This window comes from Papaver somniferum, chromosome 10 (assembly GCF_003573695.1).
Source record: "Papaver somniferum cultivar HN1 chromosome 10, ASM357369v1, whole genome shotgun sequence".
Taxonomy (NCBI): Eukaryota; Viridiplantae; Streptophyta; class Magnoliopsida; order Ranunculales; family Papaveraceae; genus Papaver; species Papaver somniferum.
In genome coordinates, this window is record NC_039367.1 from 145,854,691 (window position 1) to 145,926,779 (window position 72,089).

General features: G+C 36.7%; 3 protein-coding genes across 5 annotated transcripts; all 3 read right to left on the reverse strand.

Moving 5' to 3' along the window:
* Positions 1-16,629: 16,629 nt before the first annotated feature.
* LOC113316943 (F-box protein At3g07870-like) lies at positions 16,630-21,192 on the reverse strand. Of its 2 annotated transcripts, XM_026565104.1 has the most exons (3): positions 19,902-21,192; positions 18,157-18,241; positions 16,630-16,914 (listed from the first exon to the last, which is right to left on the reverse strand). In XM_026565104.1, exon 1 carries the CDS (start codon positions 21,082-21,084, stop codon positions 20,257-20,259), a length of 828 nt encoding a protein of 275 aa, XP_026420889.1. In that variant the 5' UTR covers positions 21,085-21,192; the 3' UTR covers positions 16,630-16,914; positions 18,157-18,241; positions 19,902-20,256. The 2 variants fall into 2 exon arrangements, with proteins under 2 accessions (XP_026420889.1, XP_026420890.1); XM_026565105.1 differs by lacking the exon at positions 18,157-18,241.
* Positions 21,193-22,466: 1,274 nt separating this feature from the next.
* Positions 22,467-24,285, reverse strand: LOC113317422. The gene is made up of 2 exons (XM_026565543.1): positions 23,032-24,285; positions 22,467-22,893 (listed from the first exon to the last, which is right to left on the reverse strand). The coding sequence occupies exons 1-2, from the start codon at positions 23,183-23,185 to the stop codon at positions 22,586-22,588; spliced, it is 462 nt and encodes a 153-aa protein (XP_026421328.1). The 5' UTR covers positions 23,186-24,285; the 3' UTR covers positions 22,467-22,585.
* A 4,450-nt stretch (positions 24,286-28,735) lies between these two features.
* Positions 28,736-34,401, reverse strand: LOC113319256 (F-box protein At3g07870-like). Of its 2 annotated transcripts, XR_003345274.1 has the most exons (4): positions 33,075-34,401; positions 31,313-31,503; positions 30,917-31,140; positions 28,736-28,928 (listed from the first exon to the last, which is right to left on the reverse strand). XR_003345274.1 is itself a non-coding variant. In XM_026567523.1 (2 exons), the coding sequence occupies exon 1, from the start codon at positions 34,274-34,276 to the stop codon at positions 33,515-33,517; it is 762 nt and encodes a 253-aa protein (XP_026423308.1). In that variant the 5' UTR covers positions 34,277-34,401; the 3' UTR covers positions 31,203-31,503; positions 33,075-33,514. The 2 variants fall into 2 exon arrangements, 1 of the variants encoding a protein (XP_026423308.1); XM_026567523.1 differs by lacking the exons at positions 28,736-28,928; positions 30,917-31,140 and having other exon boundaries at positions 31,203-31,503.
* Positions 34,402-72,089: the final 37,688 nt, after the last annotated feature.

A 72,089-nucleotide genomic window follows, 5' to 3' on the forward strand; every position in this document is an offset into this window, starting at 1 on the left:
TAAAGCCCATCCGGGAGAGGCACCTTGGATTCTCAGCTTAAGCATATGACTTAGGTTGGGCGACTAAGGTAATAAGGACTCTCCCAAGGAGTGCAGAATCTGATCAAGGCGCCGAGGTACACGGTTGAGTCAAGAGTGCCAGGGGCGTCTGGAGCGTACCTTGCCATTCTTGACAAGTCTTGGCTTATACTGCACTCGGCCCGAAGAAAACCCCACTTAGGGTGCAGTCTCGTAACCATAACCCTATAGGTAAAAGGGATAAGAGGCTGCGAAAACAACTGGTTGTTGTTAAGACGGATGGGAGGACCAACCTTGTATGGTAGAGTACGCCTCCTTGAAGGGGCAACCAGGGGGAAGATAAGGGCGGCACCCTCCATTAGGGAGCTGATAAGTGTCTTAAGACGCAAATGTCATGAGGCTTTTTACTCGCAAGGGTATTAAGGCTTGTCATATTTGTGCGACAATCCTGAAGAGGCAATAATACAAAAGAAAAAGATAAGACGAGATCAATGGGTTTTCGCATGAAAGTGCGAAGACGTCCTGCGATTTCGTCGCAAGACGACAATGTAATGGGGCTTTATTTTCGCAAGAATATTTAGGCCTGTCATATTGTCGCAACATTCCTGAAGAGGCCATAATACAAAAAAAAGTTAAGGCAAGATCAATGGGTTTTTGCATGAAAGTGCAAGGACGTCCTGCGATTTTGTCGCAATGACAAGAGGTGGCATAATAAGACCTTTAACTAGGAAGGAAAATAAGACCACACAGGAATGAGATTTTGAAAAGAATCAAAATTCACTTCGCATATGGCGAAATTATACATAAACAACTGCGAAGTTGAGGCACAAAATAAAAATCTGCAAAATCTCTCATTTGGATACAAATAACAGAGGCAAGTATGGGAATGAATGAAATTAGAAAATGTTATTTGTCTCCATATGATAGATTTACGCAAAAATTCAAAATTAATGATTATGTTGATTAACCGTATTGCAAGGAAGAATTGTTTTAATGAATGCAGGTCAAAATGAAAGAAACTCATATATTAAGGAATATGGAAACCAAAAGAATTCGCAAATATACAGAAAGAAGGAATAAATGTACAAGTATTACAGAAGATAAAGAAAGAAACAAAGACTACTTCTTAGTTGATCCTTCATCATCTTCATCAGACTTGTTCCCTTCTTCGTCTGCATCAGAACTTTATCTCCATCAGAACCTTCATCACCATCAGATTCTTCATCATCAGCTTCGCTATCAGATGTCAGACTAGGAATGTTCTTTGGGATCTCCTCCAAGAGACAAGGATAATCAGATGAGGAATACTATGGTCATCAAAACCATTTGAATAGTTTGATTGCGAAAATGCAGAGCATCGTTCTTAAAGTTCGCAACAGTGATCTTGATTTGATTCTTTAATCTAGAATACTTGTCGTTGCGAGAAGAAAGATTCTTTGCGAGTTCCTCTTTTTCAGCTTCAAGTTCCTCAATTCTTTCGCGATATCTACTTTCAGAATCTGCGAGCAAAAGGCAATCAATTAATAACTTGATGAAAATTCATAAGAAACAAAAGATTAGTGAAGAAGAACAGTTAATAACCTTCTCTGTCAGAAATCATATCTCTAATCAAGGCTGTATGCTCAACTTGGAGACTAACATTTACACCTAAATCTTTTCTGGCATCGTCTAAGATTTTCGCCCAAGCGAATTCATCCTCATTATTTATAAGGAGACGAGAACGAATTTGGTTTTCTCTTCGCAGCTCGATTTTGCGGTTAGCTTCATCTCGTTCAAGTTGAACTTCAAGAAGGGTCTTGGAATTTCGCCAAAGCCTTAGCACCTTGATCAGAGATGCGATCCTTATCATCTATGAGACCGCTAATTTTGGTTCTTAGCTCATTGATTTTCTCTTTAGAATTAAGAAAAACGCTTAAATGGTTGGCTAAGCCTAAACTAGATCTATGGTCAATCTCTAAGAGGCGAAATTTGGATCTCAGTTCATTCAAGAGATGAAATTTTATCATTTGAGAAACTATTTAAAGATTTATTAAGACGCTCAAGAAGGGTATCATTATCCAAGGCATTAGGAAATGAACGAAGAATGGTAGCTTCATCAGAAAGACCATAAATGTCTGCAAAAAGGATCAATCAAATAAGATAAAACAACAGGATGAATGAATGAAGGGAAAGGAGAAAAGTAACATACCATAGAGTTGATTATTAGCTTGCTGAAGACTAGAGATTTTATTCTTTGTACGAAGAAGAATCAATTTCTAGTTGTTTGTTCTTCTCGCGAAGACTTTGACTTCAGCTTCCAGTTCCTCATTCTTTGTACGAAATTGAAGATTCTTTTTCAAGAATTTCGCGTCTCCTCTCCAGATCTGAGGCAACAGCGAAAGAAGCTTTTCCAGCCTGCGAGAAAATGTAAAAAGTATTAAAATAGAAAGAGATTTTGAGTTACATAATGAAGAAGTAAAAGACGAAAGCATACCAGACTATTAAGAGAATGCAGGAAGTTGGGAGTCACCGATCTAGAAACTCCGCGAAGAGAATTATCACCATCCAATAAAGGAACATCGCAAATCGTAGCGAGAGCTTTGCAGGTATTAGCGAATTGACTATCTCCCATTCCTTGCAAGAATCAGAAAAGAGGCCAGAGAGCTTAGCCATAGAAGATTCAGATGGAGAATCTTCATTTGCAGCAAGGTCATCATTATCCTCATCATCCTCATCACTCTCGGAGTTTTCATGAGAAGGAATATTTGAAGGAGAGGAAGAACGGATTTTTCTTCTTTGAAGGAGGAGCAGTTGGTTTTTCCCTGCGAAGAGCACCTTTGCCTTTATCACCAGTCTTCGCAACATTGGCAGGCTCTTCTATTTCAGCAATAATCTTCACACACAGATAGAAATAAGAAATAGAGGCAACAAATATTGTTTAAAATCATAAGAGAATATTTCTTACCTCATCTGTGTATGAGCGAAGAGCTAACAAGGTACTAGCCTTCCCAGTCCTGTGATAGCTATCTTTCAGTTTCTGGATCTGTAGAATTCGCAAGATCAGCGAACAAAAGAATAAAGATAAATAAAGAAATAAAGTGGCGAAACTGGAAGAAACATACCTCTTTCTCCTTCTCGGGCCAAGAGAATACCCAAGGTTGATAAGTAGCGAGATTCTCAGGAAGAACATTTGACCCAGCAATGTAAGGTCCTTTCAGCATCAAGGGAAAAACACACCATTTATCATCTTTGGATTGGCGAGGAGTTGTGTTCTTACCAGATGCCAATCAATGTCTTGCATGAGTATTTTAGCTTCATCAATATTATCTTTCCTTTTCAAGCGAATACCCCAGCGAGTATTCTCTTTCTTCATGGAGATCAATTCATAATTTTCAAAGAAACTCGCTACTGTGTATTTTTCAGCAATTATCTCCAAGTCTGCGAATTTAGGATCCCTAAGTTCTTTGGAGTAAAGAGATCCTTTACCAGCACCACGGTTAGCGAACTCCAGCATCAGACGGATGCAATCCCCACTCAATTGGAAGATAGCTCGCGAAAATCCCGAGTGAGCGAGAATTTCATAGAACAGAGGAATATCTGGGTCATAAAGAGGAATGGGGAGACCTGCGAGAATTTGACCTAGCGAAATTATGATTGATTGATCATCACAATGTTGATCAGAGAAAAGTTTGATAGAAAGAATTGACTTGGCACTTTCACCAGGAATGGTAGAAAGTGTGAAACCTTTCTCAGCAAGATCTTTTTGGGTCTTTTAAGTTTTCTCATGTTTTGGCCACTTGGAGGCATATCTGAATATAGAGTATGGGAATGGATGAAAAGTAAGAAGATTGAAGAGGGAAGAATTACAGTAGCAGAACTTACGGAAGAACAATAGAGTTGCAGAGAGAGAGTAAAAAGAGAAGAGAAAGTAAAAAGAAAATGGAAAGAAGAGTAAGAAGAATATATAAAGAAGACTTTTTTTACTCGAAGAAATAAACACCATTAATGCGAAAAGACGTGAGCGGTTGAAAAGCAGCGGTTACAGAAGACGTGTCAAGAAATAGATGGAAGAAAGGATACGTGTGATAAATGCAGAATATGAAGAGATGGACAGCTGCGGCATGTCTCACATCGTTATCTACTTCGCAGAGAAGATACGAGAAGAGGCAAGATGTAGGATCAGAATCTCGCAGCAATAATGCCTCAGCGAAATTATTAACAACACAACATAGCAGTGTCGCAGAACAGCTTCAGAAACGAAATAATAAACGACGTCAGCTAAATCATGAGAAAAATGTGATGGTCCTGCGAAAATTAGGGAGTTTGCGAGATTAACATTTTTAAGGTTGTGAGAATGTCGCAAGCCATATCCGAAAATAAAGGACAGATTAGCTGTCATCCACTATGCAATTCCTTATAAATAGTCGTTCAGTTGTAAAGGAAAGGAGAGAGATCTTTTCTGAGTGAGAAGCAAGTAAATAGGAGAGAGAAAATCTAGAGCAGCAGTTATTCTTGATTCCTTTATCTTTTCTTGTAAGATTTTTCAAAGAGTCATCAATAAAATTAAGATTGTTAATCCAAAAATGAGTTGTTATTAATGAAATCTTGTGAGGGGTGTAGTGTAGGATTTCCTGCAACTACAGAGGTCTTTAAAGTGTTTGCCTGCTATGATACCAATTGAAAAAGCGGGGGTCTAACAATACCACCCAATATTTCGCTTAGCAATCTGTATGGACTAACTCCGAAATACTTTGCTAGAGAATCAACTAGACAGTAAGACTCAATCTAGATAAAAGTATCTCAAGGAGTTAATATCACTCTCTTGATTTGATTTTTACTCAAGATAAAAACAATAGCGAGTCTTTATCAAATACAAGGAATACTTGGACGGTACCAAAGACCAATGTCCAAGGATCAATCAATATCAATCAACAACCAAAGGTTGGATTTCCAATTGATGATCACGAACGCACAACTTGTATTATTTCAATTATATAAAATATAATGCGGAAAAGAAATAACACAAACACCAGTTGGTTAACGAGGAAACCGCAAATGCAGAAAAACCTCGGGACCTAGTCCAGATTGAATACACACTGTATTAAGCCTCTACAAACACTAGCCTACTACAAACTAACTTCAGACTGTACTATAGTTTAACCCCAATCAGTCTCCCACCGATCCAAGGTACAGTTGTACTCCTACGCCTTTGATCCCAGCAGGATACTGCACACTTGATTCCCTTAGCTGATCTCACCCACAACCGAGAGTTGTTGTAACCCAAAATCACAGACTTGATAATAAACAGATCTGTCTCACACAGAAAAGTCTATAAGAGGATAAATCTGTCTCCCACAGATAAACCCTAGGTTTTGTTCCGTCTTTAGATATAAAATCAAGGTAACATGAACCAATTGATAATTCGATCTTATATTCCCGAAGAACAGCCTAGATTAATCAATCACCTCTCTACAATCCTTCCTGACTACACAAGCGGATTGTTGAGGAATCACAAACAGTGAGACGAAGATGTTTGTGACTTCTTTATCTTGCCTATTAGAGAACTCTCACGATCTCAAGCCAATCAATCAATTGTACTCGTACGTTAGAAGATGCAAGATCAGATCACACAACTACGATAAAGTAGTATCGGTCTGGCTTCACAATCCCAATGAAGTCTTTAAGCCATTAACCTGATTTTAAAGAAAAAAATCAAAGGTTAATGGAGATCGACTCTAGCGGGCGCACTAGTAGCACACAGACGTGTGGGGATTAGTTTTGCACAATGCTAGATGTCTCCTTTATATAGCCTTCAAATCGAGATTTTGCCTTAGTTACAAAGAAATCCATATTCACCGTTAGATGAAAACATGATTTAGATTCAAGATAATATTTCTCAACTGTTAGATCGAAAACTTAGCTTGTCACACACACTTGGGTAGACGTTTACTGGGTTCATGAAAACCATGCCCAAACGTGTACGTGTATGTTGGTTCAACATAGTAACCCAAAAGGTTAGCCATATGAGCATTTCATATTAACCTTGTTCTTCTTCACCATAACTAGTTCAATTGACTCAAATGAACTAGTTAAAGAGTTGTTCAATTGCTATGAGATCTTATCTAACTACACAAGATACAATTGATACAAAGATGATTCGATTAGATTGAATCGACTAATGAACATTATAGCCACGGTTTGCATAAATCATTCCTTAGTAATTTAATGTTTCATGTTCAGAGCACATCTTTAGATCATAACCTCTTAAGTTCACAAACAAGTTCGCGAACTTAAGTTAATCGGTTGAGTTTTCCAAACTCAACAGAAATTCTCGGGATGAGAACTTCCGCCAGTTCACGGACTGGGTTCGCGGACTGAGTTCGCGGACTTAGCACACAAACGAGTTTTGGAAAATCCCAGCAGAAATTCTCGGTCGAGAACATCCGGCAGTTTGGCAAGCCAATTCCACAATCCTCCCGATTTTTCTTGATTAACAAAGTTCGAAAACTTCGTCTCAAGGAATACATGGTTATGTAATCTAAACTCTCATTTCAATCATTGAGACATTCTCAGAGGACGCTATGTAACCGTTATTCATAGACCGATTCACGTCAGAGCAATTCTCAAAGTGATTGAAACTTTTCATGACTTTCGTCACTAGGTGAAGATAAACTTGATCAAAGCGAAACGTTTTACCAACACACGATTTCGAGATAAAAGAAAGCAATGAATGCACAGCTCGAAATGTCAAATGTGCATGATCTAGTCTATATAGCATACGACTTTTGTCTCATAAAAAGTAGGAGATAGAAGAGATAGACTTTTAAGTGATAGATAAGTTCAAGTCTCCACATACCTTTTTGTTGATGAAGTTCCACGGTTCCTTGTATAGATCTTCGTCGTTGTATGATGAATCACCATGAAGTCCTTGAGATCAACTACACTTTTCTATCCTAGTCCGAGACCTAGCTATGTAGGCTAGAAATCAAGACTTATAGTTTTGATCACTAACATTGACAAACATGCTTGAGATAGCAACGCATGCGAGGTTGACCGAGCTATGCTCTAACAGAAACGATACCAGGGAGAGGGGAATCCTTAACTGGCCAGAGACTATGGCCACTATAATGTGGGGGATTTGGAAAACTAGATGTGATCTAGTGTTTAGGAAAGACAAACAAAATATATCTAGAACCAAGTATAATATCACTGCCTTAGCTAAAAATAATAACAAATGCATGAGGTATTTACATAAGGAGGAGGAGATTATTATCTCCAACCCGGACTACATAATAAACCCACCCATTATAACAGTGAAAATTAATGTTGTTGTGGTTTGTGATGTGATCAACAATAATTATGGCATTCCTATGACTACTTTTGATCATACAAGGGCTATCTCAGGACCGAAACATGTCCATGCAGCAGGAATTGGCCGAGAAGAGCTAGACGGCCAGGAGGCTTCACAAACGATCAAGTTGGCACGAGATTTGAACATCCAGATGGTCCAAATCGAATGTGACGACTTGAAAATTCTTAAAACTACCCGGAAAGAAGTAAAGAAGATTGCAAAAGCTCCAATCAGGTTGCAAGAAGGATACAATTTAAACTTTTTCTTATGTATGAAGGGTATCAAAACTATTACTATGATCCCTACTTTTGAAAAGAGTGTTGCGAGGAATCTAGCGGTTGTTAGTCTGTCAGAAGGTCTGTCTAGTACCTGGGATGGTATTTAATTTTTGAATTTTATGAACAACCGTCAGGGAATGTAAGATCATTATCAGGTCTTTATGTAACTTCAGGGGTTACCCTGTTTTCTGATTAAAAAAAGTGTGAGTTTTTAGAGAAATGAAGCAGCAAGGAAGTGAGAAGAATTAGAAGAGTGGGAAATCAGTAGAAGGAAAGAAATACAGGAAGTCAGGGTCAGGAGTGGATGGTGAACTCAAGAAAGGTGGGTATGGAGGGATAATGGTGGAACTTATGATGATTATACTCAAGAATTGGTTTTGGATGAGAAAGATCCTAGCTTTGTTCATCCTCAGGATAACTAGTCGTCTAATAACATCATCATAATAATAACTATGTCAATGATGATCTGATGCAGTACTACTGTCTGAAATGTGTTCTTTCTTAGAATTTATGTTATGAGATGTGAATGTAATCAGTCTTGTAAATTTCAGAGTTGGTGTAATCTTGGTTCAAGATTTAAATTGAGTTTGCGTATGTACCTATAATATCTCTCTTTTAATTTATAGCTCGATGGATTTCTGTTGGACTTCTAATCTAGTTACTTGTGCCACTTCGGATAGCCACTTTTCCAATTTCAGTACAGTGTATTTATTCCAAATTGTTAACATGATGGATCCATTTCCATGTTTTATCTCACACTTTAGACTTGTTTTTTTGTGAATAATAAAAATAAATGATGTCGGATTCGAATTTAGTATTTTGGGATATGGCTTCTAACAGAACTTTATATATCTACTAAAAATGAGTTCATTCTGAGACATATAATACCATCATCTACTATTTTAGAAATGAAACATTTAATATCAACGGATTTTTAACCATTGAAATTAAAATCAGTAGATGGGAAGGTTCAGTATTTCGGAATACACTCATATTTTGCAGTAACGTAGAGCTTCGTACGAAGAACATATTCTCAAAATATTAGCTTTAAACCCGTTACCTTTTGGTTTTTATTCATAAAAAACACGTCTAAAGTGTGAGATATAATAAACATGTGAGGGGATCCTTCCTCAACTGTTGATACCATTTTGAGATATTGTCACAAGGTTACTTAAAGGTATTATCTAAATTTTTATAGACTTTTGTTGAAGGGTACTTGAAATGCATTTATATTTAATTCACAAAAGGATCAGTGCAAATAGCCTCTTTGCAAAGGCTCTACCAAATTAATGCTATGGTTGCAAAGAATCTCATTTGCTCATTTGAATCAAGTGGAATGATTGTAGAATGTGACTTTTTAGATTGTCAGAACATTGTTTTTGTTGTTGAAGCATGTCAGAACTTGAATTACTCTTAAACCCCATATTTGGCATATATGAATCTTGTTAATATAATTTAATTGCTACAAGGGAGGCACTTACCATGAAATAATCCTTTTTGGTATAACAACACATTAGCATAAGAGAGACGGACATACCAGAATTTATTACATGGTGTTTGACAATACTTAGCGGGTTGCACAAATAAGTAACCTTGTGTCTAGGAAGAGAGATAGTCACGACTCATGAAGTTGCATAGACTACTATAAGTTGGTAAAGTTCTAACGATTTCATGCTAATACTTACTAATTTGCTTATCTCCTTAACAACATAGTTGGTGATGATTAATATAGTCGTATAAGCCAACAGGGTTGCAGATTATTCACCTAACTCTGTTTCGATGTTTTAAGTTCTAATTTTATTGCTTTCCTCGTATCTTCTTTGCATAAATAATTTTCATTTTTCGCCCTTTCGATTTCACCTTCAAGTGTGGAACTTTTTGCGTTGAAGCTATAATCATTTGCTTGTATAGAGTTAATATCTCAGTACTTTTAGCATCTAGATCATTTATAAGGGCGTTCTTCTTATTCTTAACTCTTTCGACTTCACCTTCGAGTGCACAAACTTTTCGTATTTAAACCAGAGTTCTTATCTTCGAGTCAATAGCGGTGTCGAATACGGCATAAATCGCCACCAATTTTATGTCGTGGGGACCGAAATCGTATAAAAACAACTGAGGATTTCTAAAAAATGACATAGTTACTATGGTTTGAGAGAGACCGAGGAGGAAATGAGAGACTTAAGAAGCTTACCAAGGAATTGAAAGAAAAGAGGGAGAATATATAAGCTTAAGTAACTAACTAATCAAGCCCCTGTTACTTAAAAGTTAAGACCTCTAGTGCAAGCAGTAGTGTTTTCCTTTTTACTGTTGTAGGCTTGTACCTTTAGTACTTCTAACTTTCACTTTTTCTCAAAAAAAAAACTTTTTATTTTTCTTTTTTCATAGTTGAAGTTTTGTTGGCTTAACAATGAAAGGATCAATTAACAAATCTTAATGGATGTTAGGTACCATGATTGGAGTCTAAAATAACTCTCAATTATGACACTTGATATATTTTATGTGCCGAAAGAACAATGCTTCTTTGTCTAGCACTGCCGTAAATTGTTGATTATTTGTGATGATTTCGAAGATGATAAAATTAGCATGGTAAGTACTTTATCTATCTCAGAAAAGAAAAAAATTACTTCTTCTGGCGTTTTTTTTATTTTTCCTCTATTCTATTTTGGTCTGTCTTTTTTTATTTGTCCGCTTTGTTTATTAACATAATTTCTTATTAAACTATCAAATATGCCCTTATTTTTCTATAATTATATAATCATTTTGTGATAAAGCCAATCCAAAATCTTAAAGAGTATCTCCATATATAAAGAAACAAATCTATCTAATATCTTTCCTATTAATCTTCATTCCCTATTTTAATAAAAATACGTATGGCTACTTTTTTTGAAAGCTACGTATATTAAGAAAATAAATTACGGATGCGTAGGGTTGCCCAAAATGTTGGCTAACCTTATCTAAAGTTGCAATCAGAGATATTGGTATCACCCAACATATTGTTAATCCCAGGAAAAGAGGAAATAACTAAACTGGAAATCTAAGTTGATTGCAGGAGTAAGGAATGCTGACATTTGAATCCGTTCTTGTTTCTTTAGAAATACATCTGCTACTCCATTACATCTTCTATTTTTGGATAAAAATACCCAAAAATTGTTGCAAGACTGTAAAATCTTCATTGCTTCTTTTATTATAGCCTTATTCCTCCAGAAAATGTTGTTTTCTTTGTTCTGAGCATGTAAAATTACCCTCTGACAATCCCCTCCCACTCAAAAAAAACTTTGTGTCCATACTTTTTTCCCAATAGGTTGCTTCCAACAGGCTCAATGCTTCCTCTTCTATTGCATTGGAGGTATTGATGGTCCCAGCTCTAGCTTGGACCACTATTTTTGAATCATTACGAAGGATTAGTCCAAAATCAGCAATCGAAGAAGAATCAATCCAAGATGCATTAAAATTGATTTTGGATTGATTAGCTAAGGACCCGGTCCATCCTTGTTCATTAGCAACAGTTTCTTGTATTAGAACATTTGAGTTAGTATACACTCTGTTTTCTAGCTTACAATCTTGAGGGGACCGGTATTGCAAGTGCCTTTGAACTGATAGAGCAAGTTCCAAACTTGTGGTTGATTTGGTCTGAAAGATTCGAAGACATTTTTCCTTTTAAATGAGCCAACACTTAGTAGCCATGATTTTTATATCTCTGTTATTATAAATTCGTGCAATACAATTTGAATACATATAAGCAAATGAGAAATATTTATATCATCATTATGATTCAAACCTGTCAGGGGAGTAAGAAAATAGACAAATTTTACATATGGACAGTTAAAAAACCAGATGATTGATTGATTCACATGGATGTTCACAAAAAATGCATTTCATATCTATATCTTTCATATGTTGTCCTAATTTCTTCCTAACACGTAAAGCATTATGAATGCATTACCACAAAAATATTTTAATTCTTTGTGAGACATTTAGTTTCCAAAAGGAAATTTTTTCAGACAATGTGGTATCCCGAGTAGGATTCTGAAGTTTTTGATAGTGAATTTCCCATCAATGGTTAGAAACCATCGCAACCTATCCTATTTCCTCATGTCATTCCTATCAGTAAATATTCTGATGTTAGAATTTTCTCAGCGGTAGTTGTTGTGAAGTTATTTCTAACTTCCCTTTCATTCATCACTTTTGTGTATTTGAGTCTAAAAACTCAGATACAAGTGTTATAAAATTTTGTTGAGTACCAAAGAACCTGGTATCTAGTTATCTGTCCACAGATAAATTAACTTACCGTTACCTACCTCTCAGCAAGCTGAACTTTTCCAAATCCAAGATTCATTGTAGTGTTTCTTACAGTGGAAAATGGTCGTGTTCCTGTAATAAAACCGACCGCATTATCCTGATGAGTTGCCAGTCTCCATGTAAGTCTTGCAATCATTGACTTGTTCATCTTATTTACTTCCTTAAAACCTAGCCCTCCTAAGTCTATGGGTTTACAAAGAAATTCCCAACTCTTCGTGTACCATACTTTTGTCTTATTATGCTTGTCCCACCAAAAATCCCTTTAAATTGAATTCATCCTATAAGTAGTTTTCTTAGGGAGAGCAAAGCACCCCATCTGCTAAATGGAGAGACTGGACGGTACATACTTGATTAGAATCATCTTACTGGATTGCGACAAGGTTAGACCCTACCAGTTTTCAACTCTAGTTTCCGTTTGTTGGATAATTTTGTCAAAAGTTTTTATGTTGGATCTGTCAATAAAAAGGGGAGCACCTAAATATGAGTCAGAGATACTAATCTTCCTACTTTTTAAGAGTCTAATCATTATTTTTTGTAGCCTAGAATGCATTTTGCTACTAAAGAATAAACCAAATTTAGAAAAATTCATTAGTTGTCCAGATGCGTTGGTGAATTGACTTATTATGTTTAGGAGATTTATACAATTTACTAAGTTAGCTCTAGTGAAAAGCAAACAATCCTCTGCGAAAAGAAGATGAGAAACTGGCTTGATGCGTTGGTGAATTGACTTATTATGTTTAGGAGATTTATACAATTTACTAAGTTAGCTCTAGTGAAAAGCAAACAATCCTCTGCGAAAAGAAGATGAGAAACTGGCTTGTTACGTCTTGAGATTTATGGCGGTAAGATTCTTAATAAAGCTTATACCTATTGACATAAGAGCACATACTCTAAATATAAGATCAGATACTCCAAATATAAGATTGATAATTAATGGCTTATATTTGTTTTTACTTTCTTTTATACCTTACCAAAAATAATAAAATTTTGTATATTTTTAATTTTAGTAATAATCTAGCATTAAATAAGCGTAGTCATGACATTTTCTCTGATCTCCTTAATATTTTGACTTGGTCAAATAGGATAGATAAAAGGAGACAGAGGGAATACCACTTAGTCCGGGTAAAATTTCTTTTAAGGGAGTAGGGAGCAAAATGATAAATACGACAATCAAATGCCAAGATGCATCCGTCACTAAGGGGATTAACTCTGCCAAATAATTTGCATGGAGCATATGAGAATTCAACAATAAATGGGAGAGGAGATGCGAGAAGGTATGGGGTTTTTTAGGCGAAAACAAAATCAATATTTCTATCATTGCCGTGGCTGGGTGGCCCTCCTTAGGTTTTGAATTTTTGATGTACCCTTCATTGTTTTTCATTTTTTTTTGTCAATGGCTATGAGAATCCATAAAAATTTATAATAAACTTTTCAAGCCTGTTATAGGGACGGCATGGTTTATCAGAGGGGCGGCATTGTAATAGGATAAAAAGGGTCATTACAGTATAACTCAAGTGTCCCTTATCCAAAAAAACTGGAAATGACAAATTAACCCTCATAATTAATAATCTAGTTTAGTGATGATAATCAAGTTTAGTGTTAATGATTAATTTCACTTATATTAACTCAAAATCAAAACCAAAATCAGATTTTTAGAGTTAAAAAAAAAGTTTAGAGGAGAAGATCAATCTCAATCAATTGAAAAAATTAACCAACAAAATGAAGAACCAGGACCTGAAAATGACCGGGTATACTTCTAAATTAGTCCCAACTAGCTTTTTGTTGCTCAAATTTATCTAAAGTACGTAAAAAAATTCATTTTTTTTTACATTTTCAGAGCTAATTACGGTTGGAATTTTGCTCATAACCAACCGTAAATCGAAGTTACGGTTCGTAAAAGATGAACTACCAACCGTAACTGGTTAAATTTGAAAAAAATCCAATCGTAAAACCAGTTACGGTTGGTAACTAAATGCTCGATACGAACCGTAACTCAGTTATGGTTGGTAACCAAATGCTCGATACCAACCGTAACTGAGTTACGGTTCGTAAACTAAAATGATTACCAACCTAACTGAAGAAAATTCTCAGATATAAAAACATACGGTTGGTAATTGAACTATTACCAACCGTAACAACATCAAAATCTCCAGTTACGGTTCGTAATTTAGTTAAAATCAACCGTAACTCACATAAACCCAGAAATTTCAATTTCAATTTTCATATATAAACCCTAATTTTTAATAGAAATTAAAATTAAATCGAACAAAATAAACCAAATCGTTACTGGGTTTTCAAAACATACCTCATATAAGTCATTACCTACGCTTGATTAATTTTCGAATCGTCAATTAATCGAAGACGATGAAATTTAGAGTTTTAATGGAGGTTGCGGTTGATGGGAGGAGGAGAAGAGAAGATGAAAGGAAACCAATTTTCAATTTAGCTTTGATTTAGGTTAAAAAATTGGGAGGGTAATCTAGTCAATTTACATCCCCTATAGGACATCCCCTAACCAACTAGAGGGACATTACTATCACACTGCCGCCCCTCTAATAAACCATGCCGCCCCTATAACAAGCTTGAAACTTTTGGTGTGTCCAACCTAATTGGTGGGTTATTTTGTAAAGTGGTTGATATGTATATCTTTTTTTTTTCTTTATGGGTGACGGAGACTTGTGATATTTATTATCATTTCTTTTTTTTATGTACTTTATAAAGATTGTATGTTTGTGGATTACCATGGGTTGAAAATAATTGAATATACATGGATGAATTCTTGAAACATCGAACACGGTTATGACATGGTGGGGCATAATATTAGGCGTCCCCTACGTGACCACATAGGCGTCCCCTACGCTTATGACATGTTCCTCAATAATGCAGACATGCTTTGTTGCCTCCCAATGTATATCATTGGTGATACCCTATGTCAATATCACTTTAGTCGTAATGGCGTATGTTTAACCAACGCTCACTGCTATAAAGTATACACGAAAAGAGTGTTGTATAACAAAAGAGTGTAAACGTGGTGTACTAAAAAAAAAGGTCAAACAAATATAAAACTGGGATGCCATTTGTAACAGCGTATTCGGAAAAACGCCATTTTTATTACCGTGACATGCCATTCCTAATGGCGCTCTGGAGAATATATTTGCGAATATTCTCTAATACGCCGTTTCTAATGGCGTGTGATGCTTTTTGATACGCCATTCCTAATGACATGCCAGAGTTCCTTCCATCTCTCACCCAAACAAACTGAAGATAACTCTGAGAATCAAGTAAATATACGAGGCATAAACGAAGGTTCGGAAGGAGAAACTTGGATCTTGGTCCCCCCATTAGACTAAGCCTTAGCAGGTGGTGTTGAAGAATCGGGTGTAAACCAAAATATTTTCCCCACCATGTGTGACTCCCCCACAAATCCATAGCATTCAGTCCGGAACCAAGGTTTTCGGATCTGAGATTTAGATGTGGGATATGTTATGGGAAAAAAGGATGGGGCATCAGTAGCATCAAACCAATGTAGTCAATTTCGGCCATCTCGGCCGAAATTCCGCCGGAAATTCCGTTTCCGGACCAATGTAACACGAAATGCAACTTTCCGCCGAGACGGAAAATACTCGGGAAGTAACCGAAATTCCGGCCGAGATTGGACAAAATGAACCGGAATTCCGGCCGAGGTCATACACAGGGAGAAAGAAAAAAAGTTGTTAGAGTTAACAGGTAAAAGACGATCTTTCACTCTTAACGCCACCTTTTTATCTCTTCTGGTTCATTTGTTTGCCGTCTTGGACTCAATAGGTAACCCAACCACCGACTAAACCAACAGCAACACCATCTTATCATCATTTTATGGGGACTCTGTCAGTCATTCATCGACACCGTTACCTACATACACGCAATATCACGTAACTTCTGCGACTAGAGATTCTCTAACTTTCTCTTGTATATATGTACATGTTCTACTAGTATATCCTTGAACAATCAAAAGGTGTTGATGATGAAAAGCAACCATACTTTTTAATTAGAAGGCCATTACTCAAGTAAATTATACTCCAGTTCATATGCATACAGCAACAACAGGTATCTGAAAACATTGAGAACTTTTTTGGGACCATGGTTTAACAATATATATAAAAGTTGGAACCGAGATTACACCGAGATTTGGAAACGAAATCTCCCCGAAACAACGTTGTACCAGTGTCTCGCTCGGGACCGAGACAAACCGGAATCCGAGATCGACTACATTGCGTCAAACTTCCCATCCTGCACGTTGCATAAAAATCATAAACTCATATATTCCCGGTCCAGAACTCATCTTATCCAAGCTGGAGTACAACTTATCTTCCTTGTTCGCTGGAATCAACGTGTAAATTATTCACTTAACTCAAAATCAACATAAAGTATTCCCGCACAGTCACGTGAAAGCATCTTATTTAGCTAACCTTATTGACTCCCTGAAAGCTGCAGTCACTCATAACTTATTGTTAGTTCATCGGTTTTAAGCTTAGCTGATCTAGTTATTAATGCCACTTACAAATCTAAAACATTGAACACCAGTCTAGTTTTGTGTTAGGGATGGCACAACCATAAACATTTTTAATTTTCGCTCTCAATGACACAGACTCATCATTCCCAATCTTGATCTAGCTGGTCAAACAACCTTGACCGGGGTTTTTTCTCCACATTTCCGTAGGTAAGGAAGGGATCAAGTTGGAAGCCTCGTAGATAGACATCAAATACATCTAATGAATTCAACTTGTAATTCTTGGGGACACTTGACATATAAAACATGGTCTTGTAAGATTGGATCAGAGTCCTAGTTACAATAGTTCATTGATCGATTCTTTGTCTCTGCAACATACAAAAGACGGCTTGTTCCTCTTCTTAATGCCAGACACGCGACCCTGGGCTTCTGTAATTACTAATTACCAATTTTGCAAGTGATCTATTCTTCAAATTATTTCTGGAGTAGTTGTCAGCAACCTGCAAATAGAAGAAGATCATAGATGTAAGGCTTTAAGGTTCATAAATTGAAACTGAAACAAAAGCAATATTATGGAGTAGTATCCTCATACATCACATTTATTTGATGAGAAGGGAGTAAATTGAACAAAAGCAGTCAAGTCTTAAACAAAAGTATGAACAAGAGCAACGTAAAGCAAACATCAGCTAGAAGACACCCGCAGCCTTTCAAAAACTACCGCCTGCAGGCATATAGGCCTCCCAGGTCATTTAGGACATGAAAACAGCAAACAATAACAAATAATGCCGCTATCTACACCTAGATACAAATAAGGGGTATCCAATGCGAGGGTGGATAGAAGATGGTGGTCTTCAGTGCAATGATGAGCATAATCGAGGACTTACACTTCCTATTTTTAGCAAGGAAAGGATTTCAGAAATTTAAAGGTTAAAGTCTCAGCAGCTATAGAGTGACAACAATTAGTAAATCACACATAAGGCACCACACAAAAAACACATAGAAACAAGGGAAGAATGTTAACAAATAGCTGAAACTTGGACAACGGGGGAAATAGGTGAATTCAACACTAGGTTGAGTATACAATCTAGAGGTACTACAAGTGCTTTGTTATAGGAACGACTAAATGTAAGCTTCCATATGTTTAATAAACAATTCAACCAACAAAACTGCAAGATCAAAACAACAAAAACCAACGACATATCCAAACCAAATAGTTCAAACTTCAAAGAGGAAATGTATACATGTTGATAACTGATTACAAAGAAGTATTTGGCATTTTGGCTAAACTCAGAAGCCTAGCACAACTGTGCATGCAAATAATTTTTCCTACATTTACTTATCCAAACTGTTTGCATATGCAAATATTCCGTCCTTCTCCAAAGAGCATCACCCCCTTTGCATACAATGACAAGTTTCTTCCTTCTGGTGTTTGTTATTATTATAGCATTCACTAGGACTTTACCATGGGGTGTCATGAGATTAACAAATCATGATTACTAAAATGCATACAGCCAGGCGCCTACGGGAGACACCCTAGGCGACACTACCAGTTCTGACAACTGACAACTGATAAACAACAAATCATTAACAAATTCATCTGGATTAAGTTGGCTATGAGTCCTAGTTACAGAAGTTCCTTACTAGTCTCTTTGCCTTATGCAACAGAAATAACAGAAGACTGCATGTTACTCTTCTTAACACCAAACTTGGCGACACTAAGAAATAAAAACAAATTCAGCAACCTGCAAATTGACGATGAAGATAGACGCAAGGAACGCCACAATAAATAAGAAGAAATATGGGAAGAATGCTGGCAAATTCAGCAACCTGCAAAAAAAAAAAAATATAATATCATCCATTAACATATAGCGAGGGAAGTATTCGAGACATACAAAAGTGATCACAAGTAGCAAATCAGCACACATAACAAACACCACAATAAATAAGAAGAAATATGGGAAGAATGCTGGCAAATAACTGAACATGGAAAATGGAGAAAAAGGTGCATCCACCACAAAATTTGAAACCATGTTTACTATAAGTGCATTATTATAGAGATGACCGAATGACTTAGGGCCATATTAACGTTGAACTGAGCAGTCCAGTAACAAAAGTGCAACATGATCAACAACATATCCAGAACACGTTGTTCAAACTTCAAAGAGGGAATGTAACTAATTGATTACAAAGAAGTACTTGGTTAAACTCAGTAGCCTAGCATAATTGGAACCAAATAGATTCTACAGTACAACTATGGATGCTACTTTTCTGAAGAAAAAAAAATCCTGCATCTACTCATCCGACTCTGTTTGCATAAGCGAATTGAGTTCACTGAAGTCTGAACCAAATCCTCCAGTGCATTTAGTTCAATGAAACAAAAACATGTAAAAGCAACAAAAACACATACATTTTTATCTTACGGTGTGAGTTAGACATTTGGCCCAACTCAACTCAACTCGGTGAAAGCTACCAAAGTGGCTATTACAAAAGGATGTGAGAACAATCATTGAAGTTGGAATACTAGGTCTCACTTGAGCTATTATTGGTCCTGCATTGAATGTGAATAGCCTAGAGGCCTGAAGCCATGGTGTCTCATTTCGAGTTAAGGTTACTAGAATCATTTGAACAACACTATTACAGAACATAAAATGTTCACGAGAAAAAAGATGCCCGTCAGAATAATCATAACCATACAAAGCACAAATAAGCTCAAACAAGTAAACATATAATCTTGGTGAACCATTAAAGAAGTTGTCGAATGTTAGATTCTCAAATCATAGCATATGAAATAATAAAAGCATGGATAAATATGTGAAGATCCAGTAAATAGGTGTGGGTGAACTCATCCACTCAAGACAGATAGCCGAATTACTTTTTTCCATAGTAGTTCTGGCATAGATCCTTATATAGGCAGAGTGGATGTACATTGCCGTCAATGCCGAAAAGTAAATCTAAGATTAACAGATATATTCAGTGCAGTAGTAGACTAACCAAACATGTTTGTGAACTAAGCTTATCTCCAACAATCTGCCTTTCTCCAAAGGGCATCACCCCCTATTTATACAGTGACAAGGTTCTGCCTGCTAGTGTTTGTTATTCTGTTCTTATGTCATTCACTTACGAATAAGGATAAAATGATTTTCAATTCAAACAGCCGTTTTCGTAGACGATAATTTGTATTCTACCCATCAAATTCAACAACTTAAAATCATGCACTAATCTCGTAATGACAGCATTTTAAGAAGTGATGCTAAGAAGTAGGAACCAAATACTATATATCTAAGAACCACAGAGAAATCTATCAGTTTGCATGATTTTTCCTGCATATACTTCCACATTATTTTTCAGACGAAATATTTGTAACTAACACAGCAGTTTAGATTAATTAAAAGCTAACAGTAATTCAAATTGGCAATTGAGTTATGTTCAGAAAAGACTCGTTCTTATATAATTTTTGTAAGAGCTAAAAAATCAAAATGATACATACCGGTTAATATTCATTCAGAGATCTTTTTCTTCCTTCTTTTCCATTGAAGAATGATCACTGCTTTCTTGTTCCCCACCAGATCTTGCTCTTTCATTTGAATCCATTAGTTTCGTATTTTCTTTCCCTAATGCTTTCAATGACACTAAGGTGTTCTTGTGAAGGACTCCAAAATTAAAATCATTTCCAACGTTCACAAGCATTCGGGAAGATGAAGCTTTTGGAGCATACCGATAAACATTTTTCTCACGATGAGCGTAACATAGAAGCCCACTAGTCTTTGTAAAGGTGATTAGTTTTCCATTGATATTACTAAACTCTTTACTCCAAATCACATCAGGATTATTTTTATGCTTCTTTAAAACCCATATGTCAGACATTTGAGCATTGTGATGACAAGCACATAAAACCCCCTTAAAGCCCGTAGTTCAACACCACCAACAGTATGAGGTAGTGATGGAAGTTCTCGAAACTCCTCATCAGCCAAATCAAAGGCAACAACGGTTCCTTTGAAGTTGTCCACCCAATGAATAGCTCCATTCGCAAAGACACCACGTGGAGAAAAACATATCACATCATAGTCCATTTTTCTACCATTTCTCCATTCAAAGCCACTGCCAAGAGTATATACCTGAATAATTCCATAATTTGGGTCTCCCCTGTCATTACAGATTCTAACAGCTTTGTACTCATTGGTTGAAGGACTGCAACCAAATCCACTTAGAAAGCCTTTTCGTTTAACTATTGGAAGCACAATATACTCCCTGGTGATTGGATTACAGATGTAAGCAGGTTGTGGATAAAGCTTCTCATGGTCATGGAATGCATAGAAACAGATTAAACCATTACATGAGTGAAGGATATCATATTTTTCAAATGGAGGTCTTACATTGATCCTTGTTGTTCTAGTAAAACGATTTAAATGCTCATCATACTCAGTATAGTAAAACGGTTCTAATTCTTCTTCACCAGACCATGTTGTATACAAAATCAAACTCAAATTACCTGAAGAATCATCAGAATCAAGTTCATTGAGACGATCCAAGTGCCTTTGTGAGAAGGATGGATGTTGAACAACATTTCTCCACGCTTTAGAAACCAATTTGCGCTCGAGAATCGTTTCGGCTGGTACACGAGATAAAAATTCTAATGTAATTTCGAATGGCAGCATATCAAAATTTCCCATTTTGTTAAGGAGAAGCGATTTGCAGAGTAACCCTAATTTAGGGTTTCAAGGAGAGAATGCGATTCGCAGAGTAACCCTAATTTAAAAGAACAAATGAAATGATTCTTCTTTTAGTTCCTAGGGCTTAAAATTGCTTTTGTAAATCGGATTTCGATACGGGTCGCATCTTATAGATGCAAGGCCCATAACCGTATTACAATGGCATCGATGACCTTGCGCATGGATCAGCCCAGCAAGAGCTTTGGAAATCACAACATCTAGTCATCCAAAGAGACAACGAAGCAACAATCAAGTTTCTACAAGCCAGAGAATCATCCATCCAGTGGCAAAGTATAGCAATCTTAGAAGAATTTAGTAAGACAACTAGTATCTTTTTTGGGTTTTTAATATGCTAACATGAAAGCAAACAAAGTTGTACACTTATTGGCAAAAAGAGAAAAAAAGGAAGCTACTCAAGCTTTTTGGTTATCTGATGCACCTTTATTTTTAATTCCTACCATAGCTTTCGGCACAGTCATAGCTCATGAATTTGGTAATTTAAAATATGAACCTTGTACCAGTTTTAGATGGAGTTAATCTGACAGATTCAGTTATCGGAAGAACAACTCAACCAGAGCTAGTTTCTAATGAGACTGAATCGGAAGATTAGCTAAGTTTCCTTTCAGCAGTCTATCTTATTTAAAAAAAAAAAAAAAAATCTGGTTTTGTATCTTAACTGCCTTGTTCCCTTTCGATCATTCTTGCCATTTGGTTTCTGTAAGAGTAACTTTTGTGGTGGAAGAATTCAATCTTCCAAGTTATATGCCACATCACCATTGAGAACGGATCATCGATCGAAGCGCAAAAACTTCCAAAAAATAGTAATAAGAATAGCGTTCGGTGGTAAATGGATCGACGTTTTTGAATTGTTTGTCCATTTAAATTAGTAACACTAGTCCTCGTTATTTGGTAGGCAAAAGTAAAACAAAAAGCTTTTTCTTGGGTACGTGTATGTGAGTGGTTCCCACCTCCTTCAAATAAGGACTAAATTTAACAAGAATTTTTCTCAGACGGAGAATTTCAAACAAATCAAAATCGATAAAGCCAATTTTAACGGATCCCACCTCTAACCCGCAAGATTGGTAGGAGACAATTTTTGTGTGTGTCGGTTTTGTTGGTGCTTTGGAATTATCGGTTCATCAAGCATTTTTGCGAAAAGACAGTTTTTCTCAGACGGAGAATTTCAAATAAATCAAAAACCGAAATAAATAGCTTTAATTGGTGGGATCCGTCCTACCCCAACCCCAAGAATGGTAGGGCCATTTTTTTCGTGTCGGTGTATGTGAGTGGTTAAAAACATATTCAGTTGAAAGGTTCAAAGCATGTTATTTTTAATCTATTAGTCAACAAAGGGGAGCCCAAATATTTATCATCCAGAGGTATGGTATTTACTCCTATGATGTGTTTCACTCTGTTCTTCATTTCCTCATATTCAAACATATCTTAGGAGCCCAAACATATCTCAGGACTTTGGATCTTTTATCCTGCCGATTATGTTCTTGACACGCCAAGGTTGTTGATAATGTTTGAATCTGAGACAGTCGATGATGATAAGAGAGTCGCCTTCAATTATAACATCTTTAAAACCTCTGTTGACAGCCAATTCCACCGCAAGTAAAGTACCCTGTGCTTTAGCTTCTACTGCAGTCATATAGTTGAGTTCTTTGATCTGACAACCTTGGATTGTAGCTTTGTAATCTCTAGCAATAACACCGCAACCATGACCCCTGTCACCAGCAGCTCCATCGAAGTTCACTTTTATAGTATTCTCTATAAGATTTTCCCATTTATTAACTTGTGAGCCAAGAATGTCTTCCACAATGGGATAGATAGTATTCTCATATGGACAACTCTCTAAGTTATACCAGTATAAAGCTTCTCTAATGACTGCACAGATGGAGAAATTACCTTTGTCGAATGTGATGTTATTTCTAGTCTTCCATATAGTCCAGAATAAGCAAGCTCCCATCTTTAGAGTGTTGTAGTTTCCTCCTTCAGTAAGCCATTCATTGGTGTAGCTTTGAATGGTATTATCATGTTCTGGATTGATTCTCAAACTCATTGGAGAAGCAAACAATACATCCTGGATGGCCTGACATTGTATGAACAAATGCTCAATAGTCTCAATAGCCCTATGGCATAATATGCATTCCACATTGACACATGTATATGTCTTCCAATATTACCAGCAACTGCAAGTCCGTTCTTCAACATTCTCCATAAGAATAAGTGAAGTTTAGGAGGAATAGTCTTGACTTTCCATAATTTTTTCCAAATAATGATATTGTTCTGAGAAGTAGACGGCTGTCTGTTTTCTAAGGTCTTCAGGAAGGACTTGGTAGTGAAGGTACCAGCAGGATGGTGAGTCCAGATCATCTTGTACTTAGATTCAGATTCAGTTGCAGCAGGTATATGTATCTCCATAATATTTTGGACATCTGACTGGTTGAAGAGCTGTTGCAGCTTGTTTTCATTCCAGCTTTTGTTTTCCTGATTAATTAGATCTTTAACCTTCTTCAACTTAGGGTGAGCATCATTGATTACTTCAGGGATTTTGTTCATCAGATCAGGTACCCCAAGGGTCAGTTTTTATGTAAATATCTTCACCATTAAAAACATATCAGCAGCAACCCTTTTTCATTTCTTCTCTACACTCCAGCATTGCACTCCAAGTGGATGAACACCTTTTTGGTTTCTTCACTTCCCAGAAGCTACAGCCTTTTAAATACTTTGCCTCCATCATCTGAGTCCATAGACAATCTTTGTCATTTAGTAACTTCCATATCAGCTTCGCTATTGCTCTACTCAGATTTTGTAGAGGTCTTATACCCATGCCACCTCTTTCTTTTGCAATTTCCATATGTTCCCAGTTTATGAAATGCATTCTTCTATCTTCTTTACTGTGTCCCCACCTGAAGTTCCTGATAGTTCTTGTTAGCTTCTTTAGAGTCTTCTTAGGGATTAGGGATGTCACCATGTAGTATGGAGGTATTAGCCCAAGCTTAGTCTTAATGAGAATTGTTCTCCTAGCATGTGTCAGGTAAATTTTCTTCCAGCCAGCCATCTTGCTATTGAATTTGTCTTCCAAGAAATCAAAGGAAGTGTGTTTATAATCAGATTTAAGAAGATGGTGACCTAAGTACTTATCAAAATTCTCCTTTTGTTTTGACGCCCAGCTGATTCGCAATATCCTTCTTTCTGTTGGTGGAGACATCTTTACTGAAAAGAACGGCAGACTTCTGCATGTTTGCACTTTGTCCAGACCAAGCCGCATAGATTTTCAATACATCCATAAGAGTATTCACAGTTTTATGCTCAAGAGTGCGAAACAACAAAAGATCATCAACAAACATCAGGTGGGAAACCGCAGGGGCATATTTAGTTATTTTTAACCATTATACAAATCTCTAGTTTCCATAGTTCTAATGGGCCAAGACATACCTTGGGAGCATATAATGAATAAGTATGGGGATAGAGGACAACCTTGCCTCAGTCCCCTTTCACTAGTGAAGAATCCTTCAGCTTGCCCATTAACTACCACAAAGAAAGTGGTTGTGGATACATATTTCATAATCAACTCATGTGTATTACCCACAATTCCAAAGGCTCTAAGACAACGGCTTAAGAGTCTCCTGCTAATTTTATTATAAGCCTTACTAATGTCAGTTTTCAGGGCAAAGGAACATATAGCTGCCTTACTAACATCGTAGTACTACTTAGTTATCTTTCTTGTTCCCTCAAATCAAATCAAAGTATAAATTATTTATTTAACTCACAATCAACATAAATTATTCTCGTACAACACGTGAAAGCATCCAATTCGGCTAAACTTATGGACTCTCTCAAAACTACAGTCACTTTTTAAGTTTTTATGCATTTGAGATTGGCACCTTAGCGAAACCATCAAGGAATCACTTAAAGTGAGTGTAAGTTTTAGAGAAATGAATCAAGGAAGTGAGAAGAGTTGGAAATCAACTCATTTAGAACTAGAGAGAAAGATAACAGATAGGAAATCAGGGTCAGGAATGGATGGTACACCAAATATAGGTGGGTATGGTGGGAAGTTTACATGTCTAGGGATGGCAAAACCATACACATTTTGGTTTTTCGCTCTCAATGACGGACTCATCAATCCAAATCTTGATTTAGCTGGTCAAACAACGTTGACTGGGTTTTTTCCTCCACATTTCGATCAAATTGGAGAAAAGATAGAACCAATACATGATATATCTGATGAATTCAACACATGATTTTGTAATTCTTGGGGACACTTAACATATATATATAACGTGGCCGTTAAGAAGGGTATGATCTTGTAAGATTGGATCAGAGTCCTGGTTACAAAAGTTCATTACTCAACTCTTTGTCTTTGCAACATACAGAAAACTGCTTGTTTCTCTTCTAACGCCAGCCACACAGGCCTTGGGGATTCTGTAATTACTAATTACCAAATTTGCAAGTGATGTATTCTTCAAGTTACTTCTGGAGTAGTTATCAGAAACCTGCAAATTGATGACGATAGTCGATTCTTTATGTCTAACGACTGTTATAACATTATAGAAGAATGTTTCAATGATTGAAATGTAGAGTTGAGAATATGTAACCATTTATGGATGTGAGCATTTAGTGTGTTCACACATTTGTGTATAAATCCATGTGCCGGAAACCAAGTGCGTGCATATGTGTGCATGCGGCATTGGTTAAGGAGACAGGTTGGGTATGCGTACCCGTACGCATACTGGCGGAAGTTCACGTCCATGAAATTTTGCTGGGTTTGAAGTTTACGAACTCAAAAACCAGTCACCTTAGATAACGTGTACTCGTACGCGTATTGGCGGAACTTTTTCACCCGAAAAAGTCTGCTGAGTTTGGAAACTAAAACCAACTCAAAATCTGGTAGCTATGGTACGCATACCCGTACACGTACCCAAGCTGGTTATTTCTCAAATCGGTAGTTCATGGACTTAAAACAATAAATTATAAGAAATGCAATCTTTGCAAACCGTGGGTATATTGTTCATGAATTGATTCAAATGAACCAAACCGATTTTGTTTCAATTGTGTCTATGTATAAAGACCTAAGCAATTGAACAACTCCTGAACTAGTTCTTATGAGTCATTTGAACTAGTTATGAGAAAGATGAATACAGTTGATATGAAAGCACTCATATGGCTAACCATTGGTCAACCATTTGTGAACCAACCAATGTACACGTTTAGGTACGGTTACCCAAACCTAAATGAATATATTTCATTTGTGTGTGACAAGCTAAGTTCCGATCTAACGGTTGAAAGATATTAGCTTGGATAAATCAGGTTTTTCATCTAACGGTGAATATTGAATGCTTTGTTACCAAGGTAACTTGGTTTGCAAACCCTGATTTGAAAACTATCTAAGGAGACGTCTAGCAATTGTGCAAAACTAATCCCCACACCTCCTGTGTGATACTAGTTGATTTGCTAGAGTCTGTTCTCCTTTAATCGTAGGTTTCTTCTCGAGACCCTGTCGATTAACGACTGAAAGACTTCATTAAGATTGTGAAGCCAGACGAAACTACTTCTCTTGTAGTTGAGCGATCTGATCTTGCCATTTTCTATTGTACGAGTTCAATTGGAATAATTGACTTGAGATTATATCTCCCAATAGGGCAAGATAAAAAGAAATCACAAACATCTTCGTCTCATCGTTTGTGATTCCGCAATATCTAGTTTCGCTACCATACAATTTAGATTATTGTGAGGTGATTGATAATACTAGGTTGTTCTTCGGGAATATAAGTCTGGTTTATAAATTGGTTCTTGTTCACCTTGATTTTTATCAAAAGACATAACAAAACTTTTAGGTTTATCTGTGGGAGACAAATTTATCAATCTTTGTAGACTTTTCTGTGTGATACAGATTTGTTTATTAAAGTATTCGACTTTGGGTCGTAGCAACTCTTGGTTGTGGGTGAGATCAGCTAAGGGAATCAAGTGTGTAGTATCCTGCTGGGATCAGAGACGTAAGGAGCGCAACTGTACCTTGAATCAGTGTGAGATTGATTAGGGTTCAACTACAGTCCAGACCGAAGTTAGTTTGTAGTAATACAGTGTGGCGTTCAATCTGGACTAGGTCCCGGGGTTTTTCTGCACTTGCGGTTTCCTCGTTAACAAAACTTCTGGTGTCTGTGTTATTTCTATTCCGCATTATGTTTTGTTATATAATTGAAATATCACAGGTTGTGCGTTGTATCGATCAATAGTGAAATCCAACCTTTGGTTGTTGATTGGAACTTGATTGATCCTTGGACATTGGTCTTTGGTACCGTCCAAGTTTATCTCTCTTGTATTTAATCGAGACTCGCAGATTGCTTGAGTAAGATTTAAATCAAGAGATAGAGATATAAGAACTCTTTGATATACTTTTCTATTGATCGAGTCTAACTGTCTAGTTGATTCTCATAAAAGTATATTGGAGGTTGTCCATACAGATTGCTAATCAAAATATTGGTTGAGGTTGTTAGACCCCCGCCTTTTCAAACATCTCCATCGAAAATGTTTTACACCAAGCGGGTTGTATCCCGTGGGTTATCTCGACAGAGAGCGGGGTCACTAGGGTGCGATCTACACAAATTCCGTCCATAATAAACCATTGAATTGGGAAGGGTCCTACCTTACTCTTTTTGTTGGGATAACCTGCGGGATGTGTAGCAGTTCCGTATGTCCATAACCGAACCACTAAACAAATTATTGAAGTCAGTGGCGGAGTCAGAAACTCTACTAAGGAGAAGCAAAATATTTTTTAGGGGTGCAAGATAACAAAAATAGGCTTAGGGTTCCAAAATCTCAGAAAATTAAGACAAATTTAGGGTTGAGATCCGGTTTAGCCGGGTGTGCAACTGCACATCGTTGCTTTTAACTGCCTTCGCCACTGATTTCAGTTAATGTTAGAATTTTAGGAAATGAAGCAAGGAAGTGAGAAGAATGGTAACCAAGGTCGGGAATAGATGGTACACCAGGAATTGGTTTTGATGAGGAAGTTCCACAAGATAACTAGTTAGTTCTTAATTACATATCATAATTCTAAAATGATCTGATGTAGTATTTATATTGTCTTAATGCGTTCTTTACTGAATTTTATGTTATTAGGGGAGTTTGGTATTACTATGAGTTTTAGAGAAGTGCTATTATGTTGTGATGTGGTGTGTGTTGATGTGAAAATAAAGCGACATGACGTGTGACAACTCTAATTTAAAAAGTAATGTGAAATTAACAAACTCTAAATTATGTTTGGTAAACTGGTATTTTAAAGAGTTGGTAATGTAGTTAATGACGACAATAGACATATTCTAAAAATTAGCTTTAAATACACTGTAATTACAATAAATTATATTTTAAATTTTAATTTAAATTTTAAAATTAGTGATACCTATTTTGTTTGTTTTATAATTATTTTTATTATTTAATAAATAATTTTACAATTATGTTTGCTTTAATAAAGATATTATTATAATTATTATTTATTATTTTAGCAGTATTTTAGGGTAAAATTTGCCTTCTTAGTAATAAAATGATTAAATTACTTGTATCCATAACGTCTGCCTATTCAGCTTTTAGCTAGTGTTGAGGCTCTAAGCATGCCTAAAATGACTTTGACAAAAATTTACCAAACAAAATGTTTGGTAAAATTTGGATATAATTTTGTTACAAAGTGCTTTTAACCGAAAAACAATCCTAAAGTGGGACTATAATCAGATTAGGTGTAATCTTGAATCAAGATTAGGTGTAATCTTAAATCAAGATCTAAAATATTTTAGCAGCCATACCTTTTATGTGGCAAGTGTGGGAGACAAATTTATCTATCTTTGTAGACTTTTCTGTGTGATACAGATTTGTTTATTAAAGTATTCGACTTTGGGTCGTAGCAACTCTTGGTTGTGGGTGAGATCATCTAAGGGAATCAAGTGTGTAGTATCCTGCTGGGATCAGAGACGTAAGGAGCGCAACTGTACCTTGAATCAGTGTGAGATTGATTAGGGTTCAACTACATTCCAGACCGAAGTTAGTTTGTAGTAATATAGTGTGGCGTTCAATCTGGACTAGGTCCCGGGGTTTTTCTGCACTTGCGGTTTCCTCGTTAACAAAACTTCTGGTGTCTGTGTAATTCTATTCCGCATTATATTTTGTTATATAATTGAAATATCACAGGTTGTGCGTTGTATCGATCAATAGTGAAATCCAACCTTTGGTTGTTGATTGGAAATTGATTGATCCTTGGACATTGGTCTTTGGTACCGTCCAAGTTTATCTCTCTTGTATTTAATCGAGACTCGCAGATTGCTTGAGTAAGATTTAAATCAAGAGATAGAGATATAAGAACTCTTTGATATACTTTTCTATTGATCGAGTCTAACTGTCTAGTTGATTCTCATAAAAGTATATTGGAGGTTGTCCATACAGATTGCTAATCGAAATATTGGGTGAGGTTGTTAGACCCCCGCCTTTTCAAACATCTCCATCGAAAATGTTTTACACCAAGCGGGTTGTATCCCGTGGGTTATCTCGACAGAGAGCGGGGTCACTAGGGTGCGATCTACACAAATTCCGTCCATAATAAACCATTGAATTGGGAAGGGTCCTACCTTACTCTTTTTGTTGGGATAACCTGCGGGATGTGTAGCAGTTCCGTATGTCCATAACCGAACCACTAAACAAATTATTGAAGTCAGTGGCGGAGTCAGAAACTCTACTAAGGAGAAGCAAAATATTTTTTAGGGGTGCAAGATAACAAAAATAGGCTTAGGGTTCCAAAATCTCAGAAAATTAAGACAAATTTAGGGTTGAGATCTGGTTTAGCCGGGTGTGCAACTGCACATCGTTGCTTTTAACTGCCTTCGCCACTGATTTCAGTTAATGTTAGAATTTTAGGAAATGAAGCAAGGAAGTGAGAAGAATGGTAACCAAGGTCGGGAATAGATGGTACACCAGGAATTGGTTTTGATGAGGAAGTTCCACAAGATAACTAGTTAGTTCTTAATTACATATCATAATTCTAAAATGATCTGATGTAGTATTTATATTGTCTTAATGCGTTCTTTACTGAATTTTATGTTATTAGGGTAGTTCGGTATTACTATGAGTTTTAGAGAAGTGCTATTATGTTGTGATGTGGTGTGTGTTGATGTGAAAATAAAGCGACATGACGTGTGACAACTCTAATTTAAAAAGTAATGTGAAATTAACAAACTCTAAATTATGTTTGGTAAACTGGTATTTTAAAGAGTTGGTAATGTAGTTAATGACGACAATAGACATATTCTAAAAATTAGCTTTAAATACACTGTAATTACAATAAATTATATTTTAAATTTTAATTTAAATTTTAAAATTAGTGATACCTATTTTGTTTGTTTTGTAATTATTTTTATTATTTAATAAATAATTTTACAATTATGTTTGCTTTAATAAAGATATTATTATAATTATTATTTATTATTTTAGCAGTATTTTAGGGTAAAATTTGCCTTCTTAGTAATAAAATGATTAGTTTAAAATATAGAATCGAATTACTTGTGTCCATAACGTCTGCCTATTCAGCTTTTAGCTAGTGTTGAGGCTCTAAGCATGCCTAAAATGACTTTGACAAAAATTTACCAAACAAAATGTTTGGTAAAATTTGGATATAATTTTGTTACAAAGTGCTTTTAACCGAAAAAACAATCCTAAAGTGGGACTATAATCAGATTAGGTGTAATCTTGAATCAAGATTAGGTGTAATCTTAAATCAAGATCTAAAATATTTTAGCAGCCATACCTTTTATGTGGCAAGTGGGGGGATGACCACAGACACCCCCCCCTACACTGCTACACATCTTATATTTCATCTCAGTGACAGACTCACTCCATATCCTGACCAGAGTTTAAGAAGGGCTTGGTCTTGCAAGATTGGCCCAGAGTCCTAGTTACAGAAGTTCATTACTTTTCTCACTCCTCACCTGTGAGTTTGTATTTCTTTTCTTTTTTTCCCCATCTGTAAGCCTGTAACATTCAACCTCATTTAAATTAACCATGAAAAATTGCACAATGCTAACTGGTCAACACACAAAGCAAGTCAAGACTTAAATTTTCAAGCCAAAATCCCAACACTGGAAGAGTATAAGCAAAACCAAGTTTTAAATTAAGAGGAAAAATAAAAAGATAAAATGTTAACCTTGAGACATCATGATACCCCTCTCGACTGGGCGACACTGCCCGTTTTTAATTCCGATTGTTTACTTGTTTGCAACAAATCATTAACGATTTCATCCAGATTAAATTGGCTGCGAGACCTAGTTGTTTCTCCATTACTTTTCTCTTACACCAGACATGCCGACCCTAAGAAGTAAATACCAACTCTGCAACCTGCAAAATTGACAAAGATGATAGACGCAAGGCATTAAGCTCCGGAATTGAAATTGAAACAAAAGCAATATTAACATTTAGCTAGGGAAGTATTCAAGACATACATAAGTGATAACAAATAGTGAATCAACACACATAACACACCACAGAATAAACACAGAGAAACATGGGAAGAATATTGGGATATAATTGAAACTTGGACAAGGAGAAAATGGTGCATTCAGCATAACATTTAAAACAATATGTCGATTATAAATATAGAGGTAGTACAAGTACATTATCATAGAAATGACTGAACGCTATATTGTTACATAATAAGGTCGAACAGACCAATCCTCTGACACAAGTGCAAGATCATAAACAACAAAGCCAACAACATTTTGGAAACAATGAGGGAATGTATATAATTGATTACAGAGAAGTACTTGGATAAACTTAGTAGCCTAGCATATTTTGGAACCAAATATTCTACAATACAAATATGGATGCTGCTGTTTGGAAAAAAATCCTGGATCTACTCATCCAGTTCTGTTTGCATAAGCGAAGTTTGCACTAAATCCTCCAATGCGTTTTGTTCACGGATACAAAATGCGTTCTGTTCACGGATACAAAAACATGTAAAAGTAACATAAACACATATGGTGTGAGTTAAGAATGCTTGGCCCAACAAGGGTTATAAATGGGCAAGACTCAACTGGGTGACAACTACCAAAGTGGTGTGCAAGGTACTTATGAGACTCAAAAGGAAGTGGAGACAATCATTGACATTGGAATGCTAGGTCCCGTTTGAGCTGCTATTGGTCCTGCATTGGATATGAATAGCCTAGAGACCTGAAGTATAGAGTCATGCAAGGCAGGTCATGGAGTCTTATGAGTTTTCAGGTTAATGGATTATTTGAACAACACTATTGCAAAAAATAAGCTTGTCAGAATAATCACGACCACACGAAGCACAAATAAGCCTAAAGCAGTACACATACAATCTGATGAATTATTAAAGAAATTGTTGAATGTTAGATTCTCATATTGCAGCATATAAATTGATAAAAGCATGGAAATAAATATGTGAAGATTCAATAAGTATGGGTGAACTTGTCCAATCAAAAGAGATAGCCAAAGAACTCCCTGACAAAGTAATTCTATCATAGATCCTTATGCAGGCAGAGTGTGAGGTACCTAGCCTTGAATACCAAAAAAGCTAACCTAAGACCAACAGCTAAACTCAGCAGTAGTATAGAAATCAAACATGTTAACGGAATACGCTTATCTCCAAGAATCTACTGTCTTTCTCAAAAGAGCATCACCCCCTTCTGCCTACTAGTGTTTGTTATTCTTATCTTATGTCATTCACTTATGCTAACAAGTAGGAACCATTGAGAAACCAGTCAGTTTGCATGTTTTTTCTTCATATACGTCAATATTATTTTCTTAAACAAGATAGCTGTAACTAGCATCGCAATTTATCTCAATTAAAAGCTAACAGTAAAACAAATTGTCAATTAAGTTAAGTTCAGAAAAGATTCATTGTTCTCCAATTCCTGTAAGAGCTAAAAGATCAGAATGGAACATACCAGTTTATATATTCATTATTAAGAGATCTTTTTCTTTCTTCTGTTCCGTTGGCTAATGGTTGCTGCTTCTTGTTCCCTAGGGCCCCAGCTATATCTTGCTCTTTCACCTGAATTCAATAGTTTCGTATTTTCTTCTTCCAATGGTTTCAGTGACACTAAGGTGTTCTTGTGAGGGACTCCAACAGTAAACTTCTTATCGGAATTCACAAGCATTCTGGAAGAAGAAGCTTTTGGAGCATACCTATACACATTTTTATCACGAAGATCATAGCTTAAAACCCCGCCACTCTTTGTAAAGCTGATTGGCCTGCCATAGCAATTACTAAACTCGTTACGCCAAATCTCATGAAGATTACTTTCGTTCCTCTTTAAAACCCATAAGTCAAAAGGCTCGGAACCTTCGGAATCAGGATAGTGATAAGATACACATACAAAATTGCTCACAACATGTACTCCAAACATAGCATCTGGCCACCAAGGTGGCAATGGAAGTTCTCTAAACTTTTCATCGACCAAATCGAAGGCAACAATGGTATCTTTGTGGCCCATCCAATGAATAGCTCCATTTGCAGACACACCAAGTTGAACAAAACATATGAGATCGTAGTCCATCTTTCTACCATTTCTCCATCCAATGAACTGCCAAGAGTGTATAACTGAACAATTCCATAATTTGGGTCTCCCTTGTCTCTACTGATTCTAACAACCTTGTACTCATTGGTTGAAGGACTGTAACCAAATCCAGCCAAGAAGTCTTTTCCTTCAAATTTTGGAATCACAGTATACTCTCTTGTGATGGGATTACAGATATAAGCCGGTTGCATATTGTGACAATTTCCAAGGTATGCACTGAAACAAACTAAACCATTACATGAATTAAGGATATCATAATACTCAAATGGAGGTGTTACATTGATCCTTGTTGTTCTAGTAAAACGGTTTAAATTCTCATCGTACTCGGTATAATAAAACGGTTCTTTACCTAATAACCATTTCGTATAGAATATCAAACTCAAATTACCCGAATCATGAGCAGCATCAGGATCATTGAGATGATTCAGGTGCATCTGTGGGAAGGATGGACGTTGAAGCAGATTTCTCCATGATTTTGATACCGATTTGCACTCAATAACAGATTCAGCTGGTGCGCGGGAGAAGATTTCTAACATGATCTCTTTTGGGAGCATATTGAAGTTCCCCATTGAAATTGTTGCCGACGAGAAGCGATCTCAGAGATTTAATTGCAGAAGAAACTGTAAATCGAAGTATGAAAAGAACTAGGGTTTCGAGGTCGAGCAGGAGCAGACTTATCGAGAAATGAAATGGTTCTTCTTGGTTCCGAGTGGTATAAGAAACAGAATTGCCCTACACCAAATTAGGGGCTATTACTAGTGGTCAACCCCTAGCTCTCGGCAAGGCAAAGCTTCCTCTACACAGTTCCCCATCTCTGATAGTAGTGCTAGTGTACCCTCTGCTACGCTGAACATGGTTTCGGTTTTCCGTTGGAACCGGACCAAACCAGACTAATTAGAAAGAAATCAAACCGAACCATTTCTTAATGGATTGGTTACGGTGTAGAAAGTGGAAAACCGATAGTGTTGGTTTTGGTTTGGTTTGACCTCTAAAACCGAACCAAAAATCATTGGAAAACCGATTAATTTTTAAACTTAATTTCTACCGTTGATTTACAAGTATTAGATTCTACCCATTGATTTAGAGGATAAATAGAAACCTTAAATCTAATATTTCATTATGATACTCTCCCTCTTTCTCTTTCTCCTTCTCTCAGTCGCCTCTCTTCTCCACCCCCAACTACAGCCGCTGCTACTCGACTTTTTTCTTCCCGTCTTCCTTCTTTTTTATTTGTCAATAACTAAATTAAGATATATTATATATCTTCTTTTGATCTCTAGAATTGGAGTAAGCTTTAACTATTCTTGATTTTTTTTTGTCTTGTAAATTTGTGTAAACCAGTACTATCGGTAACTATGATTTTTATTTCTGTAAATTTGTGTTTTCTTTTTTTTTTGGTTTTACATAATTATTGGTTAACCAAAAACCACTGGGACAAACCGAAACCAACTGGAACCATTTGGAAACCGAACCAATGGTTAATGGATTGGTTTGGTTTAGATTTTTAAAAACCAATAGTATTGGTTTCGGTTTTGGTTTGGCTAGAAACCGAACCAAAACCGACCATGAACAGCCCTGTGACAGTTTTGAAGTGACCCATCGAAGAGAGCATTTCCCCATAGCCAGTCGTGTATGGATTAGGCTTAGTCCTATGGGCTAGATATCTAGCTGCTAAATTGGCCATCCATGTCAGATAGGGCAACCTCCTAAGTCTTATGGCGTTACTAATCTAGCAGTTAGATCGCTGAACGGAACATCGTCCATTCATATTTTCTTCTAACGCTGAATGAAACAGCGTCTCAAACATTAAAAAAAAGGCCTGTACTTTCGTGTAGTTGAGTATACTCCACTACTTTAGATTAAAAAAATGTTAAAATAATTAAAAGCAAAGAAAGACTACCGATACATGCATAGAAGGACAAACCCACTTACTCTTGGTCGGACCCCAACATACACGTGTCATGAGGTGGTATGTTTCCATCGGAAATATTTACTTCAAAATCATTCCGCGCTGAATGAATCAGCATCGGGATCACTTTTTGAGCGCTGAACGGTTCAGCATTTCAATCTCGCTGATAGTTGGAATGCCAGCACTTGTTAGGAGAGAGAACTATCAACTATCAGTGTTAACTTTTTTCCCACACTTTTTTCTTGATTTGTAACACTTTTTGGCCAATGTAGCAGTCCAATCTAGCCCGTAGGGGTTAGCCTTATACTGACCACGTAAGTGAAAAATCTTGGGAGTAGATTTTACAGCAGTGTGATAAGGGATGCCTTTCATGTTTTAAGTCTCCTAGAAATCTTGATCCAAGATTTTAATCCTCACGTGATTGGGGTATCGGATTAATTGAGGTATACTTAATGAGACAAAACCCAAGATATTTTGAAGTAAAAGAAGTCATTCCTTAACCTTGTATTTTCTAAATGGCTAGTATGTCCTTGTTTAATTAACATTAAAAATTCTGATTAGGTTAATTAATTGAGTTTAGATTAAAATTTTGAAAATAAGAATTCAATAGATTAAACCTTTTATCTATCTTATGAGTTTGATTTCGATCAAAAATTTTGGTTTTGAAAATGTGAAAGGTCGGCAAGGTCCAGGTTTGGATAAGGTGTCGACTAAGTTTCACCAGCATGGTTGAGGTTTGAATAAGATGCCGACTAAATATAGCGGGCATGGTCCGCGGATGCAGAAGACACCGACATTTTTTAGGCCGGAAGGATCTTTGAATGAAGAATATGTCGACTATCTTGGGCCAGCAATCTTACGGTCGGCATGTAAATATTTTCTACCAAGCCGGCTATCATATAGTCGGCATGCACATAATTTCTAACACTGTCGGTTGTCGGCATGCTAATGATTTCTAATATTGTCGGTTGTTGAAAAGTCGGCAATGTAACCTTGCCGACCTGTAGTTATACCCAACAGAAAACATAATACACTTTATTCATGCAATTTTGGTTACTACATCGATTGAAACATAAAACCTAACTCCTAGGCGACCCTAGTGGAAGAGTTATAGTCTCGTGAGGGTTTACATAGACATCTACCTACAAAACCTACACTAAAACCATCAATCTTCGTTGGAGGAATGTCATTCATCTCCGGCCTGCATGAAGTCCGGGGCATAATCCGGGTTTTGGAGGCCATGAATTCATAACTTGCATCGAATGCGAATGCTTCCCCCATTTCCTCCAAGTAGCACGCTTTCACGGCTTCATGCTACGAAAACAAAACACAAGCTTAATTTGTTAGTGGTGTTTAGTAGGAAGATCAAACAACATGGATCACGTAAAATAAACCACAAAAACACTTACAAATTGTTCAATAGACAAGTTGAAGTTGGTAGCATTGAAAATCCGGGGTTGGAGAGCTAAATAAGCAAGTATCGCATTTTCGATGACTAGGTGCCTATCATGGACTTGTTGAACACTTCTTCCATTAGGATTCCCAAACTCTTGCCTAAGTTTGTTGTATACCCTAGCCCAAAAATTTACGGCATCCACCCTTACGGAGGACTGATGTCTAACTCGAGTTTCCGCGTACCAAGCTTTGGTGATTGCCAAATTTTCATTTGAATCAAATGAAGTCATTGTTGTATGTAGAGAGCTATTGGGTAAGTTAGATGGAGTGTATGATGATATGAGCTTTGGAGAGTGTATGCAAATAGTTGTGTGTTTTTTTGTAGAGAGAAGTAGTGTATTTATAGGATGGTGCCCAAATTTGGCCGTTATAGTGCCTAAGTACAAGTCAATCAATGAAATTGTACTTGCAAAAAAATTGAATTTTGAATTCGACGACGCGGATTTTGATTCCCAACATGCCGACTAACCTTGGCCGGAAGGGTCTTTATTTTCTTACCCTTCCGACCTTATTATGATTTTAGGCATCAGGAGTTCATTTTATTCTGTTTAACCGTCGGAATGGTATTTGGTCATTAGCGTGCCAGCTACTGTATAGTCGGCTAGGTAATACTTTATAACCATGCCGACCTTATTATGATTTTAGGCATCAGGAGTTCATTTTCTTCTGTTTAACCGTCAGAGTGGTATTTGGTCACTAGCGTGCCGGCTATTATATAGTCGGCGAGGTAATATTTTATAGCCATGCCGACGTTATAATGATTTTAGGCAACATGAGAAGGTAATTTCTGCAACAGGGTCGATAACATAATACCTTGCCGGTTGTAAAACAGCCGGCTATGTATTAATCTGCTTACCTTGCCGACCCTAGTATGGAAATAATTTTTGTTGTCAGGGCCGACAGTCTGACATTTCATAACCATGCCGGCCCTGGTGTAGTCGGCAATGTAAACTTAAAAAAAGCATGCCGGCGGTATTGAAACTTTACATAGCTAAACAAACCGTTCATTCAACAACTAGAAATCCAGCATTTTTTGTCCAAAATACGGAAACATGTCCCATAAACCTTTAAAAAAAACATTGGTCCAACTGTTAACCTTAACATTTTTCTACCACAACATAAAGAAATAAACTAGTAATGCATTCATTCACCACCACGACCACGACCATGGCCCCGTTTAGGAGCACCACCACTACTACTACCTTCACCACCACGGGAACGACCCCTCTTATTGTCAGCATTCATCTTGGCTTGTGCTTCCCTCCTTGCTTTTTCTTCCCTCTTTACTTCAGCATCAGCTTGCTTGAATAATTCATAGGCATCCTCATTGTCAACATTGCTAGCATAGTCAACGTGCTTGCTTTGCTCTTCAATCGACAAAGGCTCTCATCTTTCTCTCGCGCAACACATCACCCTCACAAGGCTCTTCAAATGCTCCTTATATTTTCAATTAAACAACAAACAATTAATAGAATGATTTTGTAATGTAATCGTAAAACAGTAAGAGCAACTCTAAAATACGTACAAAGAAGTTAAGACTTGTTGCTAGGTCTTTCGATGCCATCTTCCTCTTACGAGCCAATTCTTCAGCAGTCATTTCCCTAATCACAGTAGGACGAGCCTAACCCAAGTACCACATCATGTATTTCTCATTAGCTTCATGACCTTCGGTTACCTCGTCCAAAAGACTGGTATCGACTTTACAACCACGTCTTTTGTTCCAATTTTCTAGAACTGGAGGTGGAGCATAAGCGACATTAATAGTTTTTTGGGACGTAGTGCAGTCATCCCTTAACAAATTAAACAACGGCTCAGCATCGAAATGAGGTTCTTCTTGGACATAAATCAATTGTCACATTATCTAAGGTATCCAATAGTTATCTGACGTCGACCAAGCTTCCGGAACTGTCAGGGAAGATACATTTGCACAGGATGTATAGCAAATAAGCTGACGTGGTAGCATTGATTCGCACCGACTTCACCCTTCCTTCCTTATCAAAGATTTTCTTGGTCCCAGATAATGTGTCCCTCAACTTCTTCAGATTAAACTTCTAGCTTAGATGACCATCCTTCATCACAAGCATAGACTCCGTCTCAATCTGATTCCAACCAAATAATTTCTTGCTCAATTTGTAAATATCCTCCCAAGAAATTTTATTATCGAAGCCCTCACTGATTGCTTTTCCCTCAACCTAGAGGCCTAGAGTTTGATGAGCATCATTGGGAGTTATCACCATCTCACTGAATGGGAATAACGTTGTATCAGTCTCTCCGTAGAACCTCTCACAGAATGCAGATACGGCAACTCTATCATGTTCAATATTCGAACTCTCTACCGCAGGCCACAACCCGGAGTTCTTGACAATCACTTTCACCTCGTCACATTCATCCTCAAGATCTCAATTCTTAGTCACTAAACATGAAGCTTGGTGCCTCATGAGACGGATGGCATGCTTGTGATCCTAAATACCAAAAAAAAATATGAAAAGAAATACAAACACTTGACGCAAATTTAAGATAAATACACTTAAATAAAAACAAAGACGGATTGAGATTACTTACGATAGTATTATGGATTTGACATGCCCATGAGTCTTTGTATCCAAAAAGAACATTTCCACCATCTTCTGGAGTCCCCTTTGGAGGATCACCTGGTTTCAGTATAACCATCAAGTGAGGGGGAGGCATATGGTAATCATTACCTCCTCCAACAAGTAGCATGTCCTGATCACCATCATCATAATCATCATTGTTACCTCCTCCAGCAGCCGGAGTTCTTTCATCAACATCATCATCATCACCTCTTCTACCAGATCGAATTGATTGGTGTTCATCTGGAGTTTCATCTCAATCACTTGGTTCCGATGGTGGTTAAGAATCATTCCGTACACGGATCTTGAGAGTCCCCGGATCAACAAATTCCCCTCGATTTGTTGCAGTCAAGAGTTTTTCACCAACACGATGAGGTCTTGAAGGAGGAGTAGCAGTTTTTGTTAGAGCATTGCTTGATATAGCAACATTGCTTGGTCTAACTCGCATGCGTTGCTATATCAAGCATGTTTGTAAATATTAGTAATCAAAACTATACGTCTTGATTTCTAGTTTACTTATGACTAAGTCTCGGTCTAGGATAATTAAGTGTAGTTGAGCTCAAGACTCCATGGCAATCATCTTACGAAGACGAAGAAATACTCGAGGAATAAGTGGAACTTCATCCGACAAATTGTTATGTGGAGACTTGAACTTATCTGTCACTCAAAAGTCTATTCTATCTCTTACTCTTGAGACAAAGTCGCATAAGTATGATAGTTTTCATATATACACATTTGCTATTTCGGGCCGAGTTTACTCGCGTATCTTTTTCTCGAAATATGTGTTGGTGAGCTTTTGCTTTAACCATTTTCATCTTTACCCGTGACGCATGTAAGGACCCTAAAGCTCGTCAACGTTATTAGACCTGTCAACATACGATCAAAAGACGTTTTAACCACTAATGACTCAATTAGTTTAACGCGAACATTAATTAATATAAATTAATCTAACAAAGATCTAAATACGAAACTAGTTACGTGGAATGGACTATCGAAGGTGTCATTCAAATGACAGACGAAGAAGTAGTTATCAGTTACATATGAAGGGCAAAATAGTCTTTACATAGTTTGCATCGACCTGGATGCCCATATCATTTTGTTGGATGTCTTTATCATTTGTCCTTGCCTTATCAGATCCATTCGAGCAGATAATCTCATTCGGTCTTCTTCTTTCTCTTTCTTTCTCGTTCTTCTTCTTCTTTTCTTTCTTCTCATGTTCTTCTTTTCCGGCAATTTTGAGAGATCAAAAGAGAGGCTTTGTTATCAGTATAAGATGGAGAGTGTCATGGGATAATTGATGGTGATGGAGAAGTTATCTTAAGATGATTCATACTCGAGAGAAGAGATGATTTAGAGAAGATTAAGTTAGGGTTTCGGTTATGAACTGGAATTACGATTAGTGATGAATAAGAAGAAATAATGAGTGGGTTCAGTCGATTCAGAGAAGGGTTGAAGTTTAATTAAAGTTTTGAAGTTGTTTTGGAGATTATATGAGAATTAGGGTTGTGTTATGTTCTTCCCCAAATTAAGAATTAGAGTTTGTAGATCGATTGAAGTGGTAGAGTTGTTTGAGAATTGAATCAGGAGTTAGGGCATTGAACGCCATGTTGGCTCTTTCATCTGCGCTGGGGAAGGAAAGAAAGGAAGTGATACGCAAAACTGACTGGCAAGCAAAGCACAACGTTGAAGATTAACGAATTGAATTAAACAAGAAGAGCAGTTATTTGACGAATTAAGAATTAGGCTTTTGTTGAAGCAGTAGAGAAATCAGAGGAGATAAAAGATGGGTTTGGATGATTAAGAGAATTAGAATCAAGAGAAGATGATGGTGTTGGTGTTGGTGCTGATTCGGCAGTTGGTTCAGTTCATAAAATTGGAGAAAGAGGTAAATTAGAGTTCTTAGAATTGTTTTCTTTTGATTAATTACGTTAAGTGAATTCAAATTGATTAAGTGCTTCATGGGTTTGTTAAATTGAAATTAGATGAATTATATGGAGTTCCAGTTTTGGTTTAATTGTGAAATCAAGAGTCATAATTAGGGTTTCTGTGGATTTATTTGGTAATGTAAATTAAGGTTGTTTGATAGAGGAATGGGGTTGTGTTGAGTTAAGGAAAGATGCTTATGACATTGTTGTGTGTTTTGATGATGTTAAACTTGAAGAACAGAGAATTGTGGGTGTTGTTGAACTGTGCAGTGGAAGCTAGAAGGAAAGAAAAGAGTAAAACTGAATTGAGTCAGTATTATAGATTGGTGATAGTGGTTTTTCCAGCAACAAGATATGTGAGAAGTTTATGAGGTTAAGTAATGGGTTTGTAGTAGAAGGGATTGCCTGTGTAGGTGGTTATATTTTATAGAAATGAACAATGATGCTGTTGAGGTTGGTGGGGTATTGAATTGAGATTGGATATGAGATAAATATAGTTACAGATGTAGCTAGCACTAGCGGAAATCAGTAGTTTCGCTACCGACAAAGAAAGTCATTTAACTCGTATCTATGACTTGCTTTGTCGGTCGAAGAAAGGGTCGGTGTTTGGGCGTCTTTTTCAACTTTGACATGCCTCTTGGGGTCGTTGAAAATCTTATATCAACGACCGAGTTTAACGGTCAAAATTTTATGACTGTCTTCAATCAGTCATAGATATAAATCTTAATATAAAAAAAATAAATCCAGATTGGCTGTCTGGCCTGACTAAATCTGAAATGAAACTCAAATGAGAATCAAATGAAAACCAAATTTCAAATCAAATAAAAATGAGGGTCAAATTAAACTTGCACACAAATAATCAATCAATTTAACATTCATTGATTCATTGGTTTCAAATTACACAAAGAATTAAAATCTGTAGTTCTGACCAGTGTAATCTGTAGTTCTGACCAGTGTAATCTGTAGTTCTGACCAGTGTAATCTGTTCTCTGTAGCACTACCACCTTCAGGCTTGAATAGTAACATCCATTATCAGCACCATCTCCTGCCTCCTCCAGCCAGTTAACCATTGAGTTCCAGAGCTTTCACAAATCTTTGTCTGCAAGAACAGAAACCTAATCAATGACATTGAAAACAATGAAGTGGCTAAGGATGCAAGCAGTTTAAACAAAGCTTGTGAGTTTTGCACGCATAGCCAGATTCAAACAGTTTAACAAAGTTTATGATTTATCTAGCAAGTGATATCTCAACTGCTTACCTTCCCTTGGGGTTTAATCCTTAGCAGAACCAACAAATAATTGTATCTTCTGCAAGCACGTCCTGGTCACAGAGGTTTCGAACAATTTCAGGGAAGAACTTCATCAGCTTGGTGTCTTCGTAGCACTGGATTTAGACTTTGTAGATTAATTCAAGATCCATCTTTCAGTACAAAAGGCATACATAAGCTTTTCCCATATCTTCACCTGTAATTAGAAAATGGAACACACTCCAAACAATTAAAACCGGCAGTGCAAAACATGAAAAATAAAATATCCAACAAGGACAAATCCGAAGACCAATCTTATGAAAAGAAAAATTCATCATACAAAGAATTCTATGTTCCAGTCAGGAATTGAGCAGCAGCATTGCCAATTCTCTAAGATGCACACCAAGCAGGAACCTCAATTAAAGTTAAAACCATGAGAAGGAAACAAAGAAGCAGACATGATAACAAGGCATGCTGACATTTAGGAACTCTATTCTAAAACTAATACATTAGTATTTAAGGATGAACAACCAAGACTAAAACATTTAGACTGCTGCATCCAAGGACTAGTATGTTTGTTTTCGTTCATATGAACATGGGCGGAAAAAATATTTGTACACAAGTTCAAAAATGCTCATCCTAACATCTTGTACCTTCCCTACCATTAAGTAATCCCAGGTGACAAGGTTTATCTATACTTATCCCTCCCAACTAAAATGAAACCCTTCACAATGTTCCCTTCACAGTGTATAACACACTGTCTGGTGTTTCTAGATACCAAGTATTGATAAAGCATAGAGCCACTAAGGTACTGTGAAGCAGTAAAGGATTTATAACAGCTTGTATACAAAATATTGTACTTCAAGAAAGAAGATTGATTGTTTTCAGAAGGACTACCATTTGTAAATAACAGCAAAAGAGAAATTGTAATTCTAAATTGCTACTTTAGTCCTGACATATGTTTTTCTCTATAATGCACACTCTTTTCAAAGTAACTCCCTACTTGTTTCAATGATACCAGTTTGACACATTTTAACACCACCGAATACAGAGAAGATATGTTTGCTGCTCCTGAGGCTACTTGGGTATCCATTTACATACAACACATAAAACAAAGATCTGATTTCCATAATCATTACAAACTCTTGCAGTATTATCATTTACAGTTGGTAATATGAAACCAGCTAAGAGACGAACACAAATGGGCTAATATGAACCGAACTTGTAATATAACATGAAACTGGAATTCAATTAGACTCACACTTCCAATAGTCTTCTGCATCGCATCAACACGTAAGAAATACCTTTCAAACTCCTTTTGTTCCCATCTCGTCTTGAAATCCTGAGATATATTTCAAATAATTTGATATGAATCAGGGTCACGTCATAATGACTCAACATACAAAATAGCACAATCAAGAAGATTTTTAGAAGCTTGCCTTCATGACATATAAACCATATAGACTATACTAAATTGAATGCACATAAACCGTATAGACTAACTAATATACTTAACAAACAAATGAAATTATAACCAAGAAAGCATTTCAACCTTAAATAAATCAATTTTCCAGAAAATGTAAACTTACTCTTTTATCTAGTCTTATCCACTAATTACATATATTGGGTGTATTTTATTCCTGGCCACCTCATTTTCTCTCTACGAAAGATGAAGGAGCTAAGTATTGCAACAACTCATTTATTCCTGAACCAGCTCATTTACTAGTACTTATTTAACTCACAAAAGAGTGTAGTTGCAGGAAATCCTACACTACACCCCTCATATAATTTCATTATTAATCAATTCATTTTTAGGTTATACTCTTAATTTTATTGATCAATCTTTGAATGTTCTTACAAGAAAAGATAAAGAAATCAAGAATGATCTCTGTTCTAGACTTTCTCTCTCCTATTTACTTGTTTCTTACTCAAAAAAGATCTCTCCCTCTCTTTACAACTCGAACGACTATTTATAAGGAAATACATAGTGGATGACAGCTAATCTGTCCTTTATTTTCGGGTATGGTCTGCGACATTTTCACAACCTTACAAATATTAACTTCGCAAACTCTCTAATTTTCGCAGGACTATCATATCTTTCTCGTGATCTTAGCTGACGTCATTTATTTTATCATTTCTGAAATTGTTCTGCGACGCTGTTGTGCTGTGTCATTGATAATTTCGCTGAAACATTGTCATTGCGAGATTCTGATCCTACATCTTTCCTCTTCTCATATCTTTTCTGCGAAGTAGAGAATGATGTGAGAAATGTCGCAGCTGTTCTCCTCTTCATATTCTGCATTTATCACACGTATTCTTTCTTCCATTTATTTCTCGACCCGTCTTTTGTAACCGTTGCTTTTTAACCTCTTATATCTTTCCGTATTAATCGTGTTTATTTTCTCGAGGAGAAATTCCCTCTATATATTCCTTCTCACTCTCTTTTCCCTTCTTTTTGTTTTCTCTGCGCAAATTCCATTATTGCAACTTTTCTTCTTTCTTCTTCAATCTTTTTAAGTTCTTCTTCATCTTCATACTATTTCTTCTGCAGATCTTCATAGTTCGTAATTTTCTTCGAAAAAATCTCCCTGGTATTGTCTTCCATTAATTCATCACGGTTAGTTTTCTTTTTTCTTCTTTATGAGTTTTGCTGAAATTGATCTTGTTTATTGCCTTATTTGATGTTGTTTATGTGATTCCCATACTCTTGTTATTTCAGCAAAAGCGCCTCCAACACTAGATTTACAGTTCAGAACCCTAACATTCCCAAATCGCACCATAAGGTTGTTGCGCATAAAAGAAAGTCTGTGAATGAGAAGGTAGTAAGAAACACTGTCTTTTTCTAATACAATATTGTTGCCTCTGTTTCTTATCTGGATTGTAATTCGCAGGGTGATAAAGATGTTAATAAACCTCTTAAGAAATCTCGCCACCTTAAAATTGTTCTAACTTCTGTTCCCTTCCACTTACTCATCTCTTCTAAATCTCCTGCGACATCTTCGCAAGATAAACCTTTATCTCCAATTCGCGAAAAAGCTGCCTCAGACTTCATTTCTCCAGCTGACCTTTCAATGATTGAAATTCCCCTTGTTGATCCTGCTGTGAATGAAATATCTTCTCTTCCCATTGGGAATGTTTCTCAACCTTCTATCTCTACCAGTTCTCTACCTAAGTCTCTTCCTCTTTCGAAAGAAAGCGTGGAAGGGATATATATTGCCTTCAAAGTTTTATCTGAAGTTCTGGATGATGCCAAGAAGTCTTCTATTGATCCTATCAAGTCTAATGTTTGCGAAATTCTGAGCAAGCATTTGGGTTCTGACAGAGCTGCTTCTCAGACAGCTTTGAAAAAAGAATGTAATGCTCTTCGTCTCGAAAATCAGAAGCTTCAGAATGTTTTGCTGGATCGTGACAATCTTCGCAAGAAGTATGATGAATTGAGAGGTTTGATTTTCTTATCTGTGTCTTTAATTTGCCTTTTTAATGGTTTTATCCTTCCGATATTTAATTATCCTTGAAATCCCTCTTTCACATGTTAAACTTTAAACCAGAAACGAATAATGGAGAGATATCAATTTGAATCCGCTGTTGAAGAAGCCCGTGTTGATAAAGAAATCTTGATGGATCAATATAACCAATTAGATAACCTCTATTCATATTCTCTTGATCATATAAATAATCTTACCAATGAAAATACCCAATTAGTTCAAAGACAAGATTTATTAAGTAATGAAGTATCTCGTCTTTCTTATTCTTTAACTACAGCTAATTTAGGGATGAAAACTTTATCAGATGAGAATAAAACCTTATCCCAAGAGAAGAGAACTTATTTAAACAAGATGGCGATATCTTCGCAACAACTTAGTATTCTTCAAAAAGTATGTGATGACCAAGAGCAATCTCTTCGCTCTTTGAGAAATGAACTTAAAGAAGTAACAGAGTCATCTATCGCTGAAAGAGATACTCTCATTCAAGGTAGAATATCTTTAAGTGTAAAGGCGAATCAGCTTAAAGAACAATATTCCAAATTAGAAGAATCTTATTTTTCTCTTACGAAGAAAAATGCCTTTCTTATTTCTAAAGAGAAAAATATTCAGTCTCGACTTAAAGGTTTAGTTGGAGATAAATTTGATGACGCAATGGACCGTTGGGAGAATAGTTGTTTGTCCTTGGTTCAACACCTTATTTCGCAAAAGGAAGGTAGTCATAATATTTTGACTGCCTTAATTATCTTTTCTTTGTCATATCTTTCTGAATTCTTTATCTTAATGAAGTTTTGTATTATATCTTTCGCAGAGTCTGAGAAGAATCTTCATTCTTCCATTTCTGTTTTGGAGGCTAAATATGCCAAAATTCGCAAAGAAAATGCATTGCTCGTCTTTGCCCTTACTGGTTCTCGCGACCGAGCAGAAAGAAGACTTGATTATCTTGCTTATTTTAAGGATATTCAAGATGGGAATCATCAGAGAGCACTTCTTCGCCAAGTTCATCTTCGTGCTGAAGTCCTTGTAAATGACATTTTATTGTCCAAATCTCTTCCTCATACATCAATTGATCCTTTAGAAGTAGATGATGATGAAGTTCCTCGTCCTGCTGATAGTGATTATGATTACGAAAGTGGTGCAAAGGATAATTTCTTGGAAGATGAAGAAGAGATTCCTTCTAAAGAAGCATCTGCTGGTGTTAATCAAAATGAGAAAGAAATTTCTCCTGAAGAAGTAGTTGCTGGAGATAATCAAGATACTAGTCAAGGCAAAGATCAAAACCGAAATGAAGGAGAGGCTTGCGAGAATATTGGCAAAGAATTTCTGTTATCTCCTGCTACTGAAATTAATACTGAAGCTTAAGCTTCTTATCTAGCTTTGTCTTCTTGAACTGTCTTATTTTTATCACTTTTACAAGTTACATTTTTCAACCAACTTTGGAATCAACTTTTCTTTTTAATATTTTGTTGATGAGAAAGATAATGATTCTTGTGTATTTATTCCCATACTTTCCTCTCATTATCTTTCGTGCAAAAAATAATCTGTTACGAATAATTATAAATACTTTGTTTTATCATATGGTCTTATTTTGTCTTCCTAATTAAAGGTCTTATTATGCCACCTCTTGTCATTGCGACAAAATCGCAGGATGTCCTTGCACTTTCATGCAAAAACCCATTGATCTTGCCTTAACTTTTTCTTCTGTATTATAGCCTCTTCAGGAATGTTGCGACAATATGACAGGCCTAAATATTCTTGTGAAAATAAAGCCCCATGACATTGCCGTCTTGCGACGAAATCGCAAGACGTCTTCGCACTTTCATGCGAAAACCCATTGATCTCGTCTTATCCTTTTCTTTTGTATTATTGCCTCTTCAGGATTGTTGCACAAATATGACAAGCCTTAATATCCTTGCGAATAAAAAGCCCCATGACATTTGCGTCTTAAGACACTTATCATCTCCCTAATGGAGGGTGCCGCCGTTATCTCCCCCCTGGTTGCCCCATCAAGGAGGCGTACTTCTACCATACAAGGTTAGCTCCTCTCATCCAGTCTTAACAACAACCATTTGTTTTCGCAACCTCTTATCCCTTTTACCTATAGGTCTTATGGTTACAAGACTGCACCCTAAGTGGGGTTTTCTTCAGGCCGAGTGCAGTATAAGCCAAGACTTGTCAAGAATGTCAAGGTACGCTTCAAACGTCCCTGGCACTCTTGACTCAACCGTGTACCTCGGCGCCTTGATCAGATCTGCATTTCTTGGGAGAGTCCTTATTACCTTAGTCGCCCAACCCAAGTCATATGCTTAAGCTGATAATCCAAGGTTCCTCTCCCAGATGGGCTTTATTGACCCCAAATCTCCATGACTCAGGTTCCGGTGGCGGTGTAGCCTTTCCCTGAGCCATGCAACAGGTACCCCTTAATATGAAGTACTTTAGGTCTTACATTTTCCTCTTGCGAAATTTTATTCGCGAACTAGGGTGTACGCCATAAAGGTTTGCCCCTTTCTTTTATGTCATTGTTCTGTGATTATCTCTGCGAAAAATTCGCACATCATGATCTTGTTTTGATATGAGTAATCTTGCAATTATTCTTTCATAATCCATAACTTCTCAAAGCTTCTTACAGATAATATCTTTTTAAGTACAACGTGTTCCATGGTCTGTCTAATCTATGACCAACATCTCTTCCTTCTGGATCCATTAATCTATAAGCTCCTGTTCCAACTATCTCCTTAATGATGTAAGGTCCATCCCATTTTTTCGCTAATTTTCCACCATTTTCTCGCTGATATATTGGTGTTTCTCGCAGAACTAAATCTCCTGGTTGAAATTCGCGTATTTTGACACGTTTATTATATTCTCGGGCTAATCTTTGCTGATAATTCTCCATATATTGTAAAGCTTTTTCTCTTCTTTCTTCTAATTCATCAAGTTTATTTAAAATCAAACCCGCACTAAGATTTTTCTCACAAGCTTCTCTTTTTGTTGTCGGAATTACAACTTCTGTTGGTAACACCGCTTCAACTCCGTATGTTAAACAAAAAGGTGACATTCCAGTAGTTTCTCTTCTAGTTGTATTATAAGCCCATACTGCATTATGTACTTGTTCGCACCATGCTCAGTGATGTCCTTCCAATTTCTTCTTTAGTATATCTGCAATTATTTTGTTTGTTGCTTCTACTTGCCCATTAGCTTGTGGATACAAAGGAGTAGACTTTCCACATTTTATCTTGAATGCATTAAGTAACATTTCTATATTATGTCCTTCAAATTGTTTCCCATTATTAGATACCAACTGTGCAGGAATTCTGAATCTGCAAATGATATTTTCGAATATGAATGTAAAGATATCTTTGTCGCGAATATGCTGTACTGCCTTCACTTCTGTCCATTTTGTGAAATAATCTGTTGCGACTATTAAGTATCTTCTTTGTCCAGATCCTGGTAAAAATGGCCCCACAATATCTAAGCCCCACTTTCCAAAAGGCCACACACTGGTTGAAGATGACAATGGTGCTCCAGGTGCATGTATTTTCTTTCCATGCCGCTGACAATCTTCGCAACGTCTTGATATTTGTTTTGCATCTTCATGCATATATGTCCAGTAATAACCTTGCATTTTTGCTTTATGTGCCAAAGATCTTCCTCCACTATGATTGCCAGCATCCCCACTATGTAACATTTTTAGCACCTTTTCTCCTTCCTCTCGTGTCAAACATCTGAGTGATGGTCCATTAAAGGATTTTCGGTATAGCAACCCATCTCTTAATTCATAATTCGTTGCACGGATTTTTAAGTTGTGTGTTTCCAATCTATTTCTTGGTGTTTCTCCTTTCGCCAAATATGCATGAAGTTCCATTCTCCAGTCTGCGATATTGTTCATTTGTTCTTCTTCTTCATTGTCTATTATCATCACGTCCACGTCTTCTTCTTCTTTATTGATTGATGGTGATAAAAGTGTTTGTATTTTTATGCATCTCGCAGTTGGATCTGTCATCATGCTTGAGATGAAAGTAAAAGCATCTGCGAGTCTGTTATCCTTTCTTGAAATGTGCCTCCATTTTATTTTTGGGATTTTCACTGACAATTCTTCAACCAGCTTCTTGTATTTCTTCAAGGATGGTTCATCTGTAGTATACTCTCCCTTTATTTGGCGAATAACTAGATGCGAATCACTAGTGATCCTGGCATTTTCTAGTTTCATTTCTACTGCGAATTTTAAGGCATGTATCACAACTTCATATTCTGTTTCATTATTAGTGGATGCAAATTACAATCTGAATGAAAAAGCCATTTTTATTCCTTCTGGCGAAATTAAAACAATTCCAACTCCATTTCCTTCACAATTTGATGACCCATCTACCATTATCTCCCATCTATTTGGTTCTGTTAATAAATCTTTTGGATCTCCATGTTCTTCTTCTACATCCATCATTTCTTCTACTGCTTCATCTTCTTCTAAAAGAAATTCTGCCAAGAAATCTGCAACAACTTGTGATTTTGGTGAAGACAAAATTTCATATTTAATATCAAAGTGGCCTATTTGTGCATTCCATCTCTCCACTCTTCCTGATCTTTTAGAATTCTTCATCACTGATTCAATTGGTACTTTTGTTAATACCTTTATCTTGTGTGCTTGAAAGTATATGCGGAGCTTAAATGATGCATAAACTAATGCTAAGATTAACTTTTCAATCTTTGAGTAATTCTTCTCGGCAGTATTAAAAGTTTTGCTAATGTAATAAATGGTTTTCTCCACTCCTGCGTCTACTCGCAATAACACAACACTTAATGCATGCGACGTCGTTTCAAGATAGATCAATAATTCTTCTCCTGATTATGCTTTTTGTAAAATAGTTGTATTCATAAGATGTTCTTTGATTCCTTGAAAAGCTTTTTCACATTCATCAGTCCATTTAAATTTCGCACCCTTCTTGAGTATATCGAAAAAATATTTGCATTTGTCTGATGATCGGAAAATGAATCTCCCCAGCGAAGCTAGAAGCCCATTCAACTTCTGTACATCTTTTATTGTTGCTGGTGTTGGCATGTCACGAACTACTTGCACTTTTTCTGGATCAACCTGTATTCCTTCCTTTGATACAATGTAGCCTAAATTTTTTCCCGATGCAACTCCAATAGTACACTTCTCAGGATTCAATTTAATGTTATACTGCCGCATTTGTTCAAAAATCTCCCTCAGATCTTGTACATGGTCTTTAGCTTCTTTACTCTTTACTAACATGTCATCCATGTATACTTCTAATGTTTTGTGTATCCATTTTGCGAACACCTTCTCTACCATTCTTTGGTATGTCGCTCCCGCGTTTCGCAAACCAAATGGCATTTTTGTGTAACAATATAAACCTCTAGGGGAAAAGAAAGCAGTATGTTCTTGATCATCTTCAGCGAGAGGGATTTGGTTATACCCTTTGTACCCATCTAAAGATGATACCCTATCATTTCCCTCTGCGGATTCCACCATTTTAGGAATATCTGGTAACGGAAAACTATCTTTGGGGCAAGCTTTCTGTAAATTAGTGAAATCTATGCAAATCCTGATTCCTTTGTTTTTCTCTGGGACAATGACCATATTCGCTATCCATTCTGGGTATTTAGCTTCTCTTATGATTCCCTCCTCAAGCATTTTCTATAATTCTTCTTCTATTTGGGAATGGTAAGTTGTTGCAATTTTTCTTATTCTCTGTTTAAATGGTCTCACATTTTTGTTAATCTCCAACTTGTGGCATGCAATTGATGGATCCATTCCCGGTATCTCATTCATGCTTCCTGCGAAAACATCTTTATATTCTCGCGACAAGTTAACTGTTCTTTCTTCTTCTTCCATATCCATTTTGGTTCCAATTCTCAATATTAGAGGTTCCTCTATAGTCCCAACGTTTATTTCTTTAGTTGGTTCTGCGGCAGTGTAACTGGGTTTAGGTTCTCCCATTGATGTTGGTTCTTTTATTGTTTTCATAGGTCCTTCTCCTTCTTCCGAAATTTCGCTGGGTATTCCTTTTCATTCTTTTGCCCTTATCATATATACTCTAAATTCTTCTTCTTTCTTTGCTTCCTTTGCCAACTTTCTGCGAAATTGTTTCCTTTTTGCCTGTCCTTCATAATGTTGTACTTCAATTTGATAACATAATTTCGCATTGTCAACATCTCCTCTGATTTCACCTATTCCATTTGGTGTGGGGAATTTAATACATTGATGCAACGTTGATACCACAGCTTTTATCGCATGTATCCATGATCTTCCTAATAACATATTATATGGTGATTCCATATCCATCACTGGTAGGTTGGGAAACCTACAATAAAATACTGCAAGTGCACAATGTCTAACTAGTAGAACAATGGCAAGTACAGGTCGTTCCCACGAGTGTGAAAATACTACTTCTAACTAATACCAAGACCAAATAATCAAATATATAATGTTTAGTGAGTTTTCAGAAATTCGAAACAAAATGAAACAATAAATAATTTTAACAAAAAACAGAATGATAGAAGGTTGTTAGGATTTTCGGTTTCCACTAATTAATTATGCAAACTCTACTAATCTTTAAAAATATATTCCATGCATTTTCAAATATTGTTTCTCCGCTCTAGTTTCTTCGCTTCACGAGTAGTGATTCTAAAGCATTACCTATCTATCCTTGCATACCACGTCTAGGGATTTAACCGAAGCACGCAATATCAATTCAAAAGCATAAATAATCTAGAAAATCACATCAACAATAAAATACCAAGCCAAATGAAGAAAAACTACTAATCAATCAACTCGTTATTAAGCATATAAATGTAGAGTTTTCATAACAAAATTTGGTTCTACCTAAACCCTAACATGAATCTAGCTAGACATGGCTTTCTCAAAAGCCATAAACATTTTCAAATCAAACTCTAACTAATCAAAATCAAAAGGGAGAAAATGAAACTGCAAACCCTAGACAACCTTTGCTGCTGCCGTCGGCTCCCATCCGCAGCCTCCCTTTTCGTCTCCCAAAACCGCCTCCCTCTGTTTCTCTTCGTTTTGTTGATTTATACCTACTGCCTAAGGTATTGCGAAAGAATCCAAAATAAAACCCATCAAATATTTGTCTGCCAAGGCCCAGTCCACTAACAAACTCTCTTCCGAAGTCAGCAGCACCACTCTGATGCCTGAACTTTTAAACTGCGTCACCGATTGAGAGTTTGAGACCCCAACCCACTTTGCCCGGCTAAGTGTCTTCACCCTGCTCCTGCCATCTGAATCTCGTTAGGGTCATAGCAGCAACGAAAGCTCACTTCGATCATCCCCGGCATAAATGGTCGCAGCAACAAACGCTTCAGCCAAATTCCCAAATCCGTGCAAACTCAGGCCACATTATTCTATTCCTTGTCCGTTCCAATTTGGTCACCCATCGGCTGCACAGTTACAGCGACTAGTGAGGCCAAGTCATCTCTGTCCGTCTAAACTTATTCACCTGAAACGCACCACCAACTTGCTTCTCAGAACCAGCTCAACTTGAACCCCGTAGTACCACTTGTTGGAAAACGATTAATAAAAAAATAATTTTTTAAAGTTTTAATAAAAAATTATAATTTATTGTTTTATTTTGTGAATGAAACTTTTTAGTCCCACATCGTGGAGTTTCCAATTTTTAGTAGTTTTAAGAAATTATATAAAGCTTTTAGTCCCACATCGGGGAGTTTTTCTTCTTAAGTTGTATTTGTCAATTATATAAAGAATTCACTACTTTTGTAAAATCTATGGGAAAGGGGTTGCTCTATATTTTAGAGGGACCCCTAAGGGAAAATATTTTATAGCGGTTTTTAAGCATTCGCGATTTACCTTAACGGTTTTTTCGGAGTTGCCAAGCTCAAGTTGAGCATCTACTACATATGCTAGTAGTAGGTGTATTAGGGTGTTTTATCCTGGAGATATCCGTCCTGTGAGGGCTATAGCATCACTCTTGAGTGTAGCCGGGCGCTAATGTCTTAAGGACAGCGTGTTGAACACGTGACTCACTCTATTTTCCAAAGTTTTGCCTTGTTGCTGTTGCGGAGATACGGGGAGCTTGTTCGTTTCGTCAAAGCAATCACTTCCATTATAAAGGAGCTAAGTATCAATAACTTTTTCTTATTTGATTTTTCTTTGTTTTTGATTATTGCACCCAACAATCTTAAGACATTAGCGTTTGTAATAATCGAAAACGATTGATTGGTTTGTGAATCATGGATGTTAATTGTGGAGTGAAAAAACAAAAACGAATTTCTGGTCAGCTGTATAGTTTCAATTTTATCTTTTAATCTAGAAGGAATTTCGATGAACCTTTTTGACACAACGTAGTAGACATCCTGATAGTTACCCGCGTAAAATTTCAGAATTTGTGTAGTTGTAAAAGTATTTTTTTGATATTTTACAAAACAGAAAAACGTTTCTGAAAAATTCTGACGAGCAGAAAGTTGTTGTTAACTAAATTAATTTTTGTGGGGTAACCATGAGTTTTTTGAAACGCTGATTCAAACGAAGTTTGTATATATTGATGTTATCTTCAAAACTCATATTTTACTTTCTGATTTGGAATTGTGATTTGTGAATAAAGGTGTCATCTCCGAGGGACATGGCTAATAGCCGCATGTGGTTGGAAACAAATCTTCCAAAGATGGCAAAGGTGAGAACATCGAACGCAACTCTAAGCATGGTCTTCATGATAAAGGTATATTTCGTAAACCTGAATCCGGAATTACTTTAGTTAAGGGTGAGTGTTATGTTTGTAAATTTCTGGCCACGCGGCAGTAAATTGTAGACAACAAAACCTTAATAAGTAGAAAGTTAATGCTAATTTAGTTGAAACAAACTAGAACGAGTTTGGTGGCATGATGTCGGAAGTTATTTTAATAACCAATGTGAGAGACCAGTAGGTGGACTCTGGAGCCACCAAGAATGTTTGTGAAACAAGAGACTTGACCTCCTATCATAGGATAGGGGATGTCGAGAAACTCTTATTGAATAACTCATATGCAATAGAGGTTGCATAAAAGGAAAAGGTCGAGCAGAAGCTCATATCTGTATGTTCTCACATTGAATGAAGTTTTCATGTTCCGAGCATATGCGAAAATCTTGTATCTTGTTCTGTTGTAGATGGAAAAATATTTAAGATCTTAATTGAATCTGGAAAACTTGTTGTAACTAGGCAGTGATTTTTTAAGCAAGAGTTATAGGACTTTGGGTCTATATAAGATTAACGGAAAAACTGATGATGTGAACGTAGTTGATTCTTGTGATATCTTTGTGTGATTGATTGTTTTACGTGGTAGACTTGGAACCGTAAACTTTAAGTCAATGCTTAACTGGCTAGCATAGGCTTCGTACCCAAATTTAGTTTGGATTTTGAACACAAAAGGAAATCTGTGAAGAATCAAAATATGCTATAAAATCTTTTAGCACAAATGTTCAGAGTAATTCTAAGCCTTTAGAATTAATTCAGTTAGGCTAGTTGACATGAGTTCAACCCAAAACCACTGTGGTAAAAGATGGTTATAACTTCCGTAGATGATTGTACGAGGTACTATCTTGTTATACTTGCTTAGGATAAGGATGACGCCTTAGAAGCCTTAAGATGTATTAAAACTTGAAGTTGGAAACCAATTAGAAGCCTTGAACATAACAACCGTATCCTTAAGGAGATGATAATTTCCATGTTGATTAGTTCAGGATTACCTGCGGCCTTGTGGGGGGAGGCAGTCCTCTTACTAGTATATCCTCCTGAATAAAGTACCCTTTAAGAATCAGATGAAACTCCATATGGTTTATGGAACGGTAGATGACCTTCTTATGAATGTGTCAAAGTGTGGGGCGTTTGACTAAGATTGTAATTCCTCTTCCTAAAAGAACTAGATTGAAACCAAAAAATGTTGATTGGTTTCGTATAGGGTATATTGAGTATACTTCTACAAATAGATTTTTGGTTGTGTGTTCTGATTTTTTCTGACATTGGTGTGAATATATTACGGAATCTAGGGATGCTGAGTTCTTTGAACATGTTTATTCTAAACTTGTACCTCATTAGAGATGTGTTGTTGATCCCCTAGATTTATCTTCAAATAGTCAGAACTTATTTTAAAGGAAGATGAAGTTGATGTTGAGCCTAAGAGAAGAAAATAATTAGACTTGAGACTTCTTATGAAACCGACTTCAACATGCCTAGCTTAGTCTGAGCCACAGACTTGTAAAGAAGCCTTAATATCTACTGAAACCCCATTCTGGTAGAAGCTTCATTTAGTGAAATGGACTCAGTCCGTTGGAACCAGACTTGGGAGCTTTCTAGTTTACCTCCAGGTTGTAAGACCATGGGATGTAAATGAGTCTTTAAGAGGAAACGATAGGTAGATGAAACTGTGGAAAAATATTAAGCTAAGGGTTTTAGCTAAAGGATATAAACTAAAAGAAGGTGTAGATTTCCTTGATTCTAATTCAATTGTGATGGAAATACTTCCGTTGAGATACTAAGGTTATTGCTTCCATAAAGAACGTAGAGATACATCAGATGGATGTTAAGACAGCTTTTTCTAAAACCGTGAATTAGGTAAAGAAATTTACATAGATCAACCTGAAGACTTTGTAGTGAAAGGTTGTGAATACAAAGTTTGTAATTTGAAAAATCTTTGTATGGTTTTCAAATAAGCACGTAAACAGTGACATGGAAAATTTAATCATGTGATAATAGATAGTGGATTTAAATTAATGAATCTGACAAGTATGTCTACAAGTAACTTGTTAAGGATGTCTGTGTAATTGTATGCTTGTATGTTGATGATATGCTTGATACAAACATAGATGTGATCAATTCCACTAAAAACATGCACTGAATGAGAACATTGACTTGAAAGACTTGGGCCCTTTTGATGTAATATTAGGGATGAGGATTAGAAGATAATCAAACATTTATAAGTCTTAGTCGTTCTCATTATGTTGAGTTGTGCTTAAGAGATACAATCAGTCTGATTGTAAACCTGCTTGTACTTCGTACGATTTTCTTGTAGTCTCAGAAAAATAAGGGTAGTGGAGTATCTTAACTTGAATACTCAAAAGTTATAGGATGTCTGATGAATTTAATGAACTGTAAGAGTCCAGACATTGCCTATATTGTGAGTAAGTTAAGTGGATATAATTGTAGTCCAGAGCAAGAGAATTCAGATGCACTGAGTAGAGTATTATGGTACCTAAAATACTCTTTTGATTTATGAAAGGTATCTTGTTGTCCTTGGGACTTTATGATGCAAACTGGATAGTTGACTCAGAGGAGTCTAAGTCTACGAGTGGATATGGTTTCACTCTAACATGTGGGTTTGTTGTTGGAAGATTTCCAAACAAACATATCGCTCAATTCATTATGGAATCTGAGAGTATTGCGTTAGATAAAGCATGAGAGGGGGCCGAGTGCCTAAGATGATTTTTAGAAGACATTCCTCTTTGGCATAGGCCTGTGCCAGCTATATCTATACATTGTGTTAGCCAAGCTATAATAGTTAAAGCTAAGAAATAACTAATCTCAATCGGCGTTATTTCCATTGATTGGATAAAGTCCAAGGAGAATATCGCGCAATCTTTGACGAAAGGTTTGTACAAAGAGATAGTTAAAAATGCATCGAGGGGGTTGGGGCTTAAGCTCATATATTAAACTTGCCATGAAGGATACTCAACCTTGTTGACTGGAGATCCCATGATCAAGGTTTCGAATGAGACAACTAATTTGTGGTGGGTAAAGGTAAACACTATCAGAGATTTTCATTCTCTGTCCCTTCCCTATGGTGTAGACGTGATAGTGTGACTGCATGTGGAGGATGACTTTTTAATAAGTCTTAATGAGTTCTATAGTTTCAATTTAAGATTGAAGTGGGGTGTAGCAGTAGCACTCTTTATGGAAACTCACCTATCTGAATGAGGAAGTGGGTCGTTTCCTGTGAGAATATGAGCTGATTCTCTAGAGCATTCTGAGAAACATGATACGTCCAGGGCCAAAACGGACAAAACGGCACGAGCTTGGCAGCAATCTTGGAGATATCACCCGTGGTTGTTATCACGAATTACATCAAATGCTAGCAGTTCAAGACATAGTTCACTGTCTCTAGCAAGTAATTCTGGTAATATCTCACTAAGCAAAGGTTCAAGACCTCATGGACACCTCTGCCTAAAATGGTATTTCCTGCGTTTTTATGTGATTTTCATTTTGATGGTTTTGGTATTACTGGAACTTAGGACCTAAAGGTCACTAAGGGTTCACTAGTTCATGCTTTTTCACTTTGGTGAAAGATACCAATAGTCTCACCATGTGAGAATTAAAGATGAAAGCTCTCAATACTATTATGATTTATGCAATCCATAGTATGACCCTGGGGTCAACACACTTTTGTGTGAGGGAGAGGACGTAGAAATGACTAGTATGATTTCAACACTTGCACGATCAGTCTGTTTGGATCGTGAGGTTGGGATGTTTATTTACCAAGATCTATCTGTGTTTTCATGTTTTATTGAGTTTTCATTCATGTGGGGGATTGTTGGAAAACGATTAATAAAAAAATAATTTTTTAAAGTTTTAATAAAAAATTATAATTTATTGTTTTATTTTGTGAATGAAACTTTTTAGTCCCACATCGTGGAGTTTCCAATTTTTAGTAGTTTTAAGAAATTATATAAAGCTTTTAGTCCCACATCGGGGAGTTTTTCTTCTTAAGTTGTATTTGTCAATTATATAAAGAAATTCACTACTTTTGTAAAATCTATGGGAAAGGGGTTGCTCTATATTTTAGAGGGACCCCTAAGGGAAAATATTTTATAGCGGTTTTTAAGCATTCGCGATTTACCTTAACGGTTTTTTCGGAGTTGCCAAGCTCAAGTTGAGCATCTACTACATATGCTAGTAGTAGGTGTATTAGGGTGTTTTATCCTGGAGATATCCGTCCTGTGAGGGCTATAGCATCACTCTTGAGTGTAGCCGGGCGCTAATGTCTTAAGGACAGCGTGTTGAACACGTGACTCACTCTATTTTCCAAAGTTTTGCCTTGTTGCTGTTGCGGAGATACGGGGAGCTTGTTCGTTTCGTCAAAGCAATCACTTCCATTATAAAGGAGCTAAGTATCAATAACTTTTTCTTATTTGATTTTTCTTTGTTTTTGATTATTGCACCCAACACCACTTAGAATTGGTCTTCATTCCCATCTCCATTCATGCAAACACGATCAGTATATACTCCTCTATTAATGACAGCAAATCGAGTCTCGTGTCTGACTTTCCGGCACAGAATTCAGTTCATTCTCCACCTCGAGCTCTCTATGCAGCCACCAAATCAACACCAGTACAATCCATGCAATCCCCACAATCTGTGCTTAATGCACTGGCGACAACATTTCTCCACCTTCTTTCAAACCAGCTCAGCCAACCCCTATTTCATGAGCAACTGAGCATCTTTCTGCACTGCGAGACAATCCTCCATTTTCACTGTCTTTATAATCTCGTCATCACTTCAATAAATCGAGCCCCACAGGTCCATAGCATCACTTCTTCATGGCTAAACTCGACCACAAAACTGCTCTGCATTCTTCCCCATTTCCTCCTGCTCAACGAAAACACCATGTACCCCAGCGGACTCATACAATCACTGAGCATCAGGTCCCTGCTTTTTGTTTGTTGTCTAACACATACAGATTCACCTTGAAGACCAATTTCAGTCATTGTCAACGTCTCAACTTCTCTGCACTGCCACTTCTCACTGTTTGCTGCTGCCAACTTACTGTACAATTGAGACCGAGAGTTCGAGGTACAAACCAGCCATACTATAATGGCAGCAAAACTAACTCATCTTGCTTGTACCTAACACTCGAGTCAACATCAGCATCTTGAGCAACTTCTACACTGCCGATTCATTCTCATCTCCCAGTTCCGGCTGACGTTCTTCATCTTCGCTGCTGCACTATGGATCGGTAGAAGTTCATACGTCCCACTCTACCACGTACAGCGCCACCATCTTATTTACTAACCGAAACCAATTCAACCACAACAAAGCAAATTCAGTTTACATGGATCAACTCTCTCCAATCATCAGTAAACCCATTACAGTTGATCCTCTAGATAACAAACTCGTCTAGATCACCAGTTCTTCGCTAATAATCCCAGCTTCAGTTCGAATCAAGGGCATACCCATCTCCACCGGCAGCAACAGCTAGAACAAATTACTCCCACAGCACTTGGCTAACACGACCTTAACATTTGCTTCCATCTTACATTCACAACTCAGCTTTCAATACTTACTTCCACCACCGACTGCACACAGCTTAACCAAATGCCATCTCAGTTTAGTCCGTAGATAGTTCAGCTGATACAACACCACTTAGAGTTCGTCTTCATTTCCTCCCTGATCTGTTGCTGCCAATTGCAATTCGAACACCAACTGCTCCTTGCCAAATTCAGGTTCTTTCTTGACTTCGACCGCAGCATCACTTTCAGTCGACCCAACACAGATTCAAGTCTCCGGCTCCACCATCTTTATATCACTAACTCCACTCGAGCATCTCAGGCAAACGTATTCGAGTACCAGCAAAAACACCACTTTTTTTCACCAATGGAGAATACCCATCGAACACAGCTGCAAGCATCAGTTCAACATAAACACCATCACTGCCCTCAAAATCATCTCTAATTCTCGATCATGAATTAACCAGTCGCAGCAACAAACGCCAGCTGCATCGAACGCAGCTAACTTCTACCATCTGCATCACCAGTTGCAACGAGTTGTTCTCTAGCCAGTTGAGCATCTCTTCCGGCCATAGTGCCAACTTCCTTTCTTCCTCAACAGCTTGCAAATCTGCAAGAGCTAATGTTGCAATAATCACCACCCTGCACAGCTCATTTAACACTGTCGTTTGACAACACACAGACTACTCGATGCAGAATCGATCTCCGAAATCCATTGTTGTCGCAGTACTCATCAAATCAACCGAACTCAATAGATCATGAAAGCTTGGCTGACTATCATCTCGTAAACATCTCCATGCACGACTGAAGCACTACCTTACAGCTGCCATAACCAACGCCAGCAGCCAAACATCATGCATCCTACCCGATCAAGATCATTTCAGGCCATATCTCTATATTCACGGCAACATCATTTCAGCCGACTGCCACCACCAGTTGTGGAGAACCAAACCCGCGACTGCCTGCACTGATTTCCTGCCACTAACCCATGTAATCGATGACGAAGGCAGCCACCCAAGTCTACTTAGTTCTCGTCTTCATCAACTTGAATAAGAAATTGAATTTTCCTTCTTCTGTTTAATAAAGAAACAAGGCATGGTGCAAGTGGAGTTTCACGTGCCAGCTTGAATGAACAAATACAATTCAGTTTGTGTGTTGTCCCTGGCATTGAGTAAGTGGCCACGTCTCATCATTAGCAAGGCCCAAGGGGAGTTGACGCAAATGCTTGTGAACTGATGTAGCCGAGCAGGTGGCTTTTGTCGCAAACCCTTTTTAATCTCCAACTTTAGACGTTTATTTTCGGGATGATCAGAATTCACTTGTACTTTCTACAAAAGCACTAAAATGGTATCATTAGCAAAGATGTCGAGTCCTACCTAGTATAAATATGGGTATAAAATGTAGCACTTACGTGCTTATCAACACCCCATAATTATATTTTGTTAGTCCTCGAGCAAAACAAAGAATTGACTCGCTACACAGCTGGTCATCACATAAGAGAGAGTTAGACCCGCTACACAGCTGGTCATAGAAAATACCTACAAAAGACCCGCTACACAGCTGGTCATAACCTTAAAAATGATAATGGTAATAATTTTTTTTTTTAAAGACCCGCTACACAGCTGATCATTTTTTTTGTAGACCCGCTAAACAGCTGGTCATCGTATGCAAGAAAAAGAAAAAGACCCGCTACACAGCTGGTCATGACCCTACCAATCATAATAATCAATACTTTTTTTAGACCCGCTACACAGCTGATCATTCATTTTTCACTTTTTTTTTTTTTTTAAATCCGCTACACAGCTGACCATTCATTTTTTATTATTATTAGAAATTCCTAACAAAAGTCTCACACCCTCACACTTAAACATTACATTGTCCTCAATGTAATTGAGTCATCCAACGTAGAATAAGGTGGGAAATTTTAAAATACAATAAAAGTAAAAGATAGAGTGCAGGGAACAAATCTGATGGGTTGACTCCCATGAAGCGAAAGGTATTTGTTTCCCTGCTTGCCAGTAGCATGTAGTCTCAAACAAGGTGAGGTTGGAACCCCAAAGTAAGTTGCCAATCATATATACAGAGTCTGAAAAGTCGGGGACTGACCCAACATATCAGTTTAGCTGAAAAGATAATCCTGCAACCAGATTGATTAGTACCCAGAGACCTAAAACTGAATTCAATCTTATTTGGAAAATAATTCAAACTTTCCCAATCATATGTGGAAACATGAAGCAAATCAGATTGAACAATTGTTAAACTCCCTAAATCTGGCTCTAAGTCCGAGGAAATAACTTTCGCGGATGATATTGGTTCAAATTCAGCAAAATATGGCAGACGAACATATATTAGCTCAAATTCACTCGCTGAACAATGTCTCATTGGAGCAATGGTATCATGACTCATAGACCCACTATCATTTACAACGGTGTCATTATAAATATTATCAAGATGAGTCAAGGTTGGAGCTTTATCGATTGATGGAACTAGTCGAGACTCGGGCAGAATTAGAGGTTCTAGTTTGGGTTTCCATTTCTTAGTGTCTAACAGCGGTGCTGGGTCTAATAAGGCATTGACTTCACAAATAACACTATCATCATCAAAATCATACCCAAAAATGAGCTAAACAAACCTCTAATGGATCTTCCGAGTGGCTCTTGCAAAAACCTTGCGAGTGCATACTTTCTTTTCGCCCCCAACACTTCAGGCTAAGGTACCTAAAAAAATCAAATAAAATGCGTAAAAAGAACCAAAAGAAATCTAAAAGAAGAATAAACAAAAATTATGTACAAAAAAATAAATAAGTTATATACAAAAATTGATATCAATCAGAGAGTATTATGCAACCACTCCCCGGCAGCGGCGTCAAAAACTTGGTAGGTTGGGAAACCTACAATAAAATACTGCAAGTGCACAGTGTCTAACTAGTAGAACAATGACAAGTACATGTCGTTCCCAGAAGGAGTGTGAAAATACTACTTCTAACTAATACCAAGACCAAATAATCAAATATATAATGTTTAATGAGTTTTCAGAAATCCGAAACAAAATGAAACAATAAATAATTTTAACGAAAAACAGAATGATAGAAGGTTGTTAGGATTTTCGGTTTCCACCAATTAATTATGCAAACTCTACTAATCTTTAAAAATATATTCCATGCATTTTCAAATATTGTTTCTCCGCTCTAGTTTCTTCGCTTCACGAGTAGTGATTCTAAAGCATTACTTATCTATCCTTGCATACCACGTTTAAGGATTTAACCGAAGCACGCAATATCAATTCAAAAGCATAAATGATCTAGAAAATCACATCAACAATAGAATACCAAGCCAAATGAAGAAAAACTACTAATCAATCAACTCATTATTAAGCATATAAATGTAGAGTTTTCATAACAAAATTTGGTTCTACCTAAACCCTAACATGAATCTAGTTAGACATGGCTTTCTCAAAAGCCATAAACATTTTCAAATCAAACTCTAGCTAATCAGAATCAAAAGAGAGAAAATGAAATTCCAAACCCTAGACAGCCTTTGCTGCTGCCCTCGGCTCCTAGCCGCAGCCTCCCTTTTCGTCTCCCAAAACCGCCTCCCTCTGTTTCTCTTCGAGTCTTTTTGAGAAGTATTACTATTAAGACGGTTGTTAAGTGGTGCAGTCATGACGAGGTATTGATGAGGAAGTACAAATGGTGACGGTGAAAGTAATACACAAATCCCAGGAAAAAGATTTATTGTTTTCCTTGCAATACCATGGTATAATAGAGATATTGATGATGTAAGACAATCATACCGATGTAGACTAATGATGAGCAGATATATCGATGAATGATACTAATATGTAATGAAGTTATAAGAGTTATTGATGATACAAGTTGTCGGAAAGAGACCGATCAGACTTACATTTATAGGAAAACACCTAAGGAAGGAGACTAACCCTAAAGGAATAATCCACGGGATATTCTAAAGGAATAAGATACAAAAGGATAACAGTACTATTACCGGTACATGACAACCAAAGCAGTAAAAGTAAATAAAAGGAATAACATTCATAACATTTCTATATGGTCGATAGAAAAGCTGGTTAAGATTTTTTTTTCCCTTTTTTTTTATGCGTTGCCGGAGCAAAGGCAAAAAAACATATGACAAATGATAAATAAACAACAAGAGAAACAATTAGCTAGCTATACTGCATCAAGGAGAGAAGTAATACAGCAGAGGATTTAAATTGAGGAGATATCCAAAGTTCCTGGATATGATGCTGAAGAGCATATTTTGCAAGAGCATGCGCAATACCATTTGCATCTCCATGAATGAAGTTAAAGCCTAAAGAGTTAGGATTGGTGGAAGACTTTTATCCTGACTGAGGCCATCAACTCTCCAAGGAATTCGGTAAGAACTTGTTTGTTTGCAGCTGACTCGGCGTCTGAATCTGAGTCAACCCCTGACTCGGACCGAGTCAGCAGTCAGACCGTTTGTTTTCCATTTTGAGTCAGATCTGACTCGACCCCTGACTCAGACATAACCCCTGACTCGGACTCATTTGAGTCAGGTTACAAAATACTCCTGACTCATGGGACCAAACCACTGACTCACTTATTTCCGAGTCAGATGAGTCAGATCTGACTCAAAACAAACATATCGACTCAGATCCAGATGAGTCAGGTGATTTCACTCAGATCCAGATGATTCAGATCCAGACGACTCAGATGAGTCAGGAGTAAACAAACATGGTGTAAGTGTGATACTTGTGAGAGCCTTCACCACAATTCGACAATGGCCAACAATGATGACCTGATGATCATAACTCATCTTCGATCTTAGCATATAGACCCTAATAAGAAAGCATTAGCCTCTGTGATGATCGCAAGTTCATGAGTCAAGATTTATGTTATGCTCATTTTCAATCCAAAATCCTAACACTGGACGATTTATTTAGTTATTTATTTTCTTTTATTTTGCTAAGTACAATATTTTTGACAAGAGTGGGATAGTATAAGCCAAAACATGCCTATATTAAGAAGCCAAACAAGAAGAGAAAATGACAACCATGGGCATCATGAGATTTATGGAGTCCAATTTTGTGCACACTCCTTTAACGATTGTGCACAAAACAAATCAATCCTATTGGTTCATTTAAACCAACCATTAACTATTTATTAAAAAAAATATTATATGTTTTAATTCATCAAAAATCTAAAAAACAGGCAAGTAATATACTCCATCCGTCCCACTATTAAGTGACCTAGTTCAAGTTTGCACAATTTTTAAGGCAAGCAAGGAAAAAGAGTATATTTAAACATTTTTATAATTATACCCTTATGGATAATAACTAGTGAAATTTTGAAATGATTTATCTTTCAAACTACACCACGGATGTTCGCAAACTTCATACCATTGAAAAGAATTTTAAAACACCTATGTAACGAATATAAACATGCCTATCAAATTATGCATATTTCTTATATTTCTTGTAATCAATTAAAAGGATAATTTTAGAAATATTTCTTTGTTTAGTGATATAGGTCACTTAATAATGGGACAAAATCTAAAAGTAAATAGGCCACTTAATAGTGGGACGGAGGGAGTATATCATATCCTAAAATATAGTGATTTCAAATAGGAAACAAGGTAATTAGTTGTACATATGTACAACTGTAACTCAGATGACTTCTGTGGGAATGGTTTGCGGACATCTACAAAAGTTTCGGCAGTTATTAATTGAATAATTTAGATGCAAGTCTTGGTATCAATGGAGAAGAATACGAGCATCTCCAATGAGACTTTGGAAAATTCCTATATTTTAGGTCACGTAGGATTTTTTGTTTCTTAAGTAAAAAAACTTCTCCAATGGAAAATTCAAAGATAAATGTTAGGATGATGTGTCAGGTGGTTATTCTCACATCCTCTACTCCATCCTCTGGTTTCAGAGGTTTCCTTAAAGGATGTAAACATCCTAATTATCAAAATCTAGGGTTATTAATTAAGTAAGAAAACATTTAAGTTCCAAATCAATGGTTTAAAATGTTTTTAACTAATAGATTTAGTTTATGATTGGGGATGGATTGTTTTTGACAACCTTGAGTCAGAGAAATTTTATCTCACATTCATAAAGAAACCCTTACACCTAGGATGCACATCAAGTTACCATTGGAGATGCTCTAAGAGATAATAGTGCATGAAACAAAGTTGATGTTTTGCAGTTGTGGTTGTCTTGTCGTAGAGCGTGTTTATTTCTCCTGAATCACCTGACTCTTCTGGATCTGACTCAATATGTTTGATTTTTGAATCAGATCTGGCTCATCTGATCAAAAATATGAGTCAGTGACTTGTTCCCATGAGTTAGGGGTATTTTAGTACCCGACTCAAACAAATATGAGTCAGGGGTTAGGTATAACTCAGATCGCGAGTCAGATCTGACTCAACAAAAGAAAAAAACCTATCTCACATCTGACTCGGGACGAGTCAGAGGCCGAGTCAGATGTAGACCCCGAATCAGCAAAAAACAAACAAGCTGTTAGTCTCATATTTCAAAGGTTTTAATGATGATGCTCATTAGCTTCAGGTTGATAACCGTTTTAATGTTGCTACACCCAACGAACTTGACAAATTGGATGCTTATATAAAGCTGGGTTGAGGGATTTAACAAGAGATGCTCTCTTTCAATAATTACAAAAGAAAAACAGAATCCAGTTGAGAAACTGGGAATAATGGTTCCTTAACTATTTATCAGACTGATTGATTATGCATTGGGCCATTAATTGATTATGTTTAACTAATTGAATGCGCTAGATTAACTAACTTTTTAAACCTAGCATTGGACAAGTACTCAAATGTTAATTTCAACTAGATTGTATGCCCGTGGTACGTATCGGGCATGTTTTTGATTTGGTAAAGTTCGATTTCGGCTTCACCTCATCCCATCCCGATAGAAATTACTAATGTTAACGTAAATTTGAAATCCAACCATCGAAAATTCACACAGGATAGGCGGATGTAGAGTCTTAAACCCAGAAATTAACTATTATATTTCATCATAATTTAATGAGGTTGCGTTTCAAAGTAATATCTATAACAATTTTGCATATTATTTCTACTTCCTTCATCGCGTTTCTTCGATAGAATCAATGGAAGGGAAGAGTAAGCAAGAGAAAACACAGTAAAAAATAAAGCACAAATATGTACTATCCACAAACTACATAGTAACCTGAAACTCCATTCTTAAAGATCAATTGTGAAGCCAAAAAACTCATTTGAATTATCACACACTTCAATTCTTTTACAAAAAATAGAGTCCAATTTAGAGATAGCTACCCAATATGAGTGATCCAACGCCATTGAAAGTTAAATTATGAAAAATGTCATCAGTTTTGTCGTTTACAAACTTTACCTTTGACGGGTTCACATAAAAAAAATTGTGAGTGTAAAATGCTTCAATTCTGTAGATACACATCAATCGTTCGTATGCAGTTTGTAACACTCATGTTTCCGAACAAGTGGATTATCAGCTACGTATCAAATATCCTGTGAAAATCCAGTGACTCATTTTAGTACTACTATAGATGCAAAGAAAAACTCACTGATCCGGTAATCGATTTATGGGAGGGACACTGTAGTAGATCCCAAACAATATTCTATTGACAAATGGAAAAAATGGGTTGTAGTTTCTATATAATGAACATATCGGAATTTCATCAAACACTTTCGTTCTCATGAGATCATGCTTTACTTTCCATCCTCATGATCTTTGTACGAACACTATGTTGGTTAAACTTCAACATAGAAGTCACTAACAAGCTGGTTAAGACAAGATTAGGAAATTAATGTAATCCTAAGAGAATTAGAAGTCATCTAGTTCTAAGAAAAGGAAAGACATGTAATAAGGTAATAGGACTAGGAAAAGGAATTCATAATTCTATATATATATGATCACCAAAGTTGTGGTTGATCATATGAGCAAGATTAGAGCTTGTGTTTAGTTTTGAGAGATTTTCTAAACATCAATAAAGAGAGTTATCTTTATATAAGCTAAGTTTCATCTTGCAGTTGCCATTAATTGGTATCAGAGCGAGGTTTCTGAGCCATGCAAAACGAAACCACCATTGTGGGTGTAAAACAGTTCACGCCACCATCAATACAAGTTCCAATCCTCAACGCCACAAACTACACAGTATGGGCCATGAGAATGAAGGTACTGATGAAAATCCACAAAGTTTGGGAAACAATTGATCCTGGTACATTGGACCCAGACAAAAACAATGTTGCCATTGGATTACTCTTTCAAGCAATACCATTGGATTACTCTTTCGAACAAGTCTTAGATTTAAAGAAGACTAGCTATGAAGATATAATTGGAAGATTGAAAGCATATGAAGAAAAATTCCTTGATGAAGAAAACAATGGAGAAACTCAAGGAAAACTCTTGTACACAAACTCTTACCAACAAAACTCTGCGAAAAGAGGAAGAGGTCGTGGAAGAGGTGGTAGAGGAAACAGAGGCCGAAGAAGGGGAGGAAGGTTTAACTCACAAGATAGAACAACAAGTCAGAATGATCAAAACCAAGGGAAAGAAAAGAAGGATAGATCAAACATTATTTGTTACAGATGTGATAAACCAAGACACTTCTCCTATGTATGCCCTGAAAGAATACAAACGATGGAAGAAGCAAACAAGAATGAAACAAGGGAAGCAGATACAACTCTTTTCATGCACGAAGTTGTATTCTTAAACGAAGGGAAACTAATACCAAAAAACTACGAATCAAATGATGGAGAAGAAGGAATCTGGTATTTAAATAATGGAGGCAGCAATCACATGACTGGTAAGAGACACTACTTTTCTGAACTCAATGAGAAAATCAAAGGACAAGTGAAGTTTGGGGATGGATCTTCTGTAGAAATTGAAGGCAAAGGATCAATTCTATTTCAAATCAAGACCGGAGAACAGAAGCTTGTCACAAACATCTACTTCATCCCAAACTTACAAAGCAACATTCTAAGTTTAGGACAAGCTACAGAAGTTGGATGTGATGTTAGAATGCGACAAGATTATCTAACAGTTCATGACTCAAGTGGAAGACTTTTAGTTAGAGTCTCACGCTCACAGATAGACTCTACAAGATAAGTCTCATGATTGGAAGGCCATTGTGTCTGAATATGAGACTGGAAGATCAGACATGGAACTGGCACGCAAGGTTGGGACACATAAGTTTCAGAACCTTAAAAACTCTGTCTCAGAACAAGATGGTTTGAGGGATACCACAGATAAACGATGAATCAAGGATCTGTGAATCATGTTTAGTTGGGAAACAAACGCGTCAAGGTTTTCCAAAAGCAACAACATTCAGAGCCTCAAATCCATTAAAGCTTCTTCATGCTGATTTATGTGGTCCTATTACACCACAAACCCTTGCAAATAGCAAATACATATTTGTTATTATAGATGACTTCTCAAGATATATGTGGTCTACTCTTATGAAAGAAAAGAGTGAAGGATTTGAAAGATTCAAAGCTTTCAGAAATCTGATAGAAAAAGAGTTAAAAGAGGAGGTCAAAATGCTTATAACTGATAGAGGAAGAGAGTTCACTTCCTTAAATTCAACAAGTTCTGTGAGTTAAATGGAATCAAAAGGCAACTCACAGCACCATATACACCACAACAAAACGGAGTGGTGGAGAGGAGAAACATGACTCTAATGGAGATGACAAGAAGTTCTTTAAAGGCTATGCATGTACCTAATTATATCTGGGGAGAAGCTGTATGACACTCCACATACCTAATAAACAGGATACCTACGAAAGCTCTGAAAGACATGACTTCATATGAAAGTTTGCGAAAGAGAAAACCAAACATACATCATTTAAGAGTGTTTAGTTGCAAAGCATACGCAAAAGTTGATTCTGCAACTCTTAAGAAACTTGATGATCGATCTCAGACTCTTGTGCATCTAGGAATTGAGCCTGGATCCAAAGCTTACATATTATTCAATCCAACAACGAAAAGAGTAATAGTGAGTCGAGATGTGGTATTCGATGAAAAATCAAACTGGAACTGGAAAGAAACTAATGATGGACCAAGTAGGGATCCAGGAATGTTTCACATGAGATGGGGTCAAGTAATTGATGAAGGCAAAAGACCCATAATCATCAATACCAATGGAAACAATGATGTTAATCAAGAAGAAGAAGAGAATAATGAAAACACTGAGAATAAAGAAGAAGAAGAAGAGGAGATCGATGAAATAACTCAACCCATTCCACTGCGAAAATCAACAAGACAGATACAAAATCCACAGTATCTGGAGGATTATGTCCTTCAAGCTGCAGAAGAATGTGAGATTATGCTACTTTCTGTTAATGATGAACCAAGGAATTTTCAGGAAGCAAAGGTCTCGACTAAATAGACACAAGCATGTAGAGAAGAAATTATTTCAATCAACAGAAACAAGACTTGGTTTCTAGTTGATAAGCCAGGTGGGGTAAAAGTGATTGGTCTTAAGTGGATCTTCAAAATAAAACGGAATGCTGATGATACTGTCAATAAATACAAAGCAAGGCTTGTAGCTAAAGGATATGTACGAGAATCAGGCATAGATTTTGATGAAGTTTTTGCACCAGTTGCTAGAATTGAAACTATACGCTTATTAATTGCAGAGGCAACATCAAACTCATGGGAAATTCACCACTTAGACGTTAAGACAACATTCTTACATGGTGAATTGCGAGAAGATGTGTATGTTGAAAAACCAGAAAATTTTGAAGTAAAAGGACAAGAGCATAAGGTTTATAAGTTATCAAAAGCTCTATATGGTCTAAGACAAGTGATAGACACATTTTTGTGTCTAATTTGTCCTCAATGTCCGTATTGTTGGAATTCTATTTTTGTACTAATATTGTGTTTTTATGTATTTTTAGGAAATAAACATTTTTGGAAAATTCGGCTCGAAAAGTTGATTTTGGCACCCGGAGGACAAGTGTTATTCGGACTCTCGCTTTTGGATAAGGGGTAACCTAATTACTAAGGGGCACCCCCATGTCACCCCCAAGGCAGCTTCTATCCGCACCCCTACTCTGGATAGGGGGATACCAGTTTCTTCCCCATTTGAACCGAGTTTTGGCGGGAAAAATAGTTCTTCACCTGCGTAATTGTTGAAGCAAATTTTGGACGTGATATAAGGAGATTCAAGGACTAGTTTTCATTGGGTTGGACCTGTTATAGCCTAATAGGGATGGTATGGGTGTTCGAATCGAGTTATTTGGACTGGATAATCGTGGGATGCAAAATAGGGAAGATATTCTCAAAACAGGGAAGATATTCTATTCTCGGAATTTTTGGATGGAAAATACGTGCATGGGTTGACTGTATTGGTTGGAAAAAAATTCTACAACTCAGAGAAGACGCGTGAAAGAGATAAACCAGGAAACAAATCCGGTAACAAGTCAGAAGAATAAAAAATATATATCGGAAATATTCTCTTCACTACCGGATTATATTGAAGTTATTACAAAGATTTGGTCGACCTGTTGAGTATAA

Excerpts from the sequence above, each read along its gene's own strand:
- LOC113316943 (XM_026565105.1), bottom strand. The coding sequence starts at position 21,084 with ATGGGAAATTTTGATATGCTGCCATTCGAAATTACATTAGAATTTTTA.
- LOC113317422 (XM_026565543.1), bottom strand. The coding sequence starts at position 23,185 with ATGAGTTTGAGAATCAATCCAGAACATGATAATACCATTCAAAGCTAC. Across the intron at positions 22,894-23,031 it reads TAACATCACATTCGACAAAG|AGAATACTATAAAAGTGAAC; the intron begins GTAATTTCTCCA and ends AAAATCTTATAG.
- LOC113319256 (XM_026567523.1), bottom strand. The coding sequence starts at position 34,276 with ATGGGGAACTTCAATATGCTCCCAAAAGAGATCATGTTAGAAATCTTC.